This window comes from Terrapene carolina, unplaced genomic scaffold (genome assembly GCF_002925995.2).
Source record: "Terrapene carolina triunguis isolate 2854851 unplaced genomic scaffold, T_m_triunguis-2.0 Scaffold147, whole genome shotgun sequence".
NCBI lineage: Eukaryota > Metazoa > Chordata > Testudines > Emydidae > Terrapene > Terrapene triunguis.
Genome location: NW_020664498.1, coordinates 416997 through 489085, shown reverse-complemented (window position 1 = coordinate 489085; position 72089 = coordinate 416997). Strand labels below are relative to the sequence as shown.

Genomic DNA, 72089 nt, shown 5'->3' with positions numbered 1-72089 from the left:
CTCCAGCTGTCTAACCTGACTGAGTTCAATGGGTAATTGCCATGTGTTTACTTCCATTTTAACCCAAAATAGCTAATCCAAGTTAGGAACACATCTTTTTTTGCAGTGTATGGAAGTTCTTCATACAAAGAGAATGATAGCTATATATTTGTCATACATAAATTATTAATGTATTAAAATGTGCTGGAAAATTAAACTATTGTAGTTGTTTGGGATCACATTTTGAACAATGATTGTAGAGGCACAATTCATGGCTTGGATCTCATTAGCTATATCAGCCTCAGTCATATGTCATCTTTACAAACATTTAGGATTAAATTCTTCCCTTAAGCATATAAATGTAGAAACCCCATTGATTTCAAAAGAAATTGAGTATGTACATAGGAGAGCAGCATTTGGCTTTTAATTTGTGCCGAAGTCCCATATGCTTAACATATGCTGTATACCATCTCACTGACTAGACATGCAATTATCATCATGGGCTTTTTATTTTGAAAAGGAAAAGGGAAAGGAAAAGAAAGATAAACACAAAGAATCCCAGTCACAATTCATTGCCTCTGACATTTGCATGTTCTATTAATTATTAAGCCCTTGCTTACAGTAGAATGACTTAGGAGAACTGGCTACAACATGGTTCCAGTTTGCAGTGTAGACAGGATTTTAAAAATGGTTTGTAATTGGGATTTGCTGATGTATGATGGAAACCTGATTAGTGCTGCCAATTCACTTCTAGGGAATACATTTTGTGTTTCTGTCTCTAAGAATAGACTCAGGGTTTGATTACACTTCAAGCTGGAACTGTAATTTCCATCCTGGGTAGACATATACACCCTAGCTTTGATTGAGCTAGCATGCTAAAAATAGCAGGGTAGCCCCTACAGCACTACACTTCTATTTGTAGTGCACAAGCTTAATCCAACCTAGCTCACGCACATCTACCTGAGCTGGAAATTTCACTGCCAGCTTGAAGTGTATACATACCCTGAGTCTATCCTGTTACTGTTTTTTAATGCATTACATAGTTTTTTTTTTTTTAAAAAGCAAAATAGTAACAAGCAGTTTTATATACACACATATAAAACAACTTTCATCTGACAATCTCCAAGCTCTTTACAAAAATAAATTACACCCAGATATATGGCACATCAAGATGAAGTTGCTTGCCCAGCGTTGTGCAATCAGTGAGTCATGAAACAATCAAAAGGTAAAGGAATGAGTGGGTGATAAAACTACTGGTGAACTTCCTGACAGCCAGTTTCTTGCTCTAATCACTAGCCTGATTACCTGTACCATTGGTATCCCCAATAAATGACTTCCTGGTCCTGATATCATTTCTTTCATTTTCTAAATGCTGGCTTGCTACCTTGCACCCCTCCTTTTTGCTGGCCCTTAACCCTTAAGGCAAGATGTTTAACGCGTTGGAGACTGTCCAGATTTTAAAAGCATGGTGCTGGACACTGGAGAGTATAGTGTTGTGAAAGAGGAAAGGTTTTTGATCACTGAGAGATGGATGCTAGAGTTAACTGCAACCAGCTAGCACATTTTAAGCATGACTGCCCATGAAGGGCAAAATCATGTTCACTAACACGTTTTTCTAATATAATGCATTTTCCCAGTGGGTGTTACATGAATCATGGAGAGAAGGCAGAATGAGGTGAGGAAAAACAACAACATGGGCCTTGCAACAGAGGCCATTGGCGGAGTAAGATGGATGGGTAGCATGTTCCAGCAGGGGTAGAGCGTATTGCTTTTAAGAAGGGCGAAAACAACAGTGAAAATAAAGGTAGGGCTTCTGCTGTGGGGACAGAGAGGAGAGGAGACTCCAGACGATTTGTCTCCAGTTCCTGTGGAAAAAGCCTTGAGGCCAAGTTTACTTCTCTTCAGGGACCTAAAGGTTTGTAATCAGGTTTGGCAGACTATGCTGTTGTCTTCCTTAGTATTTCTATAGCATTATGTGAGGGTGTGGTATTTTACAGAAATCAAAGAAAGTCCTACAACACTTGCAGCCTGCTATTGTAAGGTGCTGCTGAGGGCCCTCATGTGCCATTGAAGTAACTCTGAGTTGAAAGTGTTGATTGATCATGTTGTAAGATCTATGGCAACAAAAAATCTGTGATAAGGAGAGGGGAGATGGGGGGAAAAGATTACAATAAAGCAATGCAAATTAAGGCTTGCCCATACTGGGGATTTCAGAAGTTAGTGGCCAGATACAGTGCAGCTGTACCAGACCCACTGGCTTCAGTGGAACTGCTTGTGTGTGTGTAGGGCTTGTAGAACTGAGCTGCCAATGAAACACATGCAATATGGATCAGATATATATAGGGGAAGGACCCATCTGCACGTGGGGAGGATATTTCGGGGGAAAGCTTGATAGACAAAGTGTTTCTTGGGAAGGGAGGTTGGTTGGTGCCCAAGAGAGGGTTTCACTTTCAGGTAAAAGGTGTTGCATGGAAGACAACATGAAGGCAGTGCTGGATTTGACAATCCTGAACTGCAGGTACACCCGAGTTGGAGCCCCTTTCATGGCCCTGCCCCACCCCTGCACTGAGGTGCTCTCTTGTGCTGGGGCCCTACCCCACCTTGAGCCATCTGCTGGACTGGTGGGTGGCCACCCTCCCTCGTCGTTGGGAAGGCTGAGCATCTCCAATCCCCAGGCCATTGCTCCTTGTCTTCAGGTGGGATCTGTCCCAAAAGAGAGATGTGTATTGGGACGCCTGCTAGCACTGCCCCAGGAGAGCCATAATTGTCCAGTGGCAGCCAGTCCTCTGCTGAGATGGTGTCAGCATCCTTTCTCATCAAAGCAGAGAGTTTCAGAGTTACTGACCCATAGAGATGAATGGTGTAGCCTACACCTCTCAGAACTATTGTTTCAGGCTGTCTGCAGACTCAGGCACTGCATCAGTTCCACACAGGTCATGTTTTCCTGCTCTTTCTTTCTTTCTTTCTTTCTTTCTTTCTTTCTTCAGGAAAGCTAGATTTTCAAGAAAACTGTGCTTTGGACATCAGCACATGACTTTGGGAGCCTAGGTACTCGGCAGCAGGCAGGGAAGAGAAAAAGGCCAGCTGTTTTTCAAACAGCACTCTTTTAGATAACTAATTTCAGGGCTGACCAGAGCCAGGTTTCAGGGATTTACAAGCAATAGAAAGAGGGATTTTAAGGGTTCAGTAAATATAACAGTTAAGGGTGAGATTTTGCCTGAATTCTGTGTGCATTGAAATCAATTGTACAACTCCCTCAGGGGGAGCAGAATTAGTCCAACATTGAAGACATCTGAAATTTTAGGACTGTACATTTTTTTATGTGATCCTGCTCTTATTGACATGGATGCGGGGGAAGTCTGGGCTGCCTGTCAATTATCTGATGTTGGAAAATTCACTTCAGAAGCAGGAACAGAACGCTCCTTGGACACAATGGCACTCTCTACTACACTAAAGGTAAAACTCATATGTGCAAGAGGCTGATCCTCTGCAAGGGTTGGTCCAAGACTCTGGAATGTACTCACCCAGAAACTAAGGATCATAACAAACCTCACTACCTTTCACTCCAAGAGCAAGGTGTACTTCTCCAACATGTCATGGCCTTCTCTAAAAAAACAAGGAGTCTGGTGGCACCTTAAAGACTAACAGATTTATTTGGGCATAAGCTTTCGTGGGTAAAAACCTCTCCCTGTGTCAGTATATAATGCCTGCATCTGTAACTTTCACTCTATGCATCTGACAAAGTGAGGTTTTTACCCACGAAAGCTTATGCCCAAATAAATCTGTTAGTCTTTAAGGTGCCACCAGACTCCTTGTTGTTTTTGTAGATACAGACTAACAAGGCTACCCTCTGATACATGGCCTTCTCTGACATATATACATAACAAAAAAAAGGGGAGGGGAACTATTAAAATAAGACATTCCCCTGCCCACACTTTTCTCCCTGGAGGGAGGACAAGCAAACAAACATGTCAGATGTTAGTAAAGCTGCTTAATGTACTTCTTGAAGGCACTGAGATACTATGGTAATGAGTGTGGCATAAGAACCTATATAGAATAGAATGGACCCATTACAAACACATTATATTAGACTACATTATTACAATACACTTGAATGTGAAATCTTTTAGAACACTTCAGACGTCCTTTGACATTTTTATTTCAGTGGCATAAGCTCTCCCTTCTATTGCTGTCTGCATTGGTGTCAAGCCCAGAATCAAAGTGGTGTTGATTAGTAAATAATGGGCTGCAAAATTTTGCACCAACAAGATAACGAGGTGTTTCAGATAAGCAGGCATGAGATGAGCCGCTCTTTTATGATGTGTAAATGTCTGAGGGCAATGTTGTACCACTGATTTTTGAACACAACTCCCTACTGGATGCAATGGAAAGTTCTGCTTACTAACATCTGACACATGTTGGTTGTTACTGGTTCGCTTGTCCTCCCCCCAGGGAGAGAAGTGTGGGCAGTGGAATGTCTTGTTTTAGTAGGTTTTTTACATATTGTTATGTATACAGAATGTGGTGCTCAGACACATTCTGTGCTCTACAACTCAGGACTCCCCTTTGCACCTCCCAGAATCTGAGGTCTTCTGGTGGCTGATGCAGCCCATGGCATAAATTAGAGCAGATGCAGAGCCTTCTCCCCTCAGTTTCCCCACAGCTGCCAATGGGCTGCTCTGTACAGTACTATGATATATTTTACTTTCTGCCACCAACATTCTGTATAACTTTTTTCATGAGTAATGTACCCAATGGATGCTAAATATCTAAACTGTATTCTTAAATTCATTCACCTAAATTTGGGTTATTGCTGATTATGCACTACATGTATCTTATGACTTTAAAAAGCAAAGTTTGTATTTGTGGATAACCTAAGCACTATATCCAGATGTACAGACAGTCTTTACTTAACCTATGTATTATATAATTTTTTTAACATTAGCTTTAATAAACATTTTTAATCTGTTCCTTGTTAGCTGTTACTGCCACCCAGCATGTCGCTAAGCCTATGCTGCCCCTGTGCTGTAAATATTTTCTGGGTATTTCCTGTCTGTTTCTGCCCTCTCTTAGGCTCCTTTATACCAGCAGACTGGCCTCTCTGAAATCAATGCCAAAACTACAATAGTTTTCAGTGGGACCCTGATTTAGTCCCAGATACCTGAAATCACGGCTCATTTTAGGCCAGGTCACATTGGATCAGTGGTGACCTGTTGTGGTGTTTTTGCAGGGGTGGGAGAGGGAGGAGAGGGACCTTTGAAACTACCATCTTGCTTTCTGGGATCTCACATTTTTGTTTTTTAAATAAAACTTAAATCTCTAGCCATTAGCATTGCAAAGAAAACCTTGGAAACATGGAAGTGTAAAGAGTCCGCTTGACAATGTGTCTGAAACAATAGCTCTAGGAAGTGTGAACCGCCCTATTCATCTGGATGGTGTGCTAACCAAGGCCTTCTCTTGCTCTGAGTCATCCGCAGTTAATGGCTAGTCACTGCACCAGTTTTGTTGCTAGGCCCAACTGTAGACAAGGAATCCCCTTCCCCTTCTCTCCCCTCTTCCAAAGCAGCAGATATGTAGGCCTGGTCTATACTAATAAATTAGGTTAACATGACTACGTCACTCAGGGGTGTGAAAAATCCACACCCCTGAGCAGCATAGTTAAGCCAAACTAAGTCCCCGTATAGATCAGGCCAGCTATGCTGAGATCACATTATCAAGCATTTCTTGGCAGCTATGAGGGCTAGAAACATAACTTAAAAATGAAAGTTTCTATTCAGACATCCTCACATCACTGTACTCATGAGCTGAAGCTCTATGCACATGCTTATTGTGCCTATGCCTTAATCCAGACCTGCCCCTGGGCATATCTACACCCCAGTAAGGGGGAGCCAAAGCAAGAACACAGATGATCATATTTTAAACATCTGCACAAGATTTCATGAGTTCAGTCTCATGGCTTGTGGGCAAAGTTTGGGAGATTATTGCTGTGTTTCCCCCTTCCCCACAATCTGAGCCCTATCTAAAATGTATTTATTTATCATTTGAATGGAAAGGAAAGTCTTCCAGACAGTCCAGAGAGTTGGTGATTGAAGATGGCTTGCATGAAGAAGATTGCATGGAATTGATGTGTGCCATAACCGCCCAAGTTATGGAAGTGATAGGGTAAAAGAAAACAAACATAACATAACAAAACAAAAATCACGCAGGACAGGGACGGGGGTAAGGAGTGGATCATGGAGGGATTGGTCCATTCCATTAGTGCAGAATTGTTGTCTACGCAAAATCCACAAATGTTTTTTCTACACTATCATATATGCAGATTCTATTGGATAGTGCATTTGCCTTCTTTTCTAAACTACTATGGTATTGCTGTGTGTTTAAGTTGTTGTGTTGTGACCCAGAGGTGGTTGCACTTCAGTGGTGGGTGATGTGAGCTCTGTGTATACAGCTTTAGGACTTCAAATCTGTACCCGTTGGCTTCAATGTAAGCAGAAACAGACCCCAGATTTTGCAAAATGTTTGGGGACAGTTTGGAACAAAAGCCATATACAATAATTATGTTGTTACTCTTGAAACCTCCCCCGTGATAGCCTTCAATGGCCTCTATTGACAAATTATTACACAAACTAATTGACCCACTACTGTAGTAATAATTATTTCCTACTATATAACCCAATGTTGAATTTCATATTAGTGATCCTTGTTAGTTCATATATATATATTATCATTAACCACTTTAAATAATTCTGATTTCTCTTTTGAGTTCATACTTCAGTCATGATTGTTATATCCCACCTTAGGCCCAGTTCTGTAATCCTTACTAATAGGAACCGTCCCTTGACTTCCTTTAAACTACTCATGTGAGTTTCAGACTCAGGCCCCATGTTCCACAGGTTACTTGGTTGAATGAAGAGTATGAGCAGGATTTGGCCATAAACAGATGAAACAATATCCCATTTTTGGGCTCAGTAGGGCAGTGCTTAATCAGAAGACAACACTGTGTGAGTTTTGCTACATTAAGGACTATAGGCTGTGGCCGTTAATATGACTGAAGTATTCATGTTCCACTGTTGTATGTTTTTGATTTTAATATGTTTGGTAGAACCACTGGCATTTTACCTAACTGATTTCCTTCATGTCAATGGTAAAACTCCCCAGATGGAAATAGAACTGAACTAACAGTTCTAAATAGTTAAAATTTATTTTATTTTTTTTAAAAGAGAAGCAGGAAAAACAAGTATTTATATTATAAAAACAGTAAAATCTGGATTTGTTTTTGTTCTAAAGGAATAAATCCACAGCAGGAAGCCCATCATCATAATTAGAGCTCTACTAATGTTTAACGGAGACCTGGATTTGCAGAAACAAACAATGCCGGTTTGGTTGGAGCAGGAGACCTGCTCTGCTCACCTTGAATCTGGAAGCAAGGGGAATTTTGTTTGGAGAAGCTACAAGGCCTTCTTTTCTCTGCCCCTCTCCCCTGCCCCCATAAAATGTTATATAAGAGGGGGAAATTGTACCCTTGAATGTTTGGAAAAACTTTTCCCAGTTGCCAGCACTGGCTTTATAAAGGCCCCAGTCAGAGACACTTTGGCTACTTCTCAGGGGACAAGAGCTAATTGTGTGTATTTTGGTGATTTGATTACAATAGAGGTGTGGGACACCTTTCTGAGTCAGACTTTAACTTAAAAAAAAAAGGGGGCAGCCCAACACAAACCTACAGCTCAGTTTTCTTTTTAAATCGGTAACAAAATAGGATATGATAAAGCACTTTGTCCCCATTGGATGCAGCAGAGGCAGGGGGAGGGTTGCTAACTGCTGGGGTGAAGGGGACTATAAAACTAAAGGATCCAGTGTTACTCAAACGAGGAGCCTGCTGCTAAGTTAAAACGGGTGGGGTCTTATCAGTCTCCCGGAGTGAAGATTTAAAAACAAAGCTGACAATTTTTGCAAATTAGCAAGCTCCTAGCCCAAAGATGGAAGCTGCCAAAGTGAAAAACAGCGTTACAGGTAATTATGATATCCAGAAATGTCCCCAAAGTTTGATTAAAATTAAATGGTGGCCCAAGTGTGGATCCTATCTATTGTTAACTCCAAACGCTTTATTTCTATAACGAAGTAAGTTTATAATTGAAGATCATCCAGATCTCCTTCTTAAGTCCTTCCCACAAATCTTACCTTAAATTAGTTTTGGCTGAGTCAAGATTGTAAAATCAGTTGGTTTTTTGCTATTTCAAGGGCTGGCTCAAATCGAGAAACGTGTGGCACATTGGGGCCAATGCTATTAGAATTTTCTCTTCTTGTTCTACTAGCGGAAAAAGTTCAATGGTTCTTTATAGCCGCTATTGTGCTTTGTTAAAGGTTTTAATACTTTATTTCTCAAATACCTCCTGTTCTTGTCTTACCTATTTTTTTTTAAATACAGAACAAGTCACGCAATGCCCCGTTATTTCCAATACGCCGAAAGAAGGAGGCAGGAGGAAACGGACCACGTTTAGCAAAACCCAGCTGGACCTCTTGGTTAAGACGTTTGAAAGGGATCCCTACCCTGGCATCACAGTGCGGGAGAGGCTATCCAGCCTGACGGAGATACCTGAGTCTAGGATTCAGGTAAGCGCTTTGGTCATTTGTTACAACGTCTGTTCAACACCCTCTCTTCTGGTTAACGAGGCTTTTCGGATTACCGATGTCATGCCACTCTGTAAACAAACCACCCCAGATCTAACTCTTAGGTGCCCCTTGATTGCCTCTGCCCCAAGAAGGGGCCCTGGCACTCTTTTCCGGGGACGTTCACAACAAGCAAGGCCCCGATATGTGGCGGAGCTCAGAGCAAAAACCCTGGCCTCGAACGACTATGGACCGACGGGATGGCCTTAGTAGGGTTCTTCTGCCACGGGGCGTATGGCTCCCGGAGTGCCGGCTTGTTGTGAATGGCACTGCAATAGTGACATGATATGGCTCTTGTAACGTCGGGATCCGAATCCCGCTATACCGGCTCCAAGGAAACTGGTATTGGAGGGTGGGTGGTGGTTAAAGACTGGGGCACGTTTTCCCAAGGGGAATACCTGGAATATACGTTTTCCCTTTTGCTGGCTCAGCGTTTAGAGAGGCGCCCCGTGAAATGGTGCTCTGCCCTCTCCTTGCTTCCCCTTTCTTTGGTGACTGGTCAGGGTCTGGAGCTCTTCAGCTGGCCGGTGGCAACAACACGCGTTCGGTTGTGCCATGTAAAGGGATACTGGAGGATCTGGATCGAGAAGTGTTTCCAGCAAGAGCAACGCGCTTCTGTCCTCCCAGATGAGCTGAGGCTCAAGCGGTCTGGAGAGCGCCCCCCCCCCCCCGTCCCGTTTCGTTTTGGCTCCTCTCCTGAGTTAATGGCTTTGGTGCACTCTTGGGACCCGATCCTGCAACTAGATGTTGGCGGAATTCGGAGATCTGTTCCCTTCCCGCGATTATAACCGCTGTCAGGAAGGTCCCGTTGTGGCCCGAATCTGAATTGATCTCTATGGGAGTTGAAACCTGAGAGAGGGCTCCAGCGTGACCTTCCCTGAAATTGTTACAATCTGCCGAGTACTGATCTCCAGATTCCAGTATTTATTTGGGGGGTGGGAAATACCTGCTACCACTCACTGGAAATGTTTGCTTGTTTAAAAAACTACTGTAGTGCCTCCAAAACCCACTGTCGTAAACAACCCCAAACAGCCTTTTGCTTGCAAACCTTATTCCCATAGCTGTGGGGCCATCAGAGATGCAGCAAAATTAATAAAGCTTTGATTTAGAGTCCAGTTGTGGAGTCACTATTCAAACTGAGCCCTCACTCAGGCAAATAATTCCACAGATGTCAGTTAGACCAGTGGTTCTGAACCAGGGGTACACAAACATCTTCTATGGGGGTACATCCATTCAGCTAGATATTTTGCCTAGTTTTACAACACACTATGTTAAAAAGCACCAGCCAAGTCAGTACAAACTAAAATTTCATACAATTACTTTATACTTCTCTATAAACTATACATTGAAATGCAAGTACAATATTTATATTTGAATTTATTTTATAATTGTATGTTAAGAGAAAGTAAGCAATTTTACAGTACTAATATGCTGTGACACTTTTTGTAAGCAAGTAGTTTTTAAGTGAGGTGAAACTTGGGGTACACAAGACAAATCAGACTCCTGAAAGGGGTACAGTAGTCTGGAAAGGTTGAGGACTACGGAGTTAGACTACTGGGTAGAGCAAGCCCTCGCCAACATAAGGGGGAGCACAATCTGGCCCTTACTAGGGAGCTATAACTTGAATCTGGATTGTAAATAAATTTAAAACAAAAACCTCTCTGAGCTTAGCTCCTTACAAGGACAGGGGAAATAGAAACATTGAGGCCTGACTGATCTCTGCTACTCCCATTGAGGGCAGAGGGGTTCAATTGGATCATGGGTGGGGCCCATTATTTGCCAAGTAACAGGGCCAAACCCCTATTTTCCAACTGGGTGGAAAAGGGAAACAAAGTAAGGTTTGAATTTTGTTGTTGACTAAAGCTGGTACTCAACGAGAGTTATTTTTAACTCTTGAAACTTTGACAAGTTAAGTTACAATTGAATCCTTCCCCACGATTCACTCATTTCAACCAGCCCCAGTAGTGACTTAGTTGCAAATTTCTCAAACAGCTGGCAAGAACCTGATCAAACTCCCACTAAAATGAATGGGAGCCTTTCCATTGACTCTTATGGGAACTGAATGGGGCTTCTGCCCTCTAAAGGGTGTTACAGTTTTCCTTAGCAAAATATTTCAGAGTGAGAGGGACATAAATACCTGGCAATTCAAATAGTTAAAGAAACCAACTCTAAACTGGAAAGGGGGGGCAGGGCAAACTGGGGCCAAATTCTGCACTCTTGCACACTGAACTCCACTGAAGTAGTGCATTGACTCCAGACTTACACTGGTGTAACTGAGGAGAATTTGACCTTGTAGATTTGTGTGTGCGTGGGCTTATATCAATAAATTCACCCGCAAAGGCTCCTCTCATGGCTTCTTACTTTCTGTTAATTTCCTTCCAGGTTTGGTTTCAAAACAGAAGAGCCAGGCAGCTGAACCAAAAGAAGACCGAAGCCCCCACCTTTCGCAAACCTGATTATGGCAACAAGAAGCTGACCCACTTCAGTGTCAATCTTCCAAACAGGCCAAGAATCACACAGAGTCTTGCATCTGGTCAGAGTCAACTCAATCTACAGCCATGTCTGCCAGGAGGGAATCAAAATGTTCCTAGTCAGCCCATGCAGTATTCAGAGCAACAACTTCCTAGGTTAGATGGTCATTTCAAGGGCTTGGACAGCACTTTTAGAACAGGGACCCAAATCCAGACCCCATCAACTCATTTAAGCTCTACTTACGTGTCAAGAGAAAACCAGTTCAGTTTAGGAGCCACGGGGAGTCCTTCCCAGATTCAGCACCCTGTGCAGCCACTACAGCAACATCCATACTATCAGATATCTTTCCCTGAAAACTACTACTCAGATACAAATCTATTCCAGGCCGCTTCCCCCTTAAAACTGGGGGGGCAGCAGTGTGGTCAAGGTCCTCAATATCAAGCAGCCAAAGAAAACATACACAGGATGCCTGTCACTATCAACTACTTAAACTCTAGCCAAGGAGTGATCAATGAGGACTGTTCATATGTCAAGGCAAGCACTTCTCATCTTAGTAAGAGTCCAGTTTTAGGTCATGATGGAGGAGACCCACAAGTAAAAATGGAGCCTGCTCAGGCTGAGTGTAACATTTATTCACCTGTTTCTTCTAGCATTACTCTTCCCCCTTCAACATTTGCAAACTGTCAGGTAACATCTCAGAGGATGTTGACTCCTCTGGTTCCTTTGTTTGGGCAACAACTGAAAGAAATGATAGATGAATTTGATCCTCGTTGGTCATACATGAGAAATGAAGTCTTAGGTACTGGTCTAGATTTGCTATTTGAAAGTGAACAAAATGTAGAGCAAAGTGGTGGTAGTAGAAGTTACCCCTTCACCTCTGGTGACCAGAGTTCAAGCTGCCACTTAGGTCATACCTGAAAATGAGCTTGGTGGATATGTTCACACCTTATAAATTTGCATGATTGTCAGGGTGAAAGAGGGAAGAGGCTGAGGAGTGTTGCTGGCCAGTGTGTTTAGGGTTTGTTATGAGAGCTGTGTGAGAGTCAGTAAGGGGGGGCGGGAGGGAGGCAAGCATGTAGAAGTTGGAAGGTGGCTGCTAGAAATGAGTGAATAACTTCATCACTGAGTGTTTTCTGTTTGAGCATTGTCAACAAGTTGCTTGCAGTGATCTTGTATTAGTCTATAATTAGCTACCAGATAACTTTACTGGTCATGGACAGTTCACTGAGTATTTATTTATTTAGTCTCTGGTAGTCATACTGTGTTGGTTAGCTTTGACTGGAGGTATGGGGTTATGGGACAAGTTTTAGGGGATTATGTCTGTCTCTTCATGGGAAGAATGTACTACATATCTGGTGTGCCTACTCATGTTTAAAATTCACTTTCTATTCAGTATACTCCATTTCTTTCACTGAAAGCTAACACAAGAGGCACAAACACAAAAAAAGCAAATAGCTTTTTTTAAAATGAAAACTTAAGTGGAAATTGCAGGGAGGTGGGGTGGTATTTTTCCTACTAAATATGTGCCTTTAGTTAAAGTCGCTAGTATCCCCTCTTTCAAAAGTACTTAATGTACTTTTTTTTTTTTTTAGTGAACAAAATGTGTAGTCCTTAAAAGGCAATGTTTTGTAAAAATTGGTGGTATTCTAATTGAATTGCGTGAATTCTGCCATAAGAAAGGGTTTTTCAAAATCTTACGTTCTTTACCATTTCTCTTTCTCATAGTCCTCATCCTTTTAAGAAAAAGATGGATTAACAATATCCAGATTAAGTGGGCTGTAACAGGACTTGAAGGAAAGCATCCTTTTGAGCTGCACTCTGAATACTATACTGTAGGGTTTGATCCTGAAGAGACTGGGACCCAGCTCCTCAAAGGTATTTAGGTGCTTAATTCCCATTGATCTTGGACATCAATGAGTGTTAGACACCAAAAGACCTTTAAGAAACTGTGCCTAGAGCTCAAAGTGCCTAGAGGCTACTGAATGGGCATCCCTCTGTTTTTGCATGCGGTTTGACTGAAGTCAATGAACTCAGTGGGGTTCTGCCCAAGCTCATGCAGTTGCAGGAGTGTGGCCAGGATGTCTTAATATATGTCTTTCATAAATATTTGTATAATGCTCAAAAAATGGCTGTGGATTGTTTTTAAATGTTGGCTTCAAACGAAGATAATTTTTTTTAAAAATCAATTTCATTGTTCATTTTATAAAATAAGACAAATATAAGCTAAGTGTTTCTTTTTTACATTGATGTAGCTACAGAGAGGTAGTCCAGTGGCTTGCATATGGATTGAGAATTAACAAGTCCAGAGTTGTAGTCCTGGCTTTTACAATGATTCCATCTGTGGCCTTGGACAAATCACTTAGCCTCTCTGCCTTCATCATCCCTATATTTAAAATGGAAAGAATACTTAACTACCTCATAGGGGTCTTACAAAGTACAATAGGCTAATATCTATAAGCGTTTTGCACACAAGGCACCATGTGAGTGCTAAGTATTGTATTTATTATCAAATGATTTGTACTGATTTTTGTGATTGAATTGCCTCAGTAAACTTGGTTTCTAAAATGTATTCAGTAATGGTTATTTATTGTTTGTCACTTTAATCTCTTGATCTTCTGGGGGGGGGGGAACCTCTCTCAAGCATATTCTAAAAACTTTGCTGGCTTGGGACACGAGGTCTGATGCTAATGTGTTAAAACCACTTTCAGTCCTACTGGTTGCAATAGATTACTCACACTTAAATATGTGATGAAAGGTTAATTGGGGTCTAAAGGCTAAAATTTTATTCCCCTAATTATTTAAGTAGCCTAGTGTGGCACAAGGTGGCTTCTGTCAGGCTAGAAGTGGAAAAGAATCCTCTCGAATTTGTGTGCTGAACAGATTCAGAGCCATTTTTATAGTAGTCCTGAGGCTGCTGTTAATGAATTCACATAGCACTGGAGCTGAGCTCTGGAAATCATGGCTCCTTTGAAGTCAATGGGAGTTTTTTGCCATTGACTTGAACAGGGCCAGGATATCACACTTGTGCTTTCTGTGTGGACTCCCTGAACCAGCTTCTACTTCATCCCTGTACTGCAGAGGTTCAGTGGTTCCACAACACCTGGAATCATCCCCCCCACTGATTCTAGAGCAGTGGGCAGTCTGTGCTCATAAAAACCAGTTGGGAGAGCTTTGCCATGACTTTCAGAGTGAGCACCCAGAACTCCAGTTGAAGTCAGAGCAGCTGTGGGGTACTTGGCCTTTCTGAAAATTGGGCCTGTCTTCAAAGTGGCTTCGGGGGGGAGGGGAGATTGTGTTGTCTTAAAGACACTTCTATGCAACAGTGTGAATTACAAGATTTAAATCTTCAGATGCAGGAATTTTCGCAAAGTTTTCAGTTTTGTTCAATGAAACAAATGTCAAGGGGAAATTGTACTTCTGTTCTTAAAAGTATCATTTTGCCTTTTTTAAAAAGGGAGCTAAAGGTTCCATTGGAACATAATTATAAGAGTAAATTTAGAGACAAGATGGATGAGGTAATATTTTATTAGACCAGCTTATGTCTTGTGCCTCTCTCAACAGGGCTACAATACTGCAGATAAGAGTAATTGTGTCAGGAGCCATGCCCCTTCCATTTGTATTTGTTATGGGGGTTAACTGGGGCAACTATTACTGAATCTGACCCTATGTCCCCAATAATTTTGTAACACCTTCTGAATGGCTACTAACGGGCTCTTGGGACCTGCTCCATGCAGGTTGGAGAGACTGAGGCTGCATCCCCTTACAGCCACCTTAGCTAATAGAATCATAGGAGTGGAAGGGACCTCGAGAGGTCGTCTAGTCTAGTCCAGTCCCCTTCCCTCTTGGTGGGACTAAGTATTATCTAGACCATCCCTGACAGGTGTCTGTCTAACCTGCTCTTAAAAATCTCCAATGATGGAGATTCCACAAGCTCCCTAAGCAATTTTATTCCAGTGCTTAACCATCCTGACAATCAGGAAGTTTTTTCCTAATGTCCAACCTAAACCTCCCTTGCTCCTTGTCTTATCTCAGAGGTTAAGAACAACGTTCCCCTCCTCTTCTCTCTTTTCTCCCCCTCCCCCCCGGTAACAGTTTTCAAGTACATAATCATGTCCCCTCTATCTTCTCTTTTGCAGACTAAACAAACCCAATTTTTTCAATCTTCCTTCAGAGATCATGTTTCCTAGACCTTTCAAATTATTTTCAAAAACGAAAATGATTAAAGAAAACACAACAGCATCCACCACTACACTCTGAATTTTTTAATTTGAGAGAAGTAGCACATGTTGTTGCGTGTGGTGTTTCCAAAACTCATCAGGTTCATTACAGCTGTTGGCAAGGGCTCCTGTGGCTGAGCTCCCATTAGTTTGAGAGTCCTTTGCTTAGTAAGGACTTCAAGAGTGGAACCTTACAGTCTGACCACTCTTCTCTGCTGTGGCCAAGGAGGGGCTACTGTGGAAAAGGGGAGCAAGACTGGGGAATCCTGCAGAAAGTCTGAACTCCGCATGCACTAAGTGCTTGCTGTGTCCCAGCAAGCACAGATTTTGGGGGAATGGATAGCTAGTAGCAAAGACTTAATTTTCTAGGGTAAACTAGGCCTAAGTCAGCTTAACTACATTGCTCTGGGGTGTGAAAACTCCACATGCTTGAGCAGCGAAGTTAAGCCAGCCTAACCGCTGGTGTAGGCAGCAGTAAATTGACAGAGGCATTCTTCCCTTAACTACTGCCTCTCAGGGAGGTGGATTACCTATGCCCACAGGAGATGCCCTTCCTGTTGGTGTAGGTTATCTACAGTGAAGTATGGCAGTGGTGAACCTATGTTGCTGTAGCCTTTTAAGTGTAGACCTACACTAGCTAAGGGTATATTCAACTAGGCAAATCCAAAAGCCACAAAAGCAGAGAAAGGAATTGCACCAATAGTGTGGGCTACTACAGCCTCAGGCCTTCAAAGTTGGAGTTGTGCCTGCAAAAGGTTCTGTAGCTTGAAGGGCTGAATCTTTCCGTCCATGCATAGAGTGACATGCTGGGACTATCACACACTGGTTCCAGAAGTCTTTCCATTGATAAGCTTTGCATCAGCCTTCAAAGACTAATGGCATCTCTACTTCTGAGAGACTTTAGCTGAAAGCTACACCACCACGTCTGAAGAGAATCTATTTCAGGAGACAAATTATTAGGATGAGATTCTCAAGGACTTTTTTTTTTCTTTTTTTCTTCAAGCGGCAGAGATTGATGAAATCATTGCCTCTCCTTGCACGCACTGAGGGCATGAAAAGCACAAAAAGTAATAGGTGAAAATGGCCACTGAGTAGGAGGTTGGCGGATAGAAGCCTAAGCAGCATTGTGCACCTCTCAATGTGCAGTAGCCCTGCTCTATAAGGAGAAGGCATAGTTGGGGGAAGGAAGAGAAGTACTGCACATGATATTTTCTCCTGTGCTACAAAAGAACACATAGGCTAATACTGAGTGTGTGTGACAGTACACAGAGCACCCTGGTCTCTTGTCGGAGCTGGTTATTTACTTTGATCTTCCAGCTGCCTCTACCCTTCAGACAGGTGTAGAGCCTGCAGAACTGCTCCATGGCCAATGTGAGGTAGCTACACTAGCTTTTTTTCTCTTGGAGAAACACACGCTGCTCCCATTTAGTATCCCTTTGTGATTGGCGCAGTAATATCGGGCTGCAGGGCTTGTGTTCTGTGAATATAGTGTATACAGGGAATTGCTTTCTTCTCATTGATCAGTCCTGTAGTTTAAATATGAAAGCAGAGTCTATTATGGTTCCTTCTCACAGGCATGCATTATCTCAAGGCCAAATAGAATACATGTTTTTCCACACACAGAACATTTCGTAGCAAATATCCATGGCACACTTCAGTGCTCTATCCAAATGAGCTGATAATCTAGTGTGAATTATTTGTCCTCTCCCTTTGTTGCAAATTGCATTTATCTTAAACTGTCATGTCTAGCATGAATTTCATGATAAGGAAATCTGCCCAGACTTGTTTAATACCAACTCTCCCCTTTCTTATGCCATTTTAAAGACTTTCCACAATCTCTTTTTAGAAGATTTTTATTGAATTACATTTATTGCTTGCAGAACTCAGAGCTTTGGAGACTAAAGTCTTATGGTTCTTATTTACAGAGCAGGTGCAGTACAGGCACTGACATTACAAGCTTCCTCTAGGTTTGTATGCCCAAAGTGCCAGAGCTCTGCTCTTCAGGGACTAGCTCAAAATAAGAGTGGGTAGATTCTGAGACTGCCAAGAAAGATGCCAGTTAATGCCATTTTTGGTATGCTTTTGGTGTAGTGAATGTCTTGTCTACTGGAAGCTTGATTAAGACTGACTCATTTCACATAGAGAGATGGGTAATATCTTTTATTGGACCAACTTCCGTTGGTGAGAGAGACAAGCTTTTGAGCCAAAGAGAGCTCTTCTCCAATTCACAAAGGTCTTTTCACATAGGTCACTGAAAAAGAATTAAATGGTAACAAAAGCTTTATTCACTTACTAACTTGGCATGGATTCAAACTGGTAAATTAAAGGTAAAGATTCTGTAACCTGCTGTCAAATTTCTGAGCCATTCAGTCTCTCATTTTCCACATTTAACATACATTCTTGTCTTCTCAGAAATGTCATTGAGCACAATGAAACCAACTGGAAGCTTGAGGACCCTTATCCCATGCAATCTCTAATACGAGCCACCCACCCTAATCTTCAGCAGAGGGACACAACCAACCTCTTGCTCACTCCTTCTGGTAGCAGTATCACAGGGAAAATAAATTCATGGCCTGAACAGCTTTTTAGCAGCTCTTCTTCCTGTAGTGTTTGGCATAAGGCCATTCCTGCATTTTCTTGTTGCAAATTACTTCAAAGAACAGCTGTCTCCATTTAATAAATCAGGGCCCCAGCCTGAATGTTCAGATCTCTGATAAACAACTATTTCTTACTCCTCCCAAGATATTTGAAATCAGATGCCACATCTTACTCTCATGTATTTAAGGTATGTTGGATTTTGTCCCTATATGACACACAATTATTTCAGTGTATAGTTTTTAAAAAACCCTGCTGGTTTTCATTAAAGATTTTCTATACTCCTTGGAAACATAAACAATATATAGTTATGTTTGTGGCAAGGATTATTTGAAAATAAGGGAGGGGGGCATCGGGCAGATTTCATATTTAGTTGCAGAAACCCAGAAAAGATTCCTCAGGGGTTGACACATTCAAACACAAAAGTCTGCAGGATCTAGATATAAATTGGCAGTTTCCAATTATTATTTCATGTATTTGTATTTCACTAATATCTAGTGGCCCCAACTAAGATCAGGAACCCATTGTGCTGGGTGCTGTATCTGAAGAGCTTACAGGTAAGGCCTTGGTTGCACAAACAAGCATGTACTTAACTTTATTCCCATTGATTTCAATAGGACTACTCAGAATTGTAAAAATTAAGCATGCATGCAAATATCTGCAGGATTGGGGCCTAAATAGACAGGACAGACAAAAGGTGGGAAGGGAAGTAGTGGGCATATCAGATAAATAGTATGTAGCTGGAAAGAAATGGGGCTTTACACTTTTCCATGTTCTACTATAATAGAAAATGTGGCACTTCACAGTGTGATTAAAATGGTGCTATAATCAGACTACAGAGAAACACTACTATCCTATGCCATACTTTTTCTGAGTCTTCCCTGCTAATCCTGCAGATTCAATACAGAAGAAAGCTGGGTTCAATGGTGCTTCAAGTGTCATTAACAAAATTGTCAACTTAACTGATTGCACAGTCTTCACACCTGACACCACATTTACAGCTTTATCATCAAATCCGAAGTGGAGTTTGCAGGACTTTTAGCTAGAAAAAAAATCTTTTGACTTTTGGCTAAGGAACTCTGATATAGATTTACTAAGAGAATAAATATGGAAAATCATACCATTTTTACAGAATCACTTTTCTGACTGCTGTGTCTCACTTTTAACAGCTACTGTGAAAGTAATAAACATTCCCTTTGGGAATCTTCAGCCCATATTTAAATGAAAATACATTTTGTTTACAGGTCCCTTAATTTAAGTCCCATTCCTGAAGACTCAAACACTTGCTTACCCTTCCCTCTCCCCCGCCTCGTGAATAGCTCTGATTACCTCAGTGGGACTATTCACATTGCATAAAGTTAAGCAGGTGCATAATTATTTGCAGCACGAGGGCCTTAACTGTTGAATCTCAGAGCATAACATGAACGAGATTTGCCACGTGCTGTTTTTACGAGTCAATTTACAAGTCACGTTTTGTCTGAAAATGTCCAGCTACTGTGTTGTTACGTTAGTGCGGTTACAATAGCAGGCGTGCTAAAACGGAAGGAAACTGGAAAACAACCCCCCAAACAATTCTATATTTTGCCGGTGTGTTAACTTGGGGCGCTCAGCTCCCCTGGCTAGGCGGGTGCATCTCTGGTTTCTTGGAGCCCTGCACACAGCCACAAGCGAGCAGAGCAGGCAGGCTGTCGGCAGGACAATGCAAACCTGCAGTCACTGGGGCGGGGGGGAGCTCAGGGCCGCATCCCAAACGCCCTGGCTGTGGCTGGCACTGACAGACCCCCAGGCGGGAACGGACACACACCAGCCGCGGGTCCGGACGTGACCAGCCTGCGGCCCAGCTGCCAGAGGCGGAGCCAGGGAGCCAGTGGGGAAACACCAGCACCGGGGCGCTGTCTCGGGTCCCAAGCGGGTTTTGGGTGGGGGCTGTAGCTGCTCCCAGCGCAGTCAATGGCAACACCCTCCGCTAAGGAGGCGGCGGGGTCAGCTCCTCGCCTAGCTCCGTCAGGGGGCGCCCCCCTCCGCTCCCTGCCTGGTGTCACCGCCCCCCGCCCGGCCGAGCCGGCCAGCCGCTGTTTCCGGGCGGGAGGAGTTGGGTAGCACGCACTTCCGACCGCGGCGCCCATGCGGAGTTGCTGGAGGCCCCGGAGCGGCGGGGGTAGGTGGGACCGCCACTCGCTGAGCCCCTCCGCGCGGGGGGTGGGCCGGGCTGGGCTGCGAGTCTCCCTTCTCCGGCGGGTGGGTACCTGGGGCGGGCAGCCCCGTTGTGTCAGGGGCCGGATCCGGCTTCGAGGGAAATCAGTGGCTAATTTCCCGGCTGTGGGGGCGGGGATTTGGGGCTGACCCCAACCCCTCCCCCCCGCTCTCTTTTCCTATGTGTGAAGAAACCTGCCTCAAAGTAGGGGGAGGGGAGGGAGCTGTTGGTCGCGTGGCGATAGCCCCCAGGGCGCTGAGAGCGGGGTCCCTGTCGGGACCCTCAGGCGCCAGCTCCTCCGCTGTCAGCCCTGGCCAGTCAGACCCCATCCTTTGCCAAGCTCCCCTGCCCGTGCGGGAGCTGCTGTGGGGGTCCCTGCGTGGGTGGTCTGGTCTCCCAGACAGCCCCGCTCCTGCAATGAGCTCAGTGAACCTTTGTGCCCACGTGGGGCCTTGTTGTCTGTGTTGGGACTCCCCGCTGGCAGAGAGGCAGAGGGCTTGTATCGGAGGCCACCCCAGCAGACTCGGGTCTCTGCAGATCCTGTGATAGGATTGGGGCCTAACTGTTAAACATGCATTTTGTCAGTGACTATTGCAGTACTAACTGTAAGATTGGCACCAGTATTTTGCTACATATGGACTAGTAGAAATAAAGTTAAACATTTGCTGTATGTCTGGAATGAGAGAGTGCTACTACTGCTGTTTAGCAGGGCTGTGGAGCGGAGTGCGGAGCAGTGGAGCTGCAGGTTTTTGCCTGGAGCTGGAGTGAAGCCGGAGCATAGCTCCAAAGCCCTGCGTTTAGTTAACTGGTTTTAATGGAGCCCAGTAATTGCAACTTTTTATGTTAACCAGGGAGTTGAAGCTGCGTAAAGAAATCTTTATTCCTGATACACTTCACAATTCATGCAGCTTATAAGTCACTGATGATCTTGTGGTTAAAATACAGGACTAGGAGTCTGGTCATCTAATGAAATCTGTGGATTTTTTTTCAAAGGCATGTATTTTTATAGTAGCTAAGCACTGGCCTTAATAGACAATTCTTCTTGCTTTGTATGTGTGTTTTGATCATTTCCTTTCCGTTCCTCAGTTGTCTTAGTAGGATGCTGTTTCTCAGGGGATGACTTATTGATAATGTTGGGCTTGCATTTAGACCTGAACACTGTTAGGGTTAGTGTCAGCTTAATGAAAAGAGTTCCACAGCTGAAGTCTTCCTACTGAAAATATGTTGTCCCTTGAACCACATCTGGAAGATCTGAACATTTATCCAACATCACTTAGTCCAAGAACTAAGCCTACTTCCCAGACTTAACTGTGCCTGTCAGTGCCCCATGCCTTGAGTCTCACCACTTCCTGCTTGGTCTCCCACTTATTGAATTCTACCCTCAATTAGCGTAGGGCCCTACTCCCCTTCCCCCCACCAATACTTGAATAATGTTGGTCCATATAAATTAATGAATCTTGAGTCACTCCTAAATAAAACTGCTATTGCAGTCCATCCAATGATAAATTAATGCTGGGCAACTCCACTTCTCCCAAAATCAATTTATACCATCCTCACCCATAGATTTCTGTGGAGATGATGAGCCTTCCATGAACAAGGCCCTCTTCCACAATCATCAAAGAAATATTCAAGTGGCAACTTCATCTGTCAGAACTCACTTGAGTTTCCTTTCTCTTAGATAGGCATGACCCTCCTAGAGGAAAATTCAGCCTTTTATGTCTTAGGTGAAAAACAGGTATATAAATAATGCTGCTTCTCTTTTCTGTGTATGATGCGTAATACGTGTTTTTTCCATATGCCAGCTATGCTCTGTATCATTGGCAAAAGCAATCCATTTGACACTGGTGACAGGTGATCCCTGAGAAAAGAGATGGAGGAAAAGCACAGGAAGAAGCACCATAAGAAGCACAGTGGGCCAAAGGCTGACAAAAAAAGGAAACGTCATCTGAATGATCTAGGACTTGGAGATGATGAGGATGCTCGGAAGAGAAACCCAAAGGCCTTTGCGGTCCAGTCTGCTGTGCGGATGGCCAGAACCTTCCACAGGTATGGAGTCTTTTAGAGCATGATGGATGGGCTTGATGGATTTTTTTGTTTTGTTTTCCCCACTAAACTCATTTTTAGGTGCTGCTAGAACTGTGTTTTGTGAATTAGGCTCTGACATGCTCATTCAGCTAACATGGTTTACCACATCCACACAGCAATATATTTATTCTCTGTTATAAATGGGACAATAGTGTGGGCCTAACTGGGTCTATCATGCTGCACTACTGTGTTTGTCTGCATTATGGGAAAATCTGTTTAGCTCCTTAGTCAATGGGAGTTGTGCATCTCTGTGTGAATAGCTGAGTCCTTAATGATTACACCTATGTGAATGAGTCTCTGAAACACTTAGCACCTTAAAACAAGTGTTCTTGCTTTTTTATAACTTCACATTAAACTTTTTTATGAATTTCTTCATAAATAGGACTCAGGATTTGAAGACGAAAAAACATCACATTCCGGTAGTTGACCGAACTCCCTTAGAGCCTCCTCCTGTGGTGGTGGTTGTAGTTGGCCCTCCAAAAGTTGGGAAGAGCACTTTAATAAAATGTCTAATTAGGAACTTCACGAGGCAAAAACTGATTGAAATACGAGGTCCTGTAACGATTGTATCAGGTGAGGAAAAAAAAAGAAAAAAGAAACAAACTTTTGTTTGATACACAACATGTAGGATTTGGATAAATAGTGATAAATAGAAGGGTGACTTGATCTTAGCACATGTACATGTTCTCACACACATAATACATTTTGTTGTGAGTTCACATAGTTAAGGTATTGCAAACAGGCAGTATATATTGATACAATAATCTAAGGAAACTCAATTTGAAAATATCTTTTAAAAAAATGAGTTAGAAGTCATTTAAGGTACTACTCCCCTTACTCATTTTTGTAGTTTTATAATCCGATTTCTTTTTAAAACATTTGTCTCTCTCTGTTGCTATGTGGAAAAACACAAGCAAATGTGAGAAATTGACAAACTATTCACAAAGTGATGTGGTATATACACGACGTAAGCAAATATTTTTCTCTTGTTTTTCAATTGCAGTAATTTTAAATGTTGTTTGTAACAACAGCAGGTAAATATTTTCTAACAGATGTCTGGCTTTCTTGTGCCTTAAGAAAATAAGATACTTTCCTTGTCATAAATTTTTAACAAATTTCATCTATACATTACACATACAAAAACTGTTATGATATAATTAAAGTTGCAAAATCAAGCATGCAAATGTTAGGAAATGCCATAATTAAAGTTGTCCAACCTTTGTGCATATTAATTATGATACAGTCTTTAATTATATGATCATATACTAATTTTTCCACAGGACCCCATTTCATTCAGCACACAGATGGTGCTCAGTTAATGATCAGCTAATCAGTATTTTGTTTTCTTCTCATTCAATGTGTGGTATCAGGCCTTATTTACTACATGCTATTCAAACCCTGCTCTGAAGACAGAATCTTTAATTTCTTCATGGACATTTCTGTGGCACTCATCACTCTAGTATCTGAAGCCTTCACAAATATTATTGAGTTTATTTTCACAACACCCCTGTGAGGTGAGGGGAACAAGGTGGTATAGTCTACGGCACATATTAAGGTCAAAAGTGTCTATTGATTTTGGGTGCCCAATTTGAAATTTGGTTGATCTAATTTTTTGAAGTACTTTGTGCTTTGAACATGTAAAATCCTAAACCCATTGTCTTCAGTTGCAGCTGAGTTCTCCACACTTTTGCAAGTGCGGAACCCCTGGTTTCCAGTCAGGCCCCCTAAAGTGAGGAACAAACAATTAATGACTACTTGTGAATAGTTTGGTTTAAGTGGCTTGATTAGCATTTCATAGGAACTCTGTGGTAGAAGTGGGGATAGAACCCAGTTCTCTGGGGCAGCATTCAACTGCCTTAAACATTATCCTGTCTTTGTAATCTCCTTCAAAGTCAATACATACCTGCTTTCTTTAAAAATGAAACAGGGATCGTATAGATAAGGCTGTGAGTCTGTCACGGAGGTCACAGGTTCCGTGACCCCTGTGACTTTTGCAGTGGCTGGTGCTGGCTCAGGGGCTGCTTGAGCCCGGCAGCCCCTGGGCCAGCAGCAGCAGTTTGGGTGTGTGGGAGGGGGCTGGGGTTGGGGAGTGCGGGGGGGGGGGGCTCCCCTGCAGCTCCTAGGTGGCGGAGGGGCCAAGGGGGGCCCTCTGCGCCGCACGCTGCCTGTGCCTGCAGGCCCTGCCCCCGCAGCTCCCATTGGCTGTGGTTCCCAGCCAGTGGGAACTGCGGCAGCCAGTGCTTGTGACGGAAGCAGCGGAGCTCCTGCCCTGGCCCTTGCCTCCACCGTGTAGGAGCTGCAGGGACGCGGAGCTGGGTAGGAAGGCCCTGCCTACTGGCCCCACCAAGGCCCCCTCCCCCACCCTCATCACCAGCGGGGGTCCCGGGCCATGTGCCATGGCCCAGTCCCCTCCCCCAGTACCAGCGGGGGTCTCAGGTCACATCCCCCAGCACCAATGGCACCCCGGATTGCCCCCCCAAACCCTCTCACCCCCCTGAAAAGAACCTGCGGCTCCCCGCCCAAGTTTTAGTCAGGGTGGGTATTTTTAGTAAAAGTCATGGACAGGTCACAGGCCCATGAATTTTTGTTTATGGCCCGTGACCTGTCCATGACTTTTTGTTAGTCTCTAAGGTGCCACAAGTACTCCTGTTCTTTTTTCGTGACTAAAACGTAGCCTTTACCTATAGATAACTCTCGTCTTCATTACTCAGTCCTGCTTCATCTCTAGAACAGGACTAGCCTGTGCACCAAGTGAGGCAGAAGGCCTGTGGAAAAAATAGTATATGATCATGTAACAGACTGTCATAATAGAACCTTGCAACCTGATCTGAACCCGTCAGAACCAGATTACAAGTGCCTGCCTCGGGCCTGGTCAGATATGACTTTCCTGAACATTTGAACTTGGGTCTCCTATATTGCAGGACAGAGCCCTGACCACTGGGTTATGGGATATTCTGGGGCAGGTGTCCCTCACCTCTCCTCTTTTACTTTTTTATAAATAATTAGTCATTGGAGCAGGGACTAGAACTTGGATCTCCCACATCCCAGGGGAGTGCCTTAATCACCAGGCTAGAGAGCCATTCTCACTTTTTTCCTGGCCAAATGACTGCTGATGGTCATTATGAATTACTGTGATTTACCACTGTGGATGACATTGAATAATCATGGAAAATTTCAGTCCAAGTGGCTAAAGTTTGGCAAAGTTACAAGCAACTGAAAAATGAGTCTTATAAAATGGGGAATATCAGCCAACCAGAAGAACCAGGGGGTGCTCCCAGCCCTCCCCCCCATCATTAGGAGTTTAAGAAGTTTGAACTGGGAAGAAAACGTTGGCTAATCTATTCCATCCCCTTTATTATGGGAGAGCAACCTGTAATCCAGGAGAACAGCTGCACAATAAATCAGCACAAAGCCAACAGGAATTTAAAATTCTGCTGTCTCTGTGCGTTTAATCTCCCTGGCTGCTCTTCTGTTGGATATTTTTTATAGAGAAATAAATGTATCTATCAAAGGTGGCATTACTTGGTTTGATCACTAACAATAAATAAATTTGAGTAGCATTCCAACATATAAGCATGGCTAATTAGGGAAGTCAACTGTATCAACACAGTATTGTAGCAGAATTGATGAAATAGCTGAGACCGTTGAGGTTATATAAAGTATCTTTAGTTGGTTCACTTGTTTTTCCTTAAATTTGCGTTTTCTTCACAGGTAAAAGGCGTAGGCTAACCATTATTGAATGTGGATGTGACATTAACACAATGATTGATCTGGCTAAAGTTGCAGATTTGGTAAGTCAGCAATTGTGGAAATAGTACCTTTGCCTAGATCACACCTACAGATCATTGGCCTGATCTTTACTCCCATTGCAGTCACTGGTAAAACTCCCTTTGGCTTCAGTGGGAGCAGGATGGGTCCCTAAAAGGCCTAATTTTCTGGAGCAGTCACTGGAACAAGACCAGCTGTAACCGGAGGGAAACTGCTTTTGAATGTCTACGTGACCCTATGTTGCCCATTCTACTTCTGAACCTTAATGAAAAATCTCTTAACAAACCAAAATGGAACAACAATTTTATGCTAAACAAATTCCAATTCATCCCTATTGATGTTTGAAATGGTTTGTTAAAACATAAGAACATAAGAATGGCTATAGAGGGTCAGACCAATAGTCCATGTAGCCCAGTATCTTGTCTTCCGACAGTGGCCAATGCCAGGTGCTTCAGAGGGAATCAACAGACCAAGCAATCATCAAGTGATCCATCCCATCATCCACTTCCAGCTTCTGGTAAACAGAGGCTAAGGATACACAGAGGATGGTGTTGCATTGATAGACCTACCCACCACGAACTTATCTAGTTCTTTTTTGAACCCTATTATAGTTTTGGCCTTCACAACATCCCCTGGCAAAGAGTTACTCAGGTTGACTGTGTTGTGTGAAGTACTTTTTAATCTCTCCTTATATGGAAGCTGTTCCGTACCCCAATAATTTTTGTTGCCCTTCTTTGTACATTTTCCAGTTCCAATCTTTTTTTTTTTTGAGATGGGGCGACCAGATCTGTATACGGTATTCAAGATATGAGTGTACCATGGATATATATAGAGTCATTATATTATTTTCTGTCTTATCTAGCCCTTTCCTAATGGTTGCTAATATTTTGTTAGCTTTTTTTGACTGCTGCTGCATATTGAACGGATGTTTTCAGTGAACTATCCACAATGACTCCAAGATTGCTTTCTTTAGTAATAGCTAATTTAGACTCCATCATTTTGTATATATAGTTGAGATTGTTTTCCAATTTGCATTACTTTGCATTTATCTACTTTGAATTTCATCTGCCTTTTTGTTGCCAAGTCACCCAGTTTTGTGAGATCCCTTTGTAACTCTTCGCAGTCTATTTTGGACTTAACTATCTTGAGTAATTGTGTATCGTCACCTCACTGTCAAATTTTGCTATCTCACTGTTTGCCCCTTTTTCTAAATCCTTTATGAATATGTTGAACAGCACTGGTCCGAGTACAGACCCCTGGGGGACACCACTATTTACCCCTCTCTCTTCTGAAAACTGAACATTTATTCCTATCCTTGGTTTCCTGTCTTTTAACCAGTTACTGATCCATGTCTCTTATCCCATGTCTGCTTAATTTGCTTAAGAGCCTTTGGTAAGGGACCTTGTCAAAGCTTTCTGAAAGGCTAAATACACTATATCCACTGGATCACCCATGTCCACATGTTTGTTGACCCCCTCAAAGAACTCTAATAGAAAAAAATCTTCAGTGATCAGATTGTTCACTGTGTGGAAATGAAAACATACTGCTACATCATTTGGGTTCATCTGATGCATTCTAGCTGGTGAACCTTGGATTCGAAGGTTTGAGTGCTGCAGTCAGTGTTTTCAGATGAGAGTCTCAGTTCTGTAATTTACCTCCATCTTTGGTCTAGCATATCTGAGTCTGTTGATCTTCAGGAGAGGGTGCAAAGCTGACTAGTCTACTCAAATTTTTTGGCTGAGCTGGTGGATATGGAATATATTTTCGCTGATAGTTGATTGTGGGGTTATTTTTGGCCATTGCTGAAATTGACCAGCTAATCTCACTAGTCTTCTACTGTACACATGTTCTCTGAGACAATGAGATGCATTTAAAACATAAATAATAGATATGGTATATGCCTGAAGTTATGAATGTGTGTGATGGTGTGAAGCGCTATACCGATTTGATTGTCACAAGGTTAGGAGGACTTAATTACTGACGGAGCCATAAATCATTAATCCCTTTGCATTTTAGGGCTTGTCTACACTTACGATTTAGTGGGTCTACTGAAGATCCACTAAATCAGGTGCCGATCGCTCTCCCCTCTACTCCTGTACTCCACCTGATCGAGAAGAGTAAGGGGAGTGGACGGGAGAGCGTCTCTCGTCGACGTCGCGTAGTGTGGACCCCGCGGTAAGTAGATGTAACCTATGTCAATTTGAGTTACGCTATTCACGTAACTCAAATTGCGTAGCTTAGATCGACTTTTCCTTTTAGTGTAGACAAGCCCTTAGGCTCCTTGTTGCTGAGGAGCTAATTGGCTTTGCCTCATGTTCATGTGACTACAGGAGACGATTATCCTATGTCAATGTTCTGCTCGGTTATCATCTCTGTGACACATTACAGTAATTGCAACATATGAAGGAAGTTTGTTTATCTCACTTGTACCAAAGATCTGTTTATGATCTTAGATGCTCTAGTCCCTTAAGGCATTAAAGCAGTAGTCTCTTGAGGTAACCTAATCTTTGGTTGCATTTTTCAGATACCCAAAACAATCAAGGCCTTTATCTTTACTAATTTAATCAGACATTCCTGCAAATATTGATAAAAGCTCAATCTTGCATGTTTTAAGAGGGGACAAAGTTTGTTAGTTGAGGAGGGCCAGATTCCGATACTCTTACTCCTATTCAGTATTATCTTGCTCCTCAAAGAGCCTCATTACTGTTTGAGCAGTAAGAGGCTACTTAACTAAATAAGGATCTGTCCCTCGTTGCTGGGACTAACACTTTTTGGGGGGGGTGGGGGAGGGAGGGAAGTGGTGATTGTGCAGAAGGAGACTTTTGTTCTGACTCTTGTCTGCGGGTGGCTTTTTTTTTTGGTCCTGTAATTTTCCTGGAAAGAGGGAAGCAAAGTGAAGAAAAATTTATAAATGTCTATAGATTTAGGAGAGGGGATTTGATTTCTTAGCCTTTTCTAAAGTAAGAAGGGCTTAAAACACAACTTTTAATTTAAAAGGCCACAATTGGCTCTCTAGGTTGTGTAAAAATCCTTGGAAAGACTGCCTGACTCCTTGAGATTAAAAATTTATCAAAGCCAACACAGATTAGATGAAGAGATGGATCCTGTTTAAAAGCATGACTATTAAATTAGTTGAAGATGCTGATGGAGGGCATCTCAATAGCACCAGAGTAAATTGTTTTCATTCACTTTCAGGTTCTTATGCTCATTGATGCCAGCTTTGGATTTGAGATGGAAACCTTTGAATTCTTGAACATCTGCCAAGTACATGGCTTTCCCAAAATCATGGGTGTCCTTACCCACCTGGATACCTTCAAGAACAACAAACAGTTAAAGAAGACCAAAAAGAGATTAAAACACAGATTCTGGACAGAAGTGTATCCGGTATAATACTAAACAGTTATTTTTCATAAATGTTTGAACTGTGGAAATTGATTTAGGGGTGGGGAAAATATTCAAGTATTTAAATGTACTATATTTAAATACATGGGAGGGTAGCTCAGTGGTTTGAGCATTGGCCTGCTAAACCCAGGGTTGTGAGTTCAAGCCTTGAGGGGGCCATTTAGGGACCTGGGACAAAAATGTGTTTGGGCTTGGTCCTGCTTTGAGCAGCAGGTTGGACTAGATGACCTCCTGAGATCCCTTCTAACCCTGATATTCTGTGATTTGCATTTGTTCACAGATGTTACTGAAAGAGAAGACTGCTAATGTACCATTTAGTATTGACTCAGATTATACAATCTTTCTTTCTCTTTCTTGAATATTGACTTGTGTAATTGAGCTCTACCATCAAACAATAGGTCTGTTACAGCACTAGAGCCCAATAGTCATTCACACAAGTAATGATGTGGGTAAGGGGTGGCAGGATCAAATCCTAGATTCATGAAAGGCAGATGGTGTTGCTTTGCAGACTTTAATGTGGTGTCTAGCAATGCTAATGTTGTGTAGCTTCTGTATTTGTGTTGTGCCTGCTGCTAAAAGAAGAAAAAAGGCATGGTTTCTGTGAAACCTACATCTGCCTTTTAACAGATGCAAAAGCAAGTCTTTGCTGCTGTTGTGAGCCTTGCACACCTGGTGCCAAATTGTTGGGGATAATTTTTTGCCTTGATGAAGGCGAGATAATTAACAGAAGTTAACTCAAATCTGTTGGAGGTAATTGTAGCTTGTTGAATGGAGTCTCTTGCTTTAGTTTTAATGAGGTAGGAATTTAATTGGGGTAAGTTTTTTGTTAAACTTTTAATATAAATTTGATTGATTTAGGGTGCCAAACTGTTTTATCTCTCTGGGATGGTACACGGAGAGTACCAAAAGCAGGAAATTCATAATCTAGGACGCTTTATCTCTGTTATGAAATTCCGTCCACTTACATGGCAGACATCTCACCCATATGTCCTAGCAGACAGGTACGTGGTTTTCTTTTTTCCTCAATTCTCTGTTTGTCCTCTGCACTCCCACCCCCATGTTCTGTTTTTATAAGAATTTAACAGCCAGTCAGTTGAGAGTGTGCCAGAGATTTGATAATGGCTAAGTTAAAGTTTAATCTCTTTTTTATTACTGACATAAATGAGGGGAAATCAGTGGTGTAAGAGGGGTATTTTCAATCCTCTGCATGTAAGTTTAGCCACGCAGCTCCACTCACGTCAGTATGAGGGAATGGTGTAATTCTGTTCCTGTACACTTCTGAAAAAAGGTATTTTAATAGCACAGTTATGTAACTGTTGGGCATGCAAATGACCAATTTATTGTCTAGCTAGAATTTTATGGAGTTATCCATTACTGTGGCAGCTGGTGCATGGTATTTGTTGCTCAAAATGAGTGCAACCCCACTGATTTAAAAATCAGTTATAATAATTTGCAATCTGACTTCCGTGGAGCTGAGGCCACTTAAGTCAGTGGTAAACTTGGCCTGGTGACTTCAGTGTAATCTTGATTTGTACACAGACTTGTAGGATGAGGCACTAAATGCATATTTAGAATGTTACAGGATACTTGAACACTGTCCATAAAACATTTAAACAAAATTGCTGCTTGATTATGGTGAACTTCTCTGAAAGCACAGCATCCCAATAGCTTAGCAGCAGACAGTGAACATATCACCCTGATCTCTAATCACTGGAATGGCTCCCCATTGAATACAGAGTCTACTTCAAGGTCTCTATCCTGAATTTCAAAGCTCTCCATGGGATTGGCTCTAGCCACCTGAGAGATTGTCTCTCATTCTGTGTCCATGATCTCACACAGCAGTTAGGTTCCATTGGAACAATGAATCTGTCTACCAAAATGGGGAGGGGAAGCTTGTGAGTTCTGAAGACTGAGCTTTCAGAGGAGCTGGACCTAGCTTGCTCTTGGAAGAGATTAACCAAAATCAATAAAAAAACCAACAACCTTTCTTCTTTCAAAGTCCCATTCACGCATAAATGAGTGGGGAAAAATACCTATGAACTGATCAGAATATTTTTCTTGCAATTTGGGAAAGAAGTAAAAAACAGACATTTTGTTTTTTGCTTTTAAATACAGGGGCAATGCTCAAGTGATGTGGTCGGAGAAGTACTTAGAAAGCTGATACACAAAGTTCTCTGAAATGCACAGAGCACATTTGGGGAAACGAATAAAAAATATTCTCGAAATCTTCCAGTTCCAGTTTAGGTGTTTGCTTAACATTATTGTACATGCCTAAAAGTGAAATTGGCTAGAAAGTGACTATAAACAAAAATGAAACTGACTCAGCTGTTTTCCCTTTCTATCCCCAGAGAAAGGAGAAATGCCCCAAATGAACACACATTTAATCTTTCAGAGGTGTAATATTAGATGAAATGTTATACATTTAAAAATAAAATTATCGTCTAAAATACTCAACACATAAGAATTTTTATATAAAAAAAAAAATTACTTTAACATGACAGTGTGCCTTACTGTGTTCCTATTATCAAACACTGAAAATTTCAAATAATGATATTATACAATGTTTGTGATTTTTTTTTTTTTTTTTTTAATAAAAAAAATTTAAAATTATAAAAAAAAATATTATATATTTTTTTTTTTTTTTTTTTTTTTTTTTAAATAAAGCTGCAATAATAGTTTAATGTAGCAAGTGCAACAATTTGCTTCAGTACTTTCTTTATGGAAGATGATAGTTGAGAAAATATATTTCTAATATTTCTTCTGATATTCCCTAGAATGGAAGACTTGACAAACCCAGAAGATGTTCGAGTCAATCCAAAGTGTGACAGAAAGGTGTCACTTTATGGCTACTTAAGAGGGGCATACCTAAAAAACAAAAGCCAAATTCACATGCCAGGTAATATATCCAATCTCTTAAAATTCTTATAATTATTTTGCTGATTTATAGCTTGTAATACTATTACTGTTAAAGGGATAGTTTACATCTGTAAAAGACCACCATGCTGTAGTTAATATTTTAATATTAATATTTTGTAAAACTTTTAATTGAGAAATCTTCTTGCAGTGTTAAATCTAAACACAATAACAATGTACTAGCATCGAAAACCAGAAAATGAAATTGATCAGTGTAGATCTCTAGGATGATTGAAATGCAAAAAAGGTAGTGTCAATAGTGAAAAGTAAGTTAGGCTTATTTAAAATGAAAAGTTTTACATAGTGTAATAAATGAATATACTAATTAATAACTTAATGATTTAAGTTATTTTCTTTTTAACAATGCTGAGATGATGTTAGTAATGAAGGCAAGTGTATATTTAAAGGAGTGTGTTGCCAGTGATTTATAGTCCACTAGCTGATTAACTTGTAGAATGTTTTCCAGACTTAGTGGTAGGTCTTAAAAGTATTGCATGTGGTTTATCTATGCAGTGTACCATTGATGTTAAATCACTGCATGCCACAATAGAGCCCCTTTACCTCTTTATGGTGAATTGTACAGTTTTTTTTTTTTTTTTTTTTAAATCAGAGCTTTGTCAAAATCCTTTTCTTCCTTGTCCCTCACCCCAGGTGTCGGGGATTTTACTGTGAGCGATGTGAGTTTCCTGCCAGACCCCTGTGCACTTCCTGAACAGCAGAAGAAGCGTTCCTTAAATGAGAAGGATAAACTTATTTATGCCCCACTGTCAGGAGTTGGAGGTGTAGTGTATGACAAAGATGCTGTTTATATTGACCTTGGTGGAAGTCATGCTCATCAAGATGAAGAGGTGAGGAGAAAGTCTGTTTGTTTGAGTTCTCTGTTCTCCAGTAGAATATAGTTTCTGCCTAAAGAGCTAAAGAGGCAAAGCAATGGTGCTTGGAAACAGTTTGTTTTGTTTTGGTTTAGATTTTTTTTTAAAGAAACATCATCAACCCAAATGATATGCAAACATATCCTTATCCTTAAATATCTTATTTAACAACCTTCCTTACTACAGTGATTGAGAAACAAAATAGTTTTTGTTTGTTTTTTCCCAATTTCCCTCTCTTAAAAGCTGTGGAAAACAGCTAAGGAAGTAATTAATAATAAATACTTACATAGTTAATGCTCGGAAAGTATCTGAAGAGAAATGAGCTAAGTGTCATGCCATCCCTGAGAGCAGGGCCCATGTATTTAGTCTCGTTTTGCAGGTGAGGAAATTGAGGGAGAGTGGTTGTATGTCATCCAAGGAAGTTGCTCTCCGAGGCAGAGCTTGAACTTCTTCTTCGAGTGCTTGCTCATATCCATTCCAGTTAGGTGTGTGCGCGCCGCGTGCACGATCGTCGGAAGATTTTTACCCTAGCAACACCCGGTGGGTCGGCTGTGGAGCCCCCTAGAGTGGCGCCGTTATGGCGCTGGATATATACCCCAGCCGACCCAGCGCCCCCTCAGTTCCTTCTTACCGCCCCTGACGGTCGTTGGAACTGTGGAGCGCGGCTTAGCTGATCTCCACACTCCCTAGCTTCTCTTTGCTCTTGTTGTATTTAGTTATATAGATAGTTGTTCAAGTTAGTTAGTAGTTAGTTATAGTGTATATAGATATAGTTATAAGTTGTTATCGGGGGTTTAGGGGGTGTTTTTCCCCTTTTCCCCCCGGCGCGCAGCCGGGCCCATGCCCAAGGCTCCTGGCTTTAAGCCGTGCGCGTCCTGCGGGAAGCACATGCCAACTAGCGACCCGCATAGCTCCTGCTTGAAGTGCCTGGGAGAGACTCATCCAGCAGATAAGTGCCCTATCTGCAAGGCCTTCAAGCCGAGGACAAGGAAGGAGCGGGACTTTAGGCTCCGACAGCTCCTCATGGAGGCGGCGCTGAGTCCAGATCCTCCCTCGGCGCGCCCTGTCCCGGCACCGAGCGCTTCGGTGCGCAGCGCCCCGGCGGGCCCGACCGGTGCGGCAGAAAAGACTGTCCGGCACCGACCGACGTCGGCACCGCGCCCGCCCAAAGAGCCTCGGCACCGATCCATTTCGCCGGGCCATAAGAAGACCGCTAAGACACGGGACGCTGCTGCCGCGAAGATACAGGCTCCCCCGGTGCCGGGGGTAGAGCCGCGTCCGCAGCTGGACCGCCAAAGACAGGCGGCCACACCGTCGACTCCGGCACCGAGGCCGTTGAGTCCGGTGCGGACTGTTTCACCACCAAGGCTGGTGGTGGAACCTTGTCTCCCTTCCACCCCGGAGACCTTTGCCACGGCGAGAGACCTGATCGCCCTCACAGAGCCGGCGCCGTCGCAGCTCCCGGCACCGGTGGCTCCACGCGTGCTGCAGTCCAGAGGCAAGCCTGCCCTGGTGCGCCCACCGTCGCCAGCACGAGTCTCTCGGCACCGCTCCAGATCCCGAAGCAGGTCCCGACGCCGCTCGGAGTCCCGGCGCCGAGGGTCACCTCGGCACCGGTCGTACTCGCGGCCCAGATCTTCCTCGCGGCGCCGTTCAACATCCCGGCACCGCCGTGACGACCGGCACCGATCGGGGTCGAGGCGCAGCTCCCGGCACCGGTATGAGCGCCGCTCGGGCTCGAGAGGCCGCTCCCGGTACCGCGCCTCCTCCAGATCGTCGTCACGTTCCAGATCGGGATCCCGGCACCGGAGGGACTATCGGCACCGGTCCAGGTCCCGGCACCGTTCGCCGGAACAACGCAGGGACAGGTCCCCGTACGGTCGGCACCGATCGGCACCGTACCATCCGGTACCGACGGCATCGGGTTCGGCACCGCCGTGGCCGTCGAGATCGGCGTCCCGGTCATCTGAGACGGTGGAGCCCGGCCACCTGCAGGAGACCGAGGACCCGATGCAAGGGCCTGCGCATTGGTCCTTTTGGACTCCTTGGGCCTACCACCAAGCTCAGGGAGCTCCCCTGTCGGCTTCCCGCTCTGGCCGTTCGGACACCAGGGCCCCGGAGTCTACCATCTCCCGCCCTCCTCCAAGGGACGTGGAGGCTCCAGTGCCCGCACCTGCCGAGGCCCCTGACCAGGGGGCAGGAGATGCCCAACACCAGGAGCACCGGGAGCAGGACCAACCATTGGACCCCTTGCCACCGGGGGCATCTTCCTCGTCCTCTCCTGATGAGGCCGTAGCGGGCACGTCGTCCATCGGGCCGCCCCCGATAGACCTTCGCGCCCACCAGGACCTACTGCGGCGCATGGCTCGCAATCTGGACCTTCAGGTGGAGGAGGTTGCGGAGGTCCATGACCCGATAGTGCAGATCATCTCAGCGGATGCTCCATCCAGGGTGGCATTACCGCTGGTCCGCACCATCCAGGCCAACGCCACTACTATCTGGCAGACTCCGGCCTCTATTCCGCCCACGGCCAGAGGGGTTGAGAGAAAATACTTTGTCCCATCAAAGGATCATGAGTATCTGTACATTCACCCCCAACCGTGCTCACTGGTGGTTTCCTCAGTGAATGCACGGGAGCGCCATGGCCAGCAGGCCGCTGCGCCCAAATCGAAGGACGCTAAGCGCTTCGATTTGTTCGGACGCAAGGTGTATTCGGCTGGCGGACTGCAATTGCGGGCAGCGAACCAGCAGGCGCTACTGAGCCGCTACGGCTTCAATATGTGGTCCTCGATGGGGAAATTTAAAGAACTGGTTCCCCAGGACTCGAGGGACGAGTTTGGGGCCCTGGTAGAGGAGGGCAAGCGGGTGGCATGCACCTCCCTACAGGCGTCCCTCGATATAGCGGGCTCGGCCGCTAGGACCCTGGCGTCGGGGATAGCAATGCGCCGAATCTCCTGGCTCCAGGTGTCGGGCTTGCCTCCGGAACTGCAGCAGACCCTGCAGGATCTACCGTTTGAGGGCCAGGGCCTCTTTTCGGAGAAAACAGACTCGAGGCTCCAGAACCTGAAGGACTCTCGCACAATGATGCGCTCCCTGGGGATGCATGTCCCAGGGCCTCAGCGCAGGCCCTTCAGGCCGCAGCCTCAGCGGTTCTACCCTCCCCCGCCTCGTCCAAGACAGGACTTTGCTAGGAGGCGGGGTCGAGGTGGTAGGAGAAGGTCGACCGGCCCTCAACCCGGTCAGAACCAAGGCCAGTCTAGGCCACCTTCAGGGCCTAGACAAGCCTTTTGAAGGTGCGGTCGAGGACGGCACCACGACCGGTACCCAGGATCCGACTCCCCCTTTCCGGGACCGCCTCTCCCGCTTCCACCGTGCTTGGTCCCGTATAACCTCGGACCGTTGGGTCCTTCGCACGGTGGAAAGGGGATACGCCCTCCAGTTTTCCTCGCCCCCCCCCTCCCACTCCCCCTCCCCGTCCCTCTTCAGGGACCCTTCTCACGAGCAACTCCTTACACAGGAGGTTTTTGGGCTCCTCGCTATGGGGGCCATAGAGGAGGTTCCATCGGAGCTAAGGGGCAGGGGGTTTTACTCCCGCTACTTCCTGATACCCAAGTCAAAAGGGGGTCTAAGGCCCATCTTAGACTTGCGCGGGCTCAACAAATTCATAGTAAAGTTGAAGTTCCGCATGGTATCATTGGGGACCATCATCCCTTCACTGGATCCTGGAGACTGGTTTGCCGCCCTCGACATGAAGGACGCTTATTTCCACATAGCGATTTATCCGCCTCACAGGCGCTTCCTGCGATTTGTAGTAAACAGGGGGCACTACCAATTCGCAGTCCTTCCCTTCGGCTTGTCCTCGGCTCCCAGGGTGTTCACAAAGTGTCTGGCAGTCGTCGCGGCCTTCCTTCGTCGACAAGGGATACAGCTGTTCCCGTACTTGGACGACTGGCTGGTACGCGGCCGCACCAGAGACCAAGTGCAGGCCCATGTCCACATAGTGACACGCACTTTCCACGAGCTGGGCATTCTACTCAACAGAGAGAAGTCCACTCTAATACCAACTCAAAGAATAGAGTTCATTGGAGCAATCCTGGACTCCAGACATGCCCGAGCCATACTGCCAGGCAGCCGCTTTCATACCATTTCAAGCGCCATTCAAGGACTCAGGGCCTTTCCAACTACCACCGTAAGGTCATGCCTTGCCCTCTTGGGCCACATGGCCTCGTGCACCTACGTAACCAGGCACGCCAGGCTGCGACTTCGCCCATTGCAGACTTGGGTGTCATCGGTTTACCGTCCTCATCGAGACGACCTGAGCATGGTGGTCACGGTTCCGACCGCAGTCTTGGCCTCCCTCACATGGTGGACGGATCGCACGGCGGTCTGTGCAGGAGTACCCTTTCACGCCCCACAGCCCTCCCTCCACCTAGTTACGGACGCTTCATCTCTAGGATGGGGCGCTCACCTGGGGGAGCATCATACCCAAGGCCTGTGGTCGGCGTCCCAACTAGCCCTGCACATCAACGTCCGAGAGCTGATGGCAGTGCGCCTGGCTTGTCAGGCTTTCCTCAACTTCCTACAGGGCCGTTGCGTGCTGATTCTCACCGACAACACCACGGCCATGTTTTACATCAACAAGCAAGGCGGAGCCCGCTCATCTCCCCTATGCCAAGAGGCCATTCGCCTGTGGGACTTTTGCATCGCCCACTCGATACATCTCACGGCGTCATTCCTGCCTGGAGTCCAGAATACGCTGGCAGACCGTCTCAGCAGGTCCTTCCAAACGCACGAGTGGTCGATTCGCCCGGACATCATCTATTCCGTTTTCCAGAGGTGGGGGTTTCCCCAGATCGACCTGTTCGCATCTCGGGCCAACAGGAAGTGCCAGGCATTCTGCTCCCTACACGGACGAGCCCCGGGCTCTCGGTCGGACGCCTTCCTCATGGCGTGGAAAGACCATCTGTTCTACGCCTTTCCCCCATTCCCGCTGGTCCACAGGGTGCTGCTCAAGATCCGCAGGGACCATGCACGGGTAATTCTGGTCGCTCCCGCTTGGCCGAGACAGCACTGGTACACCACACTTCTAGAGCTGTCAGTACAGAGGCCGATCACGCTCCCCTTGAGTCGGGATCTCATCTCTCAGGACCACGGCCGGCTGTGTCACCCCGACCTGCAGTCGCTCCACCTCACGGCGTGGATGCTTCATGGTTGAGTCGCTCAGAGCGCCAATGCTCGCAAGCCGTCCAACAGGTCCTGCTGGGAAGTAGAAAGCCCTCTACGCGGACCACTTATTTAGCCAAGTGGAAGAGGTTCTCCTGCTGGTGTGAGCAACGAGCTACGTCTCCCTCGCAGGCTCCTATCCCCTTGATACTGGACTACCTCCTGTCCCTCAGACAGCAAGGCTTGGCGACATCCTCAATTAGGGTTCACCTCGCCGCTATTTCCGCTTTCCACCCAGGGGAACTCACGTCCTCGGTCTTCTCGAACCCGATGGTCGTTAGATTCCTCAAGGGCTTAGACCGGCTATACCCACAGCAGCGACAGCCGGTTCCAACGTGGGACCTCAACCTCGTCCTCTCCAGGCTCACAGGGCCTCCGTTTGAACCTTTGGCTACCTGCTCGCTCCTGTACTTATCTTGGAAGACAGCCTTCCTGGTAGCCATCACCTCGGCACGACGCGTCTCGGAACTCAGGGCGCTGACATCCGAGCCCCCTTACACGGTGTTCCACAAGGACAAGGTGCAGCTTCGCCCCCATCCTGCCTTTCTGCCAAAGGTGGTGTCACCTTTCCACGTGAACCAGGACATTTTCCTCCCGGTCTTCCATCCGAAACCGCACGCTACTCGTCAAGACCAGCGTTTACACTCTTTGGACGTACGCAGGGCCCTGGCTTTCTATATTGACCGTACAAAGCCATTTAGGAAGACGACGCAACTCTTCGTTGCGGTGGCCGACCGGATGAAAGGCTCACCGGTCTCTTCTCAGTGCCTATCCACTTGGATCACGTCCTGCATTCGTGCTTGCTACGACCTGGCCGGTGTACCGACGCCACGCCTCACCGCTCATTCCACGAGGGCCCAGGCCTCCTCGACTGCCTTCCTGGCTCAAGTACCGATCCAGGACATTTGTAGAGCTGCAGTGTGGTCATCGGTCCACACATTTACTACTCACTATGCGCTGGTGCAACAATCCAGAGACGACGCTGCTTTCGGGTCAGCGGTTCTGCACACAGCAATGTCTCACTCCGACCCCGCCACCTAGGTGGGGCTTGGGAGTCACCTAACTGGAATGGATATGAGCAAGCACTCGAAGAAGAAAAGACGGTTACTCACCGTTGTAACTGTTGTTCTTCGAGATGTGTTGCTCATATCCATTCCAAACCCGCCCCCCTTCCCCACTGTCGGAGTAGCCGGCAAGAAGGAACTGAGGGGGCGCTGGGTCGGCTGGGGTATATATCCAGCGCCATAACGGCGCCACTCTAGGGGGCTCCACAGCCGACCCACCGGGTGTTGCTAGGGTAAAAATCTTCCGACGATCGTGCACGCGGCGCGCACACACCTAACTGGAATGGATATGAGCAACACATCTCGAAGAACAACAGTTACAACGGTGAGTAACCGTCTTTTTTTCTGTCTTGTACTCAGACTATTTCAAATATTATGGTGCATGAGTTAAAATAATATTAAGTGTACAATATGTTTGTTACACACTGGTAAGGAGCCCATCTCTGTAATTTGCATGGTTTAATATTGAGTCTGTTCCTGTTGCCCATTTTTAGGCAGTTTTAACAATTTGTTGATTGTTCAATAGATATTTGCATAATTGATCTGTTAAACAGAAAAAAATCTTTTGGTTTGTCAGGAAGAAGTGAGACCAAATCATGAACTAGTCCAGAGCCTCATCTCCACACATTCCACCATCGATGTTAAGATGGCTTCAAGCAAAGTGTCTCTTTTCATGGACTCCAAACCATTAGGTTCAGAAGATGTGGAAAACCAAGAGTAAGTTTTGAATTTTACCAAGCAGTGGGAGACAGAACAACTTGACTAGAAGAGGCATAACACAGGCAACAGCTTTGGCCACTTGTGTATCTTAATTAATAGCTGTTTCAGTGGGCTGATATTAAAGGTGTGTGGCTTGCTTGCATGGCAGATGCACAGAAAGAGTTTGGGAGAGGTTTATTATAGAAGAGAAATGGGAGTACGGAGCTCTGAAACTTAAAGCAGACCTGTTTAAACTTCATGACTCTGTTCCCACACCTTCATTAGAACCAGATTAAGATGAGATCATCACACTTATTTTCAGTAGTGATTTTATCAGGGTTTGAACTTGTCTTCTGAGTTAAAAAGCACGGTTTCAGAGTTTCCTACTCTTTTCTGTAGCAGTCCTCCCCTAAACATGGAAAACATAATTCAACCTCAACTAAAAAATAGGTGGGCGTGGGAGTAAGGATGCTTCAGGATGTGGACGTGGATGTTTATAGGAGAAATAATTGTAGGACAGGAGTATATTTGCTTTCACCTTCAGACATGCATCTAGTTTTTCTTTTTTTCTTGGACATTTCTATTTTTGGGCACAGTAAATTATGATTATCCATTAGGTATTAACTTTTCAGAATGGAATAATCAGTACAGGGTTCTCCTTTTGTCAGGTCTTAAGAGGAAAAGAAGTCCAAGCTTTATTTGCACTTTCTCTGGTTAGTGTTGTTTCTTCTGGAAGATAAGTAATCATAGTTGTAAATATCACTGGTCTTTGTGTGAGCAACTCTGGGATTGCGGACTTCAAAGTGATGTTCAGAATCTGCTGCAGGAGTATATTTCTAATTATAGAAGAAGTTAGTAATGCCACCCTATAGATAGATTGCTTACCACTTCCCATTACAAGACTGTTTTCTGTTGCTTATAACTCTATTTAACTGTTCAGGCTGAAATTTTCCATGCTGGATGTCCACCTTCGGCTAATTATTTTTATTATTTTTTTAAACTTTTGCTTAAACAGCTAAGCTGTTTCTGAGAAGAAGATTAAGGGAAAAACATGTCTTGCTCCTGTTTTAAAAAAAAAAAAAAATCTTAACATTTCATAAAGATATCCTTTAGGTACCTCTATGTTTTCTTTTAATGAAGTTTTTTGGATGTAATTTCTACATAGCTGCTGATGACTGATACATATCTGTGATGTTTTTGATCAGTTTTTTGTTTTGTTTTTAGAGACAAGGTGGGAGCGGTAATATCTGTTATTTGACCAACTTCTGTTGGTGAGAGAGACAAACTTGCAAGCTTACACAGAGCTGTTTTTCAGGTTTGGGAAACGTACTCAGGGCAGGTCTACAGTTAAAATGCTGCATTGATGCAGCTGCGTCACTATAGTGCTTTAATGAAGACACTCTGAGCCGACGAGAGCTTCTCCTGTTGGATTAGGGCATGTTTACACGTACAGCAGTGCAGCTGCATTGTGTCTGGTGAAGATGCACTATGCCGATGGGAGAAGCTCTCCCACCGACATAGCGCTGTCCATACTGGCACTTAGGTCAGTGTAACTACACCGCTCAGGGGTGGAGTGTAGACCCAGGGCTCAGAGTGTCACAACTAAATACAAGGTAGAACAGATTGCTTAGGATAAGTAGTTAACACACATTTCAAGGGACCATTCAAGAAGAAGTGGCCTGTTAACACCCTTCTGGTGGGAGGAAAGAAAGGTGGGGAAGCAGCAATATAGGGGGTTGCTGGTGGGTTGTAGATTATTGTAAAAAGCCATACATCCAATGTCTCTCTTCAGTCCGTGATGTTTAGTGTCTCGCAAAGTTATGAAGTTAAGCTTCCAGACTCGCCTTTTGAAAGTGTTGTGCAAGTTTCCTTTAGGGAATAGAACTGATAGGTCAGATAAAGAGTGTTCACTTCGTGAAAAGTGATCACCCATAGGTGATGTGGTGTTTTTGTCTTTCATCATTTTCCTGTGTGAGTTCATTTGAAAGCATAGTAATTGTCTGGTTTCACCTTGACACAGTTGCTATTGCGCCATTTAATTCACTGGATGAGGTACATCATATGTTGTGATAGGCATGTTTAGGCCAGGGATCTTGAAAAGTGTGTTGTGCTGGGTGTCGATCATTGTAACAATGGAAATATGTTTGCAGGTTTTGCATCTATTGTTCTGGCAGGGTCTGGTGCCGCTTTGAGTTATATCCTGGTCTAAAGGGAGCTTGCTTCTGATGATGAGCTTGGGTTTTTAGTCTTGCTAGACTCTAAAACTCATGGACTGAATTGACACACTGGATTTTAAGGCTTCTTACAACAATCTATAACCTGCTACCCTGTATTCTCCCTCTCCTCCCCCCGCATCATAGAATATCAGGGTTGGAAGGGGCCTCCGGAGGTCATCTAGTCCAACCCCCTGCTCAAAGCAGGACCAAGCCCCAGACAGATTTTTGTTCCAGATCCCTAAATGGCCCCCTCAAGGCTTGAACTCACAACTCTGGGTTTAGCAGGCCAATGCTCAAACCACTGAGCTATCCCTGAAATTGGTGTGATTATATTGTGGTATTTTGACAAATAAAATATGCAGAATTTTAAAATGTGCACAGAATTTTTAATTTTTTGATGCAGATTTCCCCCAAGAGTAAAGTGTGTCGGGTAGACCTAGCCTAAGCTTTAAAGCGTCTCTCACCAACAGAAGTTAGTCCAATCAAAGCTATTACCTCACCCATCTTGTCTGTCTAATATCCTGGGACGGACATGGCTACAACAGCATTGCATACAACAATAGTTTTTTTTTTTTCCCATTTATTTCTCCATATAAAACAGTATTTATCCCCAAGTTAGAAAGGATTGAGACTCCATCACCATTGAACACAGTCCATTTTTCCTTCCCTTTTTTTTTTTTAAATAATTCACTGGTATAGCAACATGTGATACATTTTTGGTTTTTGTGAGGGTCCTGGGAGCATGGCAATCATAATCTTCAGTAAAAACAAACAAACAACTTTAGTGCAGGCACTCAGTCTAAACTAGTGGACAGCAGTGAAGAATCACTAATTTAGTTGTGACATTACCACAATGAGGCTTCTTGAACTAAGAGATTTCTTTAAGTCAGACAGTGTTGCCACTTGTTTTAATGGCACAGGTAGCCATGCTTCTGCTGTCGAGGTCACACCACCAAAATGTTCTACAGTATTTGTTTGTGACATCAAATGTTTAATTAAAGCCAATTGCATTTTTTTTTATCTTGTTCTCCATTGGGAAAGCAGATTTGTGATGCCAAAAGAAGAAAAACAAATTGATTTGAAGACTGGGAGAGTACGTCGGAAGGCAGTGTTTGAAGAAGAAAATGATGATGGAGCAAGTGATGAAGAGGAGGGTCAAAATGAAGAAATGTCTGAGGACGAGATGGATGGAAGTGAAGATGGTGATGGTGATGATGATGTTGAGGGAGAAAGTGACAAAGAGGTACCAGGGCAAGAGCTAGGTCTCAGGAGTGCCAAGCGTCTGAAAAGAGAGGAGACTACAGAAGAAACGGCAGTGGAACTGCCAGCATTTGCTGATAGTGATGATGATCTTGAGATGAGTTCAGGGGAAGAAGGGGAAACTGACCTTGATGAAAGCAAGGAAGAAGCAGAAGACCATGGAGATGAAGAAGAGAGTGACGAAAAGGAAAGTTCAGACAGCGATTCTGAATCTTCGAGCAGACAAATAAGTAAATTCACACCCCGTGAATTAGGCAGGAAAGATAAAGAACGAAGAGAGAATCATAACCTAGATCACCGCTTGGGTAAAAAAGTGGTTCCCACTACAGATTCTGGAAACTGCACAGCTGAAGAGGCATCTGAATCTGAGGCTGAAGGATCCTCCTTGGAAGAGGAGGAAGAAGAAGGATTAAATGATGACTCAGAAGCTGAAGAGTCAGATAGGAAAGGGATTCAGAATGCTCCAGAGAAGAATGTAGATGGTGTTGAATGGGCTGAATCGAAGGCTGTAGAAGATGAAGATGGTGGTGATGATGTTGAAAATCTACTGAAAGAGGAAGAGGAGTATGGAGAAGAAAATGACTTTTCTGCAGACACAGCAGGTAAATTTTCAATTTCTCATTTTCCTTTACTGTGCATTTGGCATCATGTTCATTGCTGGAGGCAGAGTCTTTTTTTTTTTTTTTTTTTTTCCCTTGGGAAGCAGTGTTGTCCAGTAGCTAGAGCAGGAAACTGCATCTCAGGAGACCTGGGTTATATTCCTTTGTAAACCATTGATTGTTTGCTTAAGCCTCAGTTTCCCGGACAGTAAAATTGATAATACCTAGCTTTTATAGAGTTCTCTGATCAAAAGCCCTAAAGACATGCAAAATTGTTATCTTTACTGTGATAAGTTTTCAAAAAAGTGAAACTTCTGTATTGTATTTGGAAAAAGTAAACCACCTTTCAGTGATTTTATTAACAGATGTAATCAGTGTCAGTGGTGAATTTATGGTGATGAAAATAGTCTAGTTTAGTCTGCAGGCTCTGGTCTTAATCTTTCTTTTACCCTTTTATTCCTTCAAAAGTTAGGAACCATCTACACTGCAAAACCAACCAAATCACTGGAGCGTGTTACAATACAGGATGAAAAATTAGAGCCGTCCATGTATATCTGTGTCACATAACGAGGTTAAAGTCCTGATCCTATCTACCAATTTTAAGTGTATTGTAATTGACTCCCTATTTAAGTTTTCTCCCTAGTGCAGATGGTCCCTTAGGGTACGTCTATACTTACCTCCGGGTCCGGCGGTAAGCAATCAATCTTCTGGGATCGATCCCGGAAGTGCTCGCCGTCGACGCCGGTACTCCTGCTCCGCGAGAGGAGTACGCGGAGTCGACGGGGGAGCCTGCCTGCCACGTCTGGACCCGCGGTAAGTTCGAACTAAGGTACTTCGACTTCAGCGACGTTATTAGCGTCGCTGAAGTTGCGTATCTTAGTTCGAAGTGGGGGGTTAGTGTGGACCGGGCCTTAGTCTAATACATTGCCAGCGGAGGAAGGAATTTACAGTGTTCTTCTCTCTCTCTCTCTCTCTCTCTCTCTCCCCCCCTGCCCCCTTCAGGTGCACTTAAGTGGAAGGAAGACCTTACCCAGAAGGCAGCCGAGGCTTTTCTGAGACAACAACAGTCGGCTCCCAACCTTCGCAAACTTGTTTATGGAACAGGTAAAAATCCCATGTGTATAAGTGTAAGTTTCTCTCCCAGCATCATGATGCTATTGCTCTGATCCCTGTATAGCCTTTTAATCATAGCCATATCAGTTAGCCATAGCCTTTGGAGTCTACTTTTCCATGGGTGCATGAGGAAATAATGGATTTAACTCTTCTTATTGGTAACAGGAGTTCACATTTAGTTTTCCTATATAAAAAGAGAATTTTGTTCTCCTAATTAAACATATCTTAGGCTAGTTTGACCTAGTATTCATCCAGAGGCTTGCTAAACATATATTTGTTGGGTCCTTCCTTTTTGAGATACAGCAATATTTTTCCAGGTGGATAGAAAGAGCGTTAAGTTCCCTTTGGTATATAGTATTTTCCCAAAACATTTAAGCTCAGCTTTTTAAAAATAAAAAAAATCTAGTAGTAGATGCTGTGCACATACCACCTATTTTGGCAACTGGCTATTTATGATCTATCTAATCAGTTGAGATTTTTGCTGTCCTCAATGAATTTTGTCTAAAATTAACCAAGCCTTCCTTGAAAGGTGAGGAAAGTGTTCATTCAGAATATGAATGAAGTTACATTTATGATGTCTGTTATAAAGTGTATTTTTTAAGATAATGATGGTAATTTGTCAAGAATCAGGCAGTTAGTTTAAAGTGAAGATAAAGCTGTCATTTACATGATGTATGCACCCTGTTTAATTCATAAGCTGATAAATTTCCAAGCAAGAGACTGGCCCCTAAACATGTACAACTCCTGTTGACATTACTGGGAGTTCTGCATACTAAGATTTGCAGTATAATGCCCTAAGAAAGTACCAATAAATTCACAAACCCAGTGTTAGCAGTTTGCAGACTGGTACAAAACAAATGGGATTTGATTTTGGAGAAATAGACAGCCTTTTTCTAATAGGTTGGGTTTTTTGTTTTATTAATTTTGTGTTACATATGGTGTTGAACAAAGACATCACAATTGCTTAATCAAAGAACAGATTTTTCAGATAAATCCAATCATCCACAAGGCACCTGATTTTTCCGTTAAAGTATGTGAAATTTTACATGTGGAATATATTTTTCCCACCGTCATGTCCCGTCTAATTAGCTCTCCAACAAAAGACCTGCCTTTGGGTTCTGATCTCAATATAGAATAATTCACTTGCTGCTGCTTTCTCTATAAGGGAATCAAACAATGTATTAGTTTTTCTGCTTTCTTAATACAAGTTGGAACACTGGTCTCCTTACTAATACACCACTTTTATGATTTGATTCCTCTTTCCTCAAACTACATCAGGCATTTAAAGATTTATGGAGCAAGAGAAGTTTTTGATTAATCTAATAAATACATATGATTTACAGATGATGCTTTTAACTGTGGCATTTTATTTAGTGGCTGAGGATGCCGATGAAGAAGATGATGCTGATGAAGAGCTTGGAGGGCTGTTCCACGTCAGCCGTCCTGACAAAGAATCCAAACAAAAGGCTAATGCCCTTGACTGCTCCAAATTTCCAGTGGAAACCCCCCAGGATTGGGATTTAGATGAGGTACTGCTTTTGGCGTGACAGCTCTTACATTCTGTATCCTTAGGAGCATGTCCAGTATGTATCCACTTACACCAGTCTTGAATTACCCTAATAAAGAACTGCTGATATGTCATGGAGACATGAAACTAACTCATATGAATTACAGACAGTTCTGCCTATGTGTCGTCTTCAGAAATTCTCATCTCCTCTTTATCCTCACCAGAGACATTTACACACAAACAGGATCTTAGGTTTTTTGCTTTTAAATAGGAAGGGGAAGTTTAAGTAAACTTAATGCTAGTGAAAGATGCTGGATGGATTGCTGTGATGACTGATGTCATCTTATTTATTCACTAAATGGTTACCCCAGAGGCACTGTAAACTTCTGTGCTGACTCACGTTAATGAGCTTTTGCTTTTTTCTGGCAGAATGATTTCTGGGGGTAGGGAGAGGTTAATTCAGTCTCCTCCACCTCTCTGTGGAGGTGGCCAGGAAGACAGTTTTGATAGTTTTGTTACGATGTGGATAGCATAGGGGTGGGCAAACTTTTTGTCCCGAGGGCCACATCTGGGTATGGAAATGATATGGCGGGCCATGAACGCTCACAAAATTGGGGGGTTGGAGTGCGGGAGGGGGTGAGGGCTCCGACTGGGCGTCCAGGCTCTGGGGTGGGGCTAGGTATGAGGGGTTGGGGGTACAGGGGGGTGGTCTGGGCTGGGACCGAGGGGTTCAGAGGGTGGGAGGGGGATCAGGGCTGTGGCAGAGGGTTGGGGCACAGGAGGGGGTCAGGGGTGCAGGCTCCAGGCGGCGCTAACCACAAGCAGTTCCTGGAAGCAGCGGCATGTTCTCCCTCTGGCTCCTACGCGGCGGCGCGGCTAGGTGGCTCGGTGTGCTGCCCCATCTGCAGGCACCGCCCCCGCAACTCCCATTGGCTGGGAACTGAGGCCAATGGGAGCTGCGGGGGCGGTGCTTAAGGCAGAGGCAGCGTGCGGAGACCCCTAGCTGCCCCTAAATGTAGGAGCTGGAGGTGGGGACATGCCGCTGCTTCCAGGAGCCACAGAGCAGGGCAAGCCCCTGACCCTGCTCCCTGGCTGGAGCGTCAGAGCAGGGCAAGCCCTGGACCCCCATACCCGGTGGGAGCTCAAGGGCCAGATTAAAATATCTGAAGGGCCGGATGTGTCCCCCGGGCCGTAGTTTGCTCACCCCTGGGATAGCAAATGGGCTGAGAGCAAGCTGTCTCTCTAAGCCAGAACAAGTATTACAGACAAAGTGTGTCGGCTGTTGAAGTGCTTTGTAGTTGTGAGAAGTGTACAAGTAACACTTTCATTTTACAGGTTATGAACAGTATTCGAGACTGCTTTGTAACAGGAAAGTGGGGAGCAGATAAAGATGCATCAAAACTGCTGGAGGAAGATGGTAGGTTTGATGCTCTTAGAATATGACTAACGGAGGAAGAACTTCTAGTGAATGCTGTGACTTAATATTTAACCCAAAACTCTGTTACGTATTTAAAAACATTTTACATTAGTAACACCCTTGCCAAGTTCTCTACCTGTTTTACATATTTGAAGCACTATGCAAGCATTAACTGATTTTATTACTATAGCTGGTATCCGTCTGTGCACAAAGAGGAGAGAAATAGCAGATTGAGATAGGGAACAGTTTACACTCTTTGAATATAGAATCTATCATATAGAATAGAAAATAGAATCCCCACTCAAGGCTGGTTGGCTTACACTTAGAGATAATTGGCTTTCAGTTTTGTAGGTGAGCTTAGCTGTTCCCTTTGAACAGATGGGATTGAAATGAACAGAAATCCTATTTGCAGAAAGTAAGTCTTGTCTCTTTGCCTTGCTGAAAAGTTGGAATTTTAGTGTTGGAGAATTTATGGAGATACTTTTTTTTTTTTTTTTTTTTTTAAAATAATTATATTATCTCCAAAGCGAAGTGTTTGACTATCGATAACTTTTGTAGAGCAAACTTCCATTTTTTAAAACCTTTTTGAAATTACTGGATCCATTTTAGATTTTTACTCTCCCTGCAGTCTCTGCCTCCACATCCTGATGGAAGCTGGAGGCTCAGGTTGCTTCGCTGATAACTTAGCGGGCAGTGTTTAAGTAGAGATAATGATAGGGTGGCTTCCAATTGTGTGGCTTTCACTTTGAGAGATGCAGAACTTCACTTGAATTTTGAGGAGCTGGAGATGTGTGAAGAAGGTAGCTGATGGTGCATTTCCAAAAGGAAAAAGGAAGAGCTACTGAAAAGCTGGGTTGCCGCTCACTTTCTACAGAATGTGGAAAAGTGGTGGGAAGAAAATGTGATAAATCAGTACAGCAACCAAAATGTGAAGTATTAGTGAGAAATAAATATACACAAAATAACAAAGGGCTTAGAAGTGTTACAGAGCAGTGCAAAAATGTTGCTAACTTACGGATTTCTTGGCTGCTGTATTTACAGAAGAACTGTATGGTGATTTTGAAGACCTTGAAACAGGGGTTGTGCACAAAGGAAAACCAGCAGCAGAAGGAGATGAGGTATGATCTCTAGCTTGATTGTTCATCAACTGCTCACATTTAATGTGTGTTTCTCTGCATGGTGGGTTGTTCTGTTTAGAACATCCTTCAGCTTCGTAGCCCAACTGGAAAGTCGCTCGTAAATCAGTAGAAACAAGGCTGCTGTAATGAAGAGAACATTTTGGTATCTGAGGGACTGGAATGAAATAGATACAGTCTCCTTTCTTTTATTTTCATTAGGATCAGATGTGCTTTTAATTTCAGGGGATCAAATAAACTATATTATTCCTTACATGGAGCTCATAATTGTAGGGGAGCAGAAATCAATTTACCATAGTTAACAGTAGAGGGCAGGCTTAATCAACTTGCTGGGTCTGAAAATCAAGTTTGTGGGTGATGGATGGTACAAGTCGAACATGATCCTGACTGCTAATACCTTTTATTTTCATGTTAGTTTTTCCTAAGTAGTGTCATAAAATAGTGGAAAACAAATGGAAGATTAGGGTGGATCACAATCAAAAGATGTCAAAATGAATTTATGCTGCAGTGTTAAATGCTGCTATGTAACATGCCCTAGTCTATGGGCTTGTCTACACCATGCTCCAGAGGCACAGCTGTGCCACTGCAGCGCTTCAGTGTAGACGCTACCTACACTTTCTGTCGATCTAGCACTATCTGCACTGGGGTTAGGTTGGTTTAACTACTCCAGTCTGACGTGTGGATTTTTCACACCCCTGAATGACGTAGTTGAGCTGACTTAATTTTCTAGGGTAGATCAGGCCTACATGCTTTGAGATCAGTATTGTGCAATATACATTTTATGGGAAAGGGCACGGTTCTAAACTTGGTCTCGTAATAATGATGGGGAAATATTTGTTTTATGTTAGTGCTATGTTGCTTTTAACTTTGTCATCATTAGGGCTTTCTAATTTTGCAAGGCATAGTAATATAGAGTGTACCTTTGTATTGGTGACATTCACCTTTTTACAGAAAGCCAGCCCTTTTTTGAGGGCTAATGTGGCACCTAATTGGTGATGAGGCCTTGCGCTAGCCCCAGGCGGATGAATTTCACCCAGTGTTTGATCTTTCATGGAATCATAGTTTTTTCCTTCCAATTTCTAATTTCTATTTGGCCCACCTAACCCTGACTGATACAGGATTGTTCCCTGCAGTATATTCTCTGGTGACTTCAAACAATGGGCTTCCACCATTTCTCTGGAGGGACTATTCCACTGTCTCATAGATCTCACTGTTATATATATTTTTTCTGATATTCAGTCTAATTTGTTTCTTGCTTAATTTCATCCTATTACTTCTGTTTAAACCTGCCTGAGTAGTTCTTTGTTGAGCAATATATAGAGAGAGATACTGGGAAATGCACCTTGCTATTATATTGAAGCAATAGCTCCACAATGGGTAAGGATGAGACTAGTTTATTGTTTAAAATGTGATTTTTCTAAGTACTCTGAAATCTACATACTTATTTGCAAATTACTGTGCCTCATGGTGTGTCCAGGGTAGGATTAGTGGTTCTAATTTGAGGTTGTTTGAACAAGGGGTTTCTGAGATGCAGCTCCCTTAAAAAATGCATGACATGAAAATATTACAGTTCTTATAATTTTTTCTGTACACACTTGGGCCTCAAACTATGGCTCTGATCCTTCCCAAACTGGTATCATCTGCTCAGGATTGATTTCAGATAAAGAGCTGACTGCAGTAATGAAATTTTTCTAAAGCTTACCTGCAAAGTAAAATTGTCTGGGAAATTGGTGTTCCACAATAGGAACTGAGATAGACTTTGAGAGAGGGGAGAGGAGAAGGTACTTTAAGATGAATGGGTCAGTCTGACAGGAGTGCTAAGAACTATTATATCAGCTTCTGTTTATCTTCCTGGGGTGGTGTTATTGATTTGAGAACATCCCACTGAGATGACTGAACCATTTCATACCTCTGCCACCCTCCTATGCTGCTGAGGGTTGTGCAGAGCTCCTTCCCTCTGAAGAGGAGTCTGGGGCTCCGTCCACTCCTTTTTGCCGCCTCCTGCTGGTAGACGTGCTCTTCCTAGCCCATCAGTCACCATCTTCTCTCTTTTTCCCATGGCTTCTCCAACACTACTGGAAGGGACAGGAGACAGGCACAGCTAGTAGCTGAGTGGGAGTAAGGTTCCAAGGAAGCCTTCTTGTGCCCTTTCCACTCCCACAACCATGGTCCTCTCCTTATCACCGCCTACTCAACAAAAAAACAAGGAAAATTCACTGCCCCAAAACTTTGTTAGTGGAGAATTAAGGTTCACTGGCAGTGCCTTGTACCCTTCCAGAGCACAGAGAGTCTATCCTTAGACCTCTGAAAACCAGGAAATAAAAAGTTAAGAGGATTAAGTATAGGCGCATTCAATGTTCTAGAAGAGTACGTGAATTCAGTTGACAATGAGATCGTGAGCTAATCTGTAGTAATAGGGACCAAATTTATTTAGGGCAAATAAATGTTGAAGATATAGAAAATATTGCAAATTTTAGATTTTTTTTTTCTTTTTTTAATTGAAGATTTTTTTTGCTTATTTGCAAAATTATTGCTAATGTCCAAACTTCCCCCAGTCCATCATCTCTGGCACAGTACCTCACTCCTGATGGGCAACACTCGTGTATTATTCAAGTCCTGATACATGTTCTTTTTTTATTAATATGTTTATTTTAACTTAAGAATGATAAATTATGCCAATTCCAAGCTCTAAGCACTCTTGGCATACATTAAAAATGCAATCCATAGCAATAAAAATACCATTTATTTTAATATTCGTTTGAAAAGCTTTCTGATGAGGACACAAGGAATGAGAGACCATGGAAACACATTTCCACTTCTTATTGAAGACATTCTTCTCCATCTGGTGAATTTATTATTAAATAGTTTATCATTTTAGGATGAAAAGCTGTGGTTATGACCGTTTGCATTATTAAATAGACCCTGGTCTACACTTGAAATTTAGATTGACCTACCTGTGACGCATGGGTGTGTGTGACCTAGCCATTGTTGTAGATGCAGTTAAGGTCAATGCAAGAACTCTTCTTTCGATTTAGCTACCACAGCTTAGGGAGGTGGATTGCCTACATTGATGGAAAACCGTCTTCTCTTTCTTGCTAGGCTGGAAGTGAAGGAGAAGAAGAGGATAAAGAAGGAAAAGAACCCAAAGCAGGAGAGGAGGAGGAGAAGAAAAAGCGCATGGACAAGAAACGCAAATTGAAGGAGATTTTTGATGCTGAATATGATGAAGGGGATGCCACATACTTCGATGATCTCAAAGGGGAAATGCAGAAACAAGCTCAGGTACAAGCTGTCAACTTGGCTATTTGTCTGACTATGAAGCTTCTTAAGTACCACACACTCTTTCTCTGGGGGACTCTTAGGGCACATCTTCACTGGCAACAGCAGTGCTTTAACGTGGCCTGTGTAGTCGCAGCAGAGCGCTGGGAGAGAGCTCTGCCAGCGCTCTTAAAAAAAACCACCTTCACCAGGGGAATAGCTCCCAGTGCTGGTGACTTTACTGGAGTGACTTTAAGCTCGGCTCCCAGGGCTGGTGCACTGTCTACACTGGCACTTTACAGCGCTGAAACTTGCAGCGCTCAGGGGGGTGTTTTTTCACACCCCGAGCGAGAAAGTTGCAGCGCTGTAAAGTGCCAGTGTCGACAAGCCCTTAGATTCAGCAACCACTGATAGCTTTTCAGCATTTATGTGCAAAACCCCATACGTTTAGAGGGATGTTTTTAATGGGTGAATAGTGTGATTCCATTACCATTTTTTAAAAAACAAAATACTGAGTCTTTTGAAGCTCTTCCTTTTAATTGACTTATTGAGTCATTATTGCTACTAAAACGTGGCACTCACCTAAAGCTACTGTGTAAATGTTAGCTGTTTAGGGGTTCCCAAGCTGTGGTCCGTGGAACACTTAATGGTGGTTTGCAGAGAGCTAGCTAGTCACATGGTAGGTGTTTTCAATGGAAAGAAATATCAGCTGGGAAGGGGATATGAAATTAAAAGCAAGTGTAGTCTGTGATTTACCTTTAAAGAGATCAAAATCTTTATTGTACTGACTACAGCTAAAAATACAAAAATACTTTGCTAATAATTACTTATTCTTTTAAGCAATTGCTGTGGTTGCCATATGGATATTAAGGCATCACAAGCAAGTAAGTAGGTGTCCACAAGGCAAAATGTACATCAGAATGTATTCCACACTTGAAAAATGTGAGAACCCCTGTTCCAGATGTGTGATGAGAATTTTCAAAGACATTTGAGAGACAATTTGAAATGGTAACTCTGCTGCAATGTTCAGTTGTTAAATGAAACCCTGAATGTAGTTTTTAACATAGCTTTTTGTATTGCACTGACATCTTTCTGAAGAACCTTGCCGATTTATATCATAGTGTAAGGTTATTTAAAAAAAAAAGAGACCCATAGTGTACACCATCTTATCTAACAAAATCTTGTTCAGATTAGCCATTAACTCAGTTGTACCAGTTTGCATTAGTCTCTGACATAAGTACCAAACAACTAGACCTTGTGTTCTAATGTGCTTGCATAAGAACACTTAAAATGTAAACAAGCCTCTTCCAGTAAAAGAACGAGCCAATTTAGAGCTCCTGCATTTAAGGCCTGTTAGGGAAACGTATTCTAGTGATCCTCAAGCAGTGTATTGTCAACACAAGCCAGAGAGAGAGAGCCCAAGTATACTGGAGAAATCCAAAGACTTCAGAAATGTACTTGAACCACAGGATTTATCCTATATGTTAGACTCCAACATCTGCACAAACAGCATCCAGAACAATCGGTAGTGGCATAGCAAAATATAGATGTTCCTAGCAGTACAAAAACAGAGGGAAAGAACCCTCCTGTTAGTTTCAAGGATCTTTTGTTAATTACATAGAATCTTAGGTACACATAGCATCTCGCAGATAAAGACAGGCCCTCAAATAGGGCACAAGTGCTTAGATGATTTAGGAGCTCACATCCCATTTTCATAACTGATTATGGTGCCCAGATCATTTAGAATCATAGAAGATTAGGGTTGGAAGAGACCTCAGGAGGTCATCTAGTCCAACCCCCTGCTCAAAGCAGGACTAGCACCAACTAAATCATCCCAGCAAGGGCTTTGTCAAGCCAGGCCTTAAAAACCTCTAAGGATGGAGATTCCACCACCTCCCTAGGTAACCAATTCCAGTGCTTCACCACCCTCCTAGTGAAATAGTGTTTCCTAATATCCAACCTACACCTCCCCCTCTGCAACTTGAGACCATTGCTCCTTGTTCTGTCATCTGCCACCACTGAGAACAGCCGAGCTCCATCCTCTTTGGAACCCCCCTTCAGGTAGTTGAAGGCTGCTATCAAATCCCCCCTTACTCTTCTCTTCTGCAGACTAAACAAGCCCAGTTCCCTCAGCCTCTCCTCATAAGTCATGTGCCCCAGCCCCTTGATCATTTTCATTGCCCTCTGCTGGGCTCTCTCCAATTTCTCCACATCCTTTCTGTAGTGGGGGGCCCAAAACTGGACGCAATACTCCAGATGTGGCCTCACCAGTGCCGAATAGAGGGGAATAATCACTTCCCTCGATCTGCTGGCAGTGCTCCTGCTAATGCAGCCCAATATGCCGTTAGCCTTCTTGGCAACGAGGGCACACTGCTGACTCATATCCAGCTTCTCATCCACTGTAATCCCCAGGTCCTTTTCTGCAGAACTGCTGCTTAGCCAGTCGGTCCCCAGCCTGTAGCGGTGCATGGGATTCTTCCTTCCTAAGTGCAGGACTCTGCACTTGTCTTTGTTGAACCTCATCAGATTTCTTTTGGCCCAATCCTCCAATTTGTCTAGGTCACTCTGTATCCTATCCCTACCCTCCAGCGTATCTACTTCTCCCCCCAGCTTAGTGTCATCTGCGAACTTGCTGAGGATGCAATCCATCCATCATCCAGATCATTAATGAAGATGTTAAATAAAACCAGCCCCAGGACCGATCCCTGCGGCACTCCGCTTGATACCGGCTGCCAACTAGACATCGAGCTGTTGATCGCTACCTGTTGAGCCCAACAATCTAGCCAGCTTTCTATCCACCTTATAGTCCATTCATCCAATACATACTTTTTTAACTTGCTGGCAAGAATACTGTGGGAGAAGGTATCAAAAGCTTTGCTAAAGTCAAAATATATCATGTCCACCGCTTTCCCCATATCCAGAGAGCCAGTTATCTCATCATAGAAGGCAATCAGGTTGGTCAGGCATGACTTGCCCTTGGTGAATCCATGTTGACTGTTCCTGATCACCTTCCTCTCCTCCAAGTGCTTTATTTAGGCACTTTTTTTAGGCACTTTAGGCACTTTTTGAAATTTTACCCTAAATTCAGTATTGTAAGGATCTGTCCAGAAAGTCACTTGTTTCTTCTGGGCACTGTACTCAGGGTAGAGCAACATGCCCAGATGTGTTTCAGACTTTCCTATGTAAAGCTGGATCTGCTGTTTCCTAAAGGGAGCTGTAAAGGAAAGGATTTGTGGTGGCAGACATCTGTTACTCTGAAGTAAGTTACTAGAACTATTAGGGCTATCCAGACAGATACCACATAAATTAGTGTTAATTTGCTTTTCAGGTAAAACTGAAACCTTCTGCACAAGCCTTGTTCATACATGATTTTTCATGTTCCATTTTCGACCCATTAAAACTTTTCCTCTTCATCTTTCTTACATAGCTTAATCGGGCTGAATTTGAAGACCAGGATGATGAATCCAGAGTTCAGTACGAGGGCTTCCGCCCTGGGATGTATGTTCGAATAGAGATTGAAAATATCCCATGTGAATTTGTGCTTAATTTTGACCCTCACTATCCAATCATCCTGGGTGGTTTAGGCAACAGCGAAGGAAATGTGGGATATGTACAGGTATGGAGCCAAAGCTGTGTGTGCTGTGGATAGTGGTACAGCTGTGATTCAGTAGGCATGGTATTGCTGTTTATTTTTATTTCCTATTTGGCAAATGTAATTAATAGCTAAAAAAATTGAGATAGATCCTTCATCTGAGGTCCTTATGCTGAAAAAAGAAAGAGCTTTCGGCATGGTTAATTTAAAAGTCCAACGTTTGAGATTGTAACTTGGCTGCTATCCTGTTTTAATACTGGTTTGATGGTCAGAAGGAAAACGTTATCATTATTGTTATTTTGGTATTTATATTACATTAGCACAAGGAGGCCCCTCCCCCCATTGTCCTAGTTGCTGAACAAGCTCATGCAAACACATTTGCAGTTCTCTAGGGTCTATAATCTAAGGCTTAGTCTATGCTACAGACCTTACAGCGGCAGAGCTGTAAGGTCTTCCGTGTAGCTGCTCTATACCAGAGGGAGAGAACTCTTCCGCTGGCATAATTAATTAGGCTTAGTCTATGCTACAGACCTTACAGCGGCAGAGCTGTAAGGTCTTCCGTGTAGCTGCTCTATACCAGAGGGAGAGAACTCTTCCGCTGTCCACACCAGTGCTTTTGTCAGTGAAACTTTTGTCGCTCAGTGGGGTGTTTTTTCACACACCGACTAACAAAAGTTTTACCGACAAAAGTGCTAGTTTAGACAAAGTCTAAATAAGGCAAATTACAATCAAAGGTTTGGGAAAAGGGATAGATAGATGTGTATGTATGTAATCTGTGTGTGTATTGTATACACACAGTTTTAAAAAATTTTAAATAGATGAAATGCCAGCTGTCTTAGTTTAAGTCACCCTGACCATCATGAATAGACATGTTTTAAAAAAAAAAGTTCTTTGGTGGTTAAACAAGCATTTAGGAAGGATGGAAATTGCTTCAATAATCACTGATATTAGGGCTAATTCTGTGCTTTTAATATTGTTAATCTTTTCTTTTAACTAGTTACGTCTGAAAAAACATCGTTGGTATAAGAAGATACTTAAAACACGGGACCCTATAATCTTCTCCTTGGGGTGGAGGCGATTTCAGACTATCCCTATGTACTACATTGAAGATCATAACGGGCGTCATAGGCTTCTTAAGTATTCACCACAACATATGCATTGTGGAGCAACGTTTTGGGGTAATGATTACTTAGATTTACAATCTACAACCATGTGGTAAACTGCAAAACTCCCTAGCCTTAGAGGAGGCATTAGGATTTTCCTATACAAATAACCATCTGATAACTTTGGGGAAAGGAAGAATCACTTAAAACAAATGTTTATTCCCCACAGGATATAAAATAATACTAAGAATTAGCAAACGTGCAGTATGGTTAAGAGAGAGAAGGGAGGTCGAGAGGGAACTATCTAACTCCTTCATGCAGGGCTCCAGTCAAATTCTGATCAGCCTGCTGGGATATTGCATCAAGGGGGAACTGGTGACTATATGTCCAGAAAGAGAGAGCATGTTAAGGGCCCAGTCCTGCAAACACTTGCTCATGGGAGTTATTTCACTCACACAAGTAATTCCATTCACTTCAAAGTGGGACTACTTATGTGAGTAATTTGCTGAATGACTAGTTTAACCTGTCTTTTTTTTTTTTTTTTTTTGGTGGGGGATATAGAATACATCATTCTAAACACACTAATATTATTTCATCATTCTGAGACTATATTTAAACAATAGCCAGTTCTTGTCTAGCCAAACAGGTCATAATTTGTTTTATTCAATTTTGGTTTTAGGCCCCATCACTCCCCAAGGGACAGGATTTTTGGCAATTCAGTCAGTCAGTGGCACAACGGTAGGTTTATTATCACAAAATGTTACTTGGCTCTTTCTGTAGATCATTGTATCAAACAGTGAATTTTATTGGAAAGCGTACTTATGCTAAAACAAGGATATGACAGGATCTTAGAGGATCTTTTAAAATTTGTAAGGCACTCAGATACTGTGATGATGAGCATGGGATGAAGACATAGAGAAGAAGCTAGATAGATACTTCATTTGGTAAGGGTTTGAATGGAGTGATATATTCCTACTCCTGCTGGGTTGATGTTCCAAGTGTATAGGATAACCTCATTATAGTGAGATCAGATTAACTGAAGGGCAGTGACATATCTGACACAAGAGTTTCTTTCCTGCACTGTGATTGATCTGAAACCCCATTTGCCAGAAATATTACAGGTGTCTCTTCAACATTGTTGATCAATGGTGGTGTGCATACTATATTAAAGTATGCTTTTGGTTGTGTATACATTTAGGCTATGTGTAACCCTTAGAGCACAGATTCCCAACTGTGGGTCGCACCATCAGCAGCTGGATTTGGAGGTCCAGGGGATCAGTTTCAGCCTGCAAGACGATGTCATCTTCCCCCGAACGTGTCCGGACCTGTTTCACAGACACTTCACCAGAGGACTGCCATTTTGTAGATCAGATGCCTCTTGGTGTGGAATTTGTGGAGCAGGTCTGGACACATTGCCTATGTGGAGGTGGCTGTGCAGATGCCAATTTGGGCATTTACACCATCCAGCTGTGCAAGCATCCAGCTGAAGGACTTGAATGCAGAAGATCCTTATCTGTGGGCAGCAGCCTCATCAACAGAGCATCCTTTCTACTTAAGCTGGTAGGAGCCTGCGCTAGCCTTTTCTGACATGGAAATCGGCAGTGGCTTGTATGGGCCCTACCTTAGGGAGTTTATCTTCTTTTATGCCACTCTGAGTACCCTGTTGGCACTCAAGGGTAAAGAATCATTGTAAGTCATTGTCTCTGTGCTGCCCTAGTCACATGTGGCTTTCCTGAGTCCTGGCCTCATGTGCTTAACAGTGAATTCCTCTTTCTGCTTTGTGATAAGAGGCACAATGGACTCATTTTTATGCATAGTATCTGCTTCAGCCTCCAGTAGAGAGTCTGATGCAGTTATGAACAAAAAACAAGAGTCCAAGAAACGTGCTCACAAATGATGAGGCTTTCTTTAATTATGGCTTCATCAGAAAATAAGAATAGCCCTACTGGGTCAGGCCAAAGGTCCATCTAGCCCAGTATGCTGTCTTCCGACAGTGGCCAGTGCCAGCTGCCCCAGAGGGAATGAACAGAACAGGTAATCATCAAGTGATCCATCCCCTGTCACTTATTCCCAGCTTCTGGCAGTGTTTTAGTCAAGAACGAAGAAAGGCCAAAATGCCTGCTATGTCACACAGTGTTATCTTGTGAAAGCATGAAGCCTAATAAACTGAAACGACACTTGGAAACCCTTCACAAGGACCACATAGGAAAAACAAGGTCACTTGTCCAGCTCCAGAAAGAACTTTCCCATCAACATTTGCAATTCGAGAGAGCCATGTCTGTCTCTGACCAAGCTCAAAAGGCATTTGAGGGGAGTTACCACATCACACAGACCAAGAAGCCTCTCACAGTTGGAGAGACTTTGATTTTGCGAGCTGCAATCAATATGGTGAACATAATGTGCAAAGAAAACAAGGCAAACAATCTCAGAGCCATACCACTCTCCAATCCTTCGCTTCAGTGTGCTTTTGAAGTAATAGCAGCAGATCAGGAAAACACAGTGGGTGGAGTGTCTGGAAAACACGGATGCTTTTGCTCTTCAAGTTGACGTGAGCACTGAGTGCCATGATGCAAATTTCTTGGCTTTTGAGGGCCATGAAATACAGTGTTTGATGTGCTACATGCAAGACAAAAATATACCATGTGATCGCATGGTGGGCTTTTTCACAGATGGAGCTCCAGCTATGGCAGGTCACAAAGCAGGCCTGCGTGCCTCAGTAAAGAAAGTTGCTCTGTCTCCTGTGTGGATTCATTGCATACTTCACAGAGACCAACCGGCATCTAAAACTCTGAGTCCAGAGCTAGGTGAAGTTTTGCAGCAGGTCTCATCTATTGTGAACTACATCAAGGTTCGCATCTCTGCAAAACTGTATGAAGAAATAGGGTCTGATCATGACGTGCTGTTGTTCCACACTGAAGTTTATGGTTCTCGAGAGGAAAAGTACTGGGATGATTTTTTTTCAGCTGAGAGACTAGCTGCATGCCCTGCAATAGACTGCAAAAAGAGTGAATTCTTTGATTTTCTTTGTGACCAAAGGGAGATGTGCCTTCTTGCCTATGTCACAGACACATTTGGGAAATTTGAATGAATTGAAAACAGGTCTGCAAGGAAAGAACACCCACATCCTTCAGCTGAGTGATAGAATCCCAGGATTCATAAAATTGTTTTCTGGAAGAATAATCTATTGAAGACAAACTATGAATTCTTCCCGCAGCTTTGCAAGTTCCTACTTGACAATGAAATTTTTCTGCCTCCCACACAGGTGATGGCTGAGCATCACAGCCAGCTGGAGGAACGGTTTTCATCCTTTTTCCACAACTTGGATGTGACAAAGTATAATTGGATGTGACACTCCTTTCAGTGTAAGCCTGATGCCATGGACTTGCCAGCAGCTGAAATCAAATAGCTCATCGAAATTTCCTGTGATTGATTCTTGTGAGGAACATATGTCCAACTTTCTCTCCTGGTGTTCTTGTTCACTGTCCAGAATGAATATCCTGCACACTCAAACATGCACTGTGAAACTGACGGTGCCATTCACAAGCACATATTTGTGTGAAGCTGGGTTCAGCACACTTGTGTCCATCGGCTGATATCAATCTACCCTTGATGTCACATTGGAGATTAGAGGTGCAATTTTCACCATGCCACCAGACTTTGAGAAGCTGTGTTGCAACACGCAAGCCCATGTGTCACTTGAGAGATCATTAAATAAGATGCTTAATGTGTAAATTCCTTGGATTCTTTGACTGCTATGTTGCTGTCTGGGGTTATAGGAAAGAGTAAGTTTTAAAATGGGGTCACGCAGGCAAAAGATTTGGGAACCCCTGATTTAGGACTAGAGTTGTAATTCCCAGCACACGCAGATGTACATGTGCTAGCTGTTGTTGAGCTAGCATGCTAAAAATTAGTAGTGTAGCTGCAGCGAGTGACAGCACAGGAACTTAGCAGGGGATTCAGACGAGTTTGTTCTAGGCACAGCTAGCCTATGTTGCTATTTTTAGCATGCTAGCTCCATGAAAGCTCGTGCAAGTAAGTCTGTGTGAGGTGGGAATCACAACCCTAGCTCCAAGTGTAGGTATGCCTTTATTGTACGTACACTTGTATGCACTTACACCACATATTAAGGAATTCAGATCGCTCCCTGGCGAGCCCAGTAGTAACTCTTGAGGCGTTGTTTTGTTAACCCAGCCCTGAGAGAAGTGCATGTGTGTCTTCTTTTATATTGCCTTTCTGTTTGGTTTTTAAATATTTAAAGGATATCTTCATAATATCTCAACAAGAGAGGTATGATTGTTATTACAATACACAAAGTCCCTTTGCTCTGAGCCCTTCCGCATGTGTGTGTGTGTGTGTGTGTGTGTAAAATTCTTTTTCATGAAGAAACAGAGTGCAGAGTATAGTAGAAAATGGGGAAAAAATCGTAAAGATGACTTTAAAATTCATTTGAATAGCCATTCTGAATAGTTCATTAATGGGTGCTAGGGATGTGACATTGGCAGTAACTCAACCAGTTTTCATGAAGTTGATTTTAGTTTGCCATGCTGCAGTGCTACTGTTGAAGTTGTAAAGTCTGTGAACTCTGGTTATGACGTCGTGAAATAGTACCTGTCAAGTGAGTTCTTCAGTCGCTGCAGTAGGATTGTTGTTATACACATTTAATGATCTATCAATCATCCATACTGTTGTATATTTCAGCCTGATTTCCGGATAGCTGCCACAGGAGTCGTGCTTGATTTAGATAAATCCATAACAGTCGTGAAGAAATTAAAGCTGACTGGTTTCCCATTTAAAATTTACAAAAACACATCATTTATTAAGGTATGTGTGTATACAGTAATCCTGCTAGAATGAAGGTCGGAAGGAAATGCAACTTCGGGCTCTGTTCATCAGTCTTTTTTCAGGCAGAAGTCTCAAAGTAATGGGAATTTTGCTGAGTTAGGGATGTTGAATAGGGTTTTTGGCCTTGTAATTTTTTTTTAAAGCATATTCAATACATTTTGTAAAAGTATCTTACAGGGAATATAAATTATTATGACTACCTCCATTAGCCAAACCTCACTCTTCTAAACTCTGTTGTGCCAAATACAGTACTGTCTTCCAGAGAGTTTTGTAAAAGTGGGGTGTGGATAATCAGTTGGCCAGCTTCCCCGGTGCCTGCCATCTCAGCAGAATATTAACCCAGTCTGTTCCTTCTCCAGCAGGGTTTGGTCCTATAGCATTCACAAACTGCAGGACGGAAGCTGAGCTCCTGCAGAAATTAAGACTTCCTGTACAGTTGTGGAGCTGGCTGGGGGAGGAGGTGGTGTAAGACTGAGTCTCCAAGGAGCCAAACCGCTTTGGTGAAGCCTGCAGGCTACCCTAAATCAGGGAAACAGAGCTTCAGGTTAGGGGACTTGGGGCTTGAGCCTGCAAGTTGCTGAGCGCTCTGCACCCAGTCCAACAAAGCACTCAATCGCTCACTTAACTTTAAGCCCATGAGTAGTCCCATTGACTTCTTGTATTTTATAAATGCAGAAACTCATGTCCTAGAATGCTGCATTATATTAGGTACTCCCCCCTCCTCACCCTATTTCCCCCCCAGTAATTTAAGGCAGTTACATCGTACAAGACATCTGCCAAATGTTATGTTATGGTAAACAAATCTTCAAAGGAGAAATGGGAAGATGCTTTCTAACATGTTCATGGTTGAGATGGGTGGGTGCAAAGGTGAAAACCTGAATTTATTGTTAAGAAATTTTACCTCTATTTATATGGTGTAAATTAGATGACTGTCTGAGAAGAAAAAAATAATCACTATCATAGATTCTTAATGTGATCAGTGACCGTATAAATTTAAGAACAACATTTTATGGTCCCAATTTCCTGTTTATGATAAACTGCTTGGGGATGATTGTGCTTTTGTGGCCTACACAAGTCTGTATAGAGAGTGGTAGGATTGTATTTTATTCATAATAAACATGCCATCTTTAATAAATGGTCTATAATCTTTGTGTTTCACAGGGAATGTTCAATTCTCCATTGGAAGTGGCTAAATTTGAAGGGGCGGCCATTCGCACTGTGAGTGGTATTCGAGGACAGATCAAAAAGGCTCTTAGAAAACCTGAAGGAGCGTTCAGGGCAACATTCGAAGACAAGCTGCTGATGAGTGGTGAGTAGCACTCTCCAAATAAGAGATCATCATCCCATGCCTTTCCTCCTCCTTCCCCAAGTATGGAAGCACCAGTTGTATTCTTGACTCTCTAATAACCTAAATGTGAATTCAGAGAGAACAGAATCTTTTGATTATTTATCGTGTTGATGAATGTGTGTGTGACAGAGTTGGAAAAAAATCACTTATGTTTGGTTCTTTTCAATGATGCTATTACTGAGAATAATAGGAAATACAGATGCAGAAGGTCTATTAGGTGACCTGTTTCTGCCCTCAGTTAGTTTGTTTTGTAAACGATATTCTGGAGAACTTAGAACTCTGTTTGCCTAGAGAACTCAAGCATATGCTGTACATAGCGGTGTGAGTGCTAGAAAGGGATTTTTATTATGAATCAGGGGAGAGTTGATAGCCCTTAATCAGAAGCTTTTCTCTCGTCTGATGTGTGATTACAAAGCAGATGTTTAATTTTTTAGTGATCTGCTGGGGATTCCCTACTTGACTGCAGTCGGATGATATGTGCATCAGGTCACTGTGCCCTATGCTCTGTTCTCATATGATTGTAGTTACACCATATTGAATTTGTGCTAGTGGAAAATTATAGCAGCATATAGTTTGGCTTTGAAAAACATGTAGAGGGAAGACTAATTTGGATATGCTGCTGTTGATAGGCACAGACTATATGTGACCTCCTTTGCTATAGATCATTATAAGTTTTTTAATCGGGTAGGAATGTCTAGTACAGTGATACTCAACTTGGGACTCTTCAGAAATATGCTTCTCTTTGTGTAACTTGTATGCAGGTTTTGAGGAGTCCAGAGGTATTAATACATGCATTGCTCTGCCTGATGTTCTAGAGACTGAGGATAAGAGGAGTGCTCCTCTTGTAAAATAGAAGTTAATTTAGTGTGTGGGTTGCAATTCAGTTGACTTCCTTATTCAAATGATGTTTATCTGTAGCGTGGATACAGTAAACCACATTGTCAAAAGCTAAGTGATCATGTTCTTTCCTTTCAGATATTGTCTTTATGCGGACTTGGTATCCTGTTTCCATCCCAGCCTTCTATAACCCAGTAACATCCTTGCTGAAGCCAGCAGGTGAGAAAGATACTTGGACAGGAATGAAGACAACTGGCCAACTGAGGCACGAACGGGGCATCAGACTGAAGCAAAACAAAGATTCCCTTTATAAGGTATCTTTTATATTCTTGCAATCTGTGAGTTAAAATATGTGTATGTGACCTCCTCTGTTCCTAAAATCAGTGTAAAATTAAGTGCAATGTACATACGTGTGTGTTTGTATGTGTACATCTCTTCACCCACAGAATAGTTGTCATGGCCCTTTCTGGGTGGTCTGCAGAGCAAGAACCAAGTTGTGGGGGATCGAGGTGTTGAGTTGGATGGTGGATCAATGAGAATTTACAAAGTGACCCGTGAAAAGTTGTAGAACCAGTGGGACATCCAGATAAAATGGCATTGAGGTTGATATAGGCAGACTTCTTAATTACCACAAAGACATTTGTCCTAGATGGCAAAGCTAATATCCATAATCTCGTAAAACCACATCATAGGATTTTTTGAAGATCCATAAGTGATAAGGGCTTTTGTTTTACATCTCATCCAAAAGATGTAATGAGAGGCAGTGTCCCACAGCCTCCCGCAGTGGCAGGAAGTTGTGAGGTATCCCCGCTGCCTGAGGCAGCAAGCCATCATGGGCAGTGGGGTACCTCGCAACTCCCTGGCCCCCACGGTAGTGGCAGAGGGACCCCAGCTGCTCCCCAACCACCATGGCAGAGGCAGGGGGGCCCTGGAGCTCTGAGCCCCCCACGGGTGGCAGGGACCCTGGAGCTCCCAGCTACCCCTCAGCTGCCCAGTCCCTTCCCATTTTATCATGGATATTTTTAGTAAAAGTCAGGGACAGGTCACGGGCTTCCATGAATTTTTCTTTATTGCCCATGACCTGTCCATGACTTTTACTAAAAATATCCATGACAAAATCTTAGCCTTAGGTTCACCTGTGTTATACTATGTCTACCATCCCTAGCCAAGGGCAAGAAAGACAGAGAACTAATTTTATTTGAAATGTCAAGTACTATGCACAGGAAAAGTGTTATAGAAATATGACTCTTATGTGTGTGTGAAATTTGTTTTTTCAGCCAATAGTGAGGGAGAAGAAGCATTTCAATAAGCTCCACATTCCTAAAGCACTCCAGAAGGCACTGCCATTTAAGAACAAGCCTAAGAATCATGAGAAGAAAGCTAAGCCTACGAAGGACCAGTGGAGACCAGCGGTTATCAGGGAGCCTCATGAAAAGAAGGTAAATATGTTTTATTGTGAAATTAACACTTCCTGTTTAAGATGGTGTTGCTTGGATCATGTGTGACTCTTAGTTTAATTTTAGGATCACTGAAATGTGCAGCTATTGCCAAAAATTTGTTCCTGGGATTATATCTTGCCTCCAGCCATCATTCCATCTCTGTATACGGTACATACCAGAGCTCTGTGCTGAATTGGTCCTGAGCAGACTACAGAGCAGATAGTTGCTAGGAATTGTTGTAGTAGATCATGTATGGCAAAAGTATGTCTCCCCAATTCTCCTAGTACACCTCTACCTCGATATAACGCTGTCCTCGGGAGCCAAAAAATCTTACTGCGTTATAGGTGAAACCACATTATATCCAACTTGCTTTGATCCACCAGAGTGCACAGCCCCCCCCCCCCCCCGAGCGCAGCTTTACTGTGTTATATCCGAATTCGTGTTATATTGGGTCGCGTTATATCGGGGTAGAGGTGTTTGTCCTAGTCCTCGTGTTCTCAAGATGTTTAGGTCAACGGTGTGCAGTTATCGCACCATATGGGAGTTTTAGGTATATAATTGCCTGCTTCTTTTTGCTCTTATGTTTGCCATCCAGTAATAGTAAAGAGAGGCTTTGAACACAAATTAAGAAATTGATGCAGGATTTGGGGAAAGGTAGAGGGTTTGTAAAAACGGGAGGATGTAAACCTCAATTTAGCCTTCCTGTAAAGTTAAATAATCTTATAATAATGATGATGCACAACACTTTTCAATAATCCTTCAATGCAAGGATCTCAAAATAGCTTCATAAATGATAATTAAGCCTCTTAATGTTCCTATGATTAGGCATGGTAATTATCCCCATTTTACAAAGGTGAAACAGAGTCACAGTGAGAGTAAGTGTTTGCCCAATGTCTCTGATCCTGACACTGTTCATTAAATAATATCTTTAACTCATGGTTTCCCAGGGGTTAAATTTGTTCTTTCTTTTGGGAGGCTGTTCTGTGACTCACCCAAAAGGTAACTATTTCTATATTTAACTCTGTTTTCTGTTTCAATCAGATATCAGCCCTACTTACTGCTTTGGGTACCGTGCATAGTTACAAAATAAAGAAGGCCAAATTAAACCATCGTCAGCACCTTAAAGATTACCTCAAAAGGAAGGACAAGGAGGAGGAAGAGAAATTTAAGAGGCAAAAGGAAGCCAAGAAAAAACTCTTTCGAATTATGGGACAGAAGGAGAAAAAGAGGCAGAAGTCAAGCTTGAAGGGATCTGGAGAGAGAGAGAAGTGAGTTTCTGGAGGTCTCATCAGATCTCAAATGGAACTGGAGGATAGTTATCTATGCAGTACCTACAAACATCAAATCAAAAGACAATATCTGAAACCATGCCTTGGAATAAATTGAACTTGCTATTGAGAAGACAAGGGGAAAAAAATACTAATACCACCTCTTATCATTTGGAAATGCATATAAATAAAAGATGTAAATTATTTTTTGGGGGGTAGGGGGGAATTCATATCTACTGGAAAACTGTCTCCTTTGTATTTCCGTGCAGTTACATCAATACTGCATGCTCTGCAAGCAACCATTAAACTATTTTAATGTTAATTATTGAATGTCATTCATTTATGAATGGACTACCTTGATTTCAATGGACTGCTCCCGGAGTAAGGTGCTACTTAATGTAAATAAGGGTGTCAGAATCTGTCTCTGGGTTGGTAATGCTCAAGCCTGGTCTACATTAGAAAATTAAGTCAGCATAACTACATGGCACGGGTGTGAAAAATCCACACCCTTGAGTGGCATTGTTAAGACAGTATAAGTACCTGTGTAGACAGCACTAGGTTGACAGAAGAATTCTTCCATCGACCTAGCTACCGCCTCTCAGGGAGGCAGACAGGAGAGGTCCTTCCATTGGCATAAGTATTGTCTACTTTGAAGTGCTGCAACGGCGCAGCCGTGCCTCTGTAGCGTTCTAAGTGTAAACAAGCCTTCAGTCTTTTCCTAATTCTGCCCTGCAGCAGAGCTACTGTGAAAAGGCAGGAAGCTCACTACTCTACAACAGCCACGTCCTGGAAAGGGCAAGGTGCATTATTTGGCTTTGGTGTTATAGTAAATGCCATGGAAGTGGTCACTTCCATATATCTGGGTCTTGCATTCCTGAACTTGAGCACCGCAGAAGTATTTCCCATATGCCTTCCGCTGTAGTTCAAAGCCAAGTGTTCAAAAGAAAAAATGATTCACCTGCATCCCGCCCCTGGTCAGTATTTGGGCAGTTCTTCATTGTCCACTTGGACTGTGGCTAGAACCGTGAATGCATACTCCACAACTTGTGCAAGTACTTTGGGACTCTGTCTGCCTGGGAGCAAAAAGCTGTGGATCATCCTCCCCTACCCCCCCCCCCCCCCCCCGCAAGTTAGCATAACTGTTGAAAACACCCTTAACGCACCTTTTATAAAGCACGTTGATATCTATGGATGAAAAGCAATACATAAAAACTAGGTATTTTTTTTTATTGAACTGGTGCAAAAGGCTGTATAGTCTCCCTTTACATCAATACAAACCCCTGGTTTATAATCAATTTAGCTTAAATTAGTTTAAACTACCCTGCGATAAATCATTCTTAAACTGACCTGTGTTTAAAAATAACTTTAAGTTAAACTGATGTAACATCTGTGTGTTAAATGTGTTTTTGGGGAGGGTAAGTTATATCCATGTGAAACAAAAAGGTAGAACTGCTTTAAGTGGAAAACTCAACTCCACCTTAATTATGAAAGTGTAACTTCCTCCATAATAGAGAAAAAACTATTTTGAAATCACCAGTAGAGCCTTTTTATTTTGGAAATTTATGAGGGGAAACATATTAAGTAACCATCAAGGCAGATTTTTTTTTCATTGTTTTGGACTTCAGGGGGCCCAGTATCCCCCACTTTTATGATGATAGAGAGTCTGGCCAGGTTCCAATACATTTGCTAATTGTTCCTGTGCTTTGATTTAGGATGCTCTAAGGTAGGTGCCTATAAATCCCTGCCTATAACATGAGGGAAGTGTGACACACAATGTATAGATTAAAATGACCATGGAAAATAATGGCTATAATACAGACTTTGCACAGCAGGGAGATCACATTAATACTTTATGTACCAAAAGTGAACAGAGTCTTGGTCGCATGCAGCTACATGGTTTTCATTCAGAAAGACTGGAAAATATTTGTTTTTAATAACAATAATGGCCTCTAATACACTTTGGCCTGTTTTTCACATTCAAATGTTTTAGTTTTCTCTCCATGGAATAGGAAGGGGAAGTGGCTTGTTCTCAAACATCCTGTAATGCTAGAGTGGGGCTAACTTCTAAATGGGTCCCTGGTGCGACACCATTGATGCTGGTGGATTTGCAGCTGAGAGTGATTTGGCCCAGTTCTGTGAGAACACCTGGGAAGCTTTCTGAGATGAGCAAAACTGCTGGTCATTCTCTGGGCATGGAGAAATGAATGGCTTTGTGCGACACTGGAGTAACCCCCAAAGTGGAAGGGGAACGCCCAAGGTTTGTACATGGGGAATTTATTCCAGATTCTCCAGGGGGTGGGGGGAAGGGTTGGTTTTGCTCCTGTTCAGAACGGGCACAGTGTTTGACATTTGAACACAGATGATCCTTGTGGAGACTTTGTGCCTCTGCACCCGCCCTTAGCTAATGTACTTTCCGCTAGCAGACTGCCCTAGCTCCCCTGACCTCCGCTGTGCTGTCATAGCCTGGCGGGAGGTGCACAGACATGTTACTCCTCACTCAGCATTCACTCTCATTGGTTTTGCCCTTGGGCTTGAGAGGGGGGAAGGTGGCAAAGCCCAGCCAGCCCCCCGCTCCAGCCTGGCCTTTCCCAAATACAGAGCCTGAATGCCGTGAAACCCCTGCCACATGGGCTGGTGGGGGCATATCATGGAATAGTTGTTCCCCAACCCGTTCTGTGCCCTATGGGCCAGAATCCACAGGTCCAGGCTTCTCTTGGCTCCCTTGAGCAGAGGTGAGAACATTTGGCCCCAAATTAGTCAGCAAAAAATGGCCTTTTTATGGGGCTCTTTGAAAACTGACTCTATCTTTATCTAGCATGTTATCAAACATGGAGTATATCTGATAGGGCAGGGTATTTGCAGATGTTTCCAGGAGGGTGTGGGGTAGGATCTGTCTTGGTGAACATCCCCTCTTTGCACTGTACTAGGTAACGAACAGAAGCTTGACCAGGCTCTGATCACATTTCACATTCAACTATCTGAAACAAGCCGCCTCCTCCGTGTCTCCGAAAATTGTTACAAGGTAAGCAGAGTAGAACTATCCCTGTCACAAGAATAATGTCTTGGTAATACTGTATATAGTGGGGAGAATACTATAACAAAGCCAGAGTTATCTGAGAGAATCATTGGCAATGTTCCTACAGGTGGCAGAACAAGGGTCCGCAGCTGTTCTTATCTTGAGTGAACATAGTGAATGCCACATGAGGTACAAATAACAAGCAATTTTGCTCATGTCTAATCCCCAGGCAAACTTAAAAACAACAACAATCCCTTTACACATTTTCCACATACAAATCTTCCAAGTCAATACACCATCCAGCTCTCCCTGAAGGAGGCTATTCATAATAAACTGTACCCAAAGTATTTCACAGAGCTAATGATCACAAGATATTTGCCACCTTCAGCCACAGATTTCAGTGGAGTTACAACAGGGCTGATTCAGCCCACAAAGTGACAATAAACATAATAGCAGGGAGAGCCTGAAAACGAAGAGGATTGGGCAATGCATCATTTTGAATGAGAGATGAGAATGGATGGAGAGTAAATGAGGGAGCTAGATGTGGAAGGAGCAGGAGGAAGGCTGCAGTATATGGGGGTTGGGGGGGGGGCAGTTCTTGCCTCAGCAGTGATGGGAAGGTGAAAGGACAGTAGAGGCCTGTGCTAGATGAGGGCAATAAGAGGAGGTAGCATTTTTAAAATGTCCTGGGAAGCAGAAGGTCAGCTGATGAAAGTTCTCTTCTACAAGGCAGATTTTCTAGTGGACAAATTGCAGCTAACTGCCCTTTGAGTCTTTTGAGAATCTTTCCCATTTGTCTTCCTTAGTATAAAAATGTCAAGTTGCTGCAGCTCACCACCATGATTTATTCACACTGAGGAAAAACTACTCTCTGGGAGATGGAATAAAATATGTGCTGTGCAATCCATTTGTATTGATGCATCCAGCTATGTAAGTTTGGAGCCAAGAGGAGTCATTTCAGTCCCAACCAGCATTTGGGAGATTTTTATTTTATACCCATTATGTTTTTAAAATGGGAGAGCTACTCTGTAGTGACAAGAAATTATGAAATAAAAGCTCCATCCACATGGCAGAGCAAACCTAGTTAATGGATGCAGTATTTAAGCACAGTTCAGGGGTTTCATGAAGAAACTACCTTGTTAGAAGACTGTTAAAACACAGTACCCTCCTGATGTAATTAAAGCATGGGTTGACCTTCTTCGTGTAGGAGTGTGAAAGAAACACCCCTCTGAATGACACAAGTTTTGCCAGCATAAGTGGTAGTGTGCACAGCGCTATGTTGGCGGGAGAGCTTCTCTCACCAACATTGCTGCTGCTGCTCGTGGAGGTGGTTTTATGTTGATGGCAGAGCTCTCTCCTGTCAGCGTAGGGTGGCTGGCTACGCAAGCAATCTTACAGCAGCTAATAGTGTAGACATAGCCTTAAATATGTCTTAGCTGTGTCTCCAAACTAGGACAAGGTTCTGGTATAATTTGGGGATACAGTTAAAAACATGGGCCTGGTTTTCATAAAGACTGAGCACCCACAACTCCAAATGAAGTCTGGGGGAGCTGCAGCTATTCTACACTTCTAAAAATCAGGGCTATGGTTTGTTCCCATGTACACTGTACTGCGTTTTAAGATTCTTTGAGGGTGATAGTGTTGACAGCACCTATTGCAATTAGGCATATTGCTTTCTCTGGAACCAAGCTTAAAGACCACCCTTGCTCTAGTTTTAAAGGTCACTGTTGATGTAGCCTTATATTCACAAACACCAGGCTTAATCATGTTGTCTGTTTTAATGTATTGTGTCCTAAATTATTGGGTTTTGAAAACAGAATCTATTAGGAAACTTAATGGAGCACCTCATTCCAATTATAAGAAATGCATTGGTGGCAGAAATTGAAATGCATAGAAGATGAATGTGTTAAATAGTTGCCTAAAATGAGGCAATAGCTTGAAATTAACCTTGTACACAGGAGTAGCTTGCTACAGGATGGTGCAAAAAT

At 43.3% G+C, this 72089-nt stretch overlaps 1 protein-coding gene across 2 annotated transcripts; it reads left to right on the top strand.

The window, feature by feature from the left end:
- Positions 1-20043: 20043 nt before the first annotated feature.
- On the top strand, positions 20044-67372 carry LOC112105524 (ribosome biogenesis protein BMS1 homolog). 2 transcript variants are annotated; one of them, XM_024198360.3, is made up of 23 exons: positions 20044-20088; positions 21927-22170; positions 22592-22782; positions 25921-26000; positions 29173-29361; positions 30238-30380; positions 32154-32275; positions 32944-33140; positions 40029-40168; positions 43411-44228; positions 45228-45329; positions 46713-46867; positions 48181-48262; positions 49304-49380; positions 52498-52680; positions 56084-56272; positions 57246-57426; positions 58031-58089; positions 62050-62172; positions 63355-63502; positions 64517-64692; positions 65656-65817; positions 66859-67372. In XM_024198360.3, the coding sequence occupies exons 2-23, from the start codon at positions 21995-21997 to the stop codon at positions 67087-67089; spliced, it is 3924 nt and encodes a 1307-aa protein (XP_024054128.1). In that variant the 5' UTR covers positions 20044-20088; positions 21927-21994; the 3' UTR covers positions 67090-67372. The 2 variants fall into 2 exon arrangements, with proteins under 2 accessions (XP_024054128.1, XP_024054129.1); XM_024198361.2 differs by lacking the exon at positions 20044-20088 and adding an exon at positions 20123-20168.
- Positions 67373-72089: the final 4717 nt, after the last annotated feature.

Coding starts and splice junctions, on each gene's coding strand:
- LOC112105524 (XM_024198360.3), top strand. CDS start 21,995: ATGGAGGAAAAGCACAGGAAGAAGCACCATAAGAAGCACAGTGGGCCA. Junction 33,141..40,028: donor ATGCTCATCAAGATGAAGAG/GTGAGGAGAAAG, acceptor TTGGTTTGTCAG/GAAGAAGTGAGACCAAATCA. Junction 52,681..56,083: donor AAATGCAGAAACAAGCTCAG/GTACAAGCTGTC, acceptor TTTCTTACATAG/CTTAATCGGGCTGAATTTGA.